Raw genomic sequence first — 72,089 nt, 5'->3', positions numbered from 1 at the left:
TAACGAGAACAAATCAACCAAATTTCCGACTAGTTGAATCACGCTTATATAATCGTTCTCAGAATATTAATTAAAATATTCAACAATTGAGCTATGACGCTCACGATTATATAGCTATTCCAATTTTGACAAATTGATCATTGAAATCCTTATGGTTCTACATGAACCAGAACCGAAGTTCTCTACGGGATTTCAAGCATGTAACACGCTTGTTACATTTCGTTCCGGCCGTTAAGCCATTCTAGCATTTTTCCATATAATGCTACGTGATGCTCTACGCACCCTTATTGAATCTTATATATATTAAAAAAAATATATCACATAAGAATATTTTAAAATATATAAAGTTCAATACACACAAATGGAACAATTCATTTTATTCAACAATAAAATGTATCACAAGGATACTACAACATTTATTCAAAATAAATAAATAGGAAAATTACATTGGAAACACATTTCCTTATTCCTATCTCGTAGTAATCCTTCAACCCGTGTGCCTTGTTCCATTTTCCAACCGTCCACTCCACAAAGGGTGCTCCATAGCGCACACCGGGGGTACCTCGGTTGTGACCTCACTCGTCCAACCATCCACATGTTTTAAACATAGCGAAGTTATCCTCAACCTTCTCACCAGGATGACAGTTCGTTTCATATTGGCATTTCTCCTTCTTCTCGTAATCTTCTTGAAAGCTAAGCTTCCGCTTGCCCTTCCTTTGATTACAGTTGAAGTCATTGGTCACACTACAGTAATCCTCAAACCATGTAGTGATCACAGCATCATAGGATCCTTCATGGCTTTCAGCCGATCCAGTAGGCAACACAATAGGTACCAATTGTGTGCCATTAGCCACTAGTCTACCGGATCGTGAACCAAAGTTCTCCGGAGCACTATCGTGTGATTTAGCAACTCCCATGGAAACATCATTTTCAACGTTGCTGCCATCAACTGGCATCACGGAATGTGCAACATCGTTGCTGTTCTGACCATTTTAATGTGCACCTCCGGCAACATTCACGGATCCAACACTTTTGGAATCCATCGATTTGTTCATTATAAAAAAAAAAAGGTTTTAAGATTGTTGGTGATAAAGAACCAAAATCGATTTCATATCCCAAAATAATATTTATATATACACACACAAGTATATAAAATATTATTCGATATTTATCCGAAATATATATATATATATACACACAAACATATATATACCGGAACCAACAGTTATATATACATATATATCTACGAAAAAGATATACCAATATATATTTACCAAAAATTGAAACTAATAATCCTCAGATTATAAGTCCAATACAATGAATATATCAAAAGTGGGAGAACGGATTTTTGCTTAAAAGCATAATCCAAAACAAGAAAGAAGGAGAAGAAGAAAGATTAGTACGGGTTAGGCAAAGTGCCTGTCTTTCCTTAAAACCTTATTTTCCAACTCCCAAAAGTGCTAGGAGCGTTGTGGCCTAGGTTTCCCAGGATAAAACGTACAACTGTTCGACGCTTGAGCACCCAAACGAACGAACCCAGTGAACAAGAGCACGGGCAAAACACAGCTTCAAGAAGAGAGTAGGAGCAGAGTTTTTGGAGCTGGGAAAGCAGAATTTTCTGTGTTGTGTGTGACTGTAGTTCTTCACTACTTCACTGTGTGCAAACCTGCTGCTCCTACACTATTCTTATATAGGATTTGAAGAATCAATAACATTTAATTTGACACTTAATGCACGATTTGTAACACCTGAAACAGACACCATTATTTGAGTTTTAATTCAAAAATCAAAACTGGAATTAATACTGTAACAGTCCAGAACCAAACTAATGAATGGTTCATACTTTCATGCAGCACCTTACTTGGTACTCGCCTTACTTGGCGATCGTGTTGCGCTGGGGGTGCCCCCAGGTGCCGGAAGAACTCTCCTCTCCTCTCGTGTTGCGCTGGGGGTGCCCCCAGGTGCCGGAAGAACTCTCCTCTCCTCTCGTGTTGCGCTGGGGGTGCCCCCAGGTGCCGGAAGAACTCTCCTCTCCTCTCGTGTTACGCTGGGGGTGCCCCCAGGTGCCGGCGCACACGAGCTCGGGCTTGAATCAAGCCCTTTTGATCTCGTTTCTAGTTGGAATTTGATTTGCACCCCCCTCCCCCCCGCGCGCGAGATAGCCTCTATGCTATACAATTCTACAAGCTCCAAAAGAGCCCTTGTATAAAAGGGGGGTGAAATCCTCTTTCCAAATCAATGTGGGACAAAGCTCACTTTTCCCTTCATTTTTCCAACTCAATGGGTCTACTTTGAGAATCAATATCTCATTCACCCATTATCCGTTTTGAGCGTACAATATATCAATCTCTTCATCGCACTACGAAGAAGCCGAATCCACTTTGACTCGACCCAAATTGGAAGTGGACCCCACTGACAATTGTACCACAAAATAGCCACTTAAATGCCATTTTAATGCTATTTTTCCAACATACAATAGCTCTTTCAAGGCTTATTGAATTGTATAGCATAGAGGCTCTCTCTCGCGCGTAGGGGAGGGCGGTGCAAATCAAATCACCCCTATATAAAAGGCCTGTACAGTTCATCTGACCGTTTTAATGCCACCCCTATATAAGAGGCCTGTACAGTTCATATAACCGTTTTAATGTCATTTTTGAATGTTGTTCAATTCTATCACCCCTTTATAAGACGTTTCTGGAACAGTACATGCCTGTACAGTTCATCTGACCGTTTTAATGTCATTTTTGAATGTTATTGAATTCCATCACCCCTATATAGGAGAGGGTATAACGGCATACTTTTACAACATAGAAAATCACACTTTTCCAGCCTCAAAACTTTCTGTTTCTACTATCTTCTTAGCCTAATTGTGGTCATTCCATTGCCCTAGTTCGTCGAATTCCTTGTTTGGGTGCTCAAACATTGAATCGTAGCAAGTTTTATCCTATAGGGAAGCCTAGGCTACTACGCTCCTAGCACTTGTGGGACGTAGCAAATAAGGTTTTAAGGAAAGAGTGATCGCTCGACTCATGCTAAAAACCCTACACCAAACACGAGCCTATCTCTTCATCTTTCCTTCCCTTTTTCCTACACAAAATAATAATCCTTATTTTGTAGGATTATTATTTGGTTTTACCAATGGTTATCCAACATAATATAGGCGTGGGGGCCCCAAAATAATGGACTAAGAATAATAATATAGGCGTGGGGGATCAAACATAGGCACCCGTGCAGAAAGTTAAAACCACAAGCCACCAAGTTAGGATGGTTGTTGTGTCTAGACCATGATGTTTAAAAGGGAGACAAAACACCCTATTTATAGTGTTAAAGACCTCACTAATGGTTGATTGATAAGCCTCAAAATATGCTAGTTTTTAGGAGCCTTTTATAGGAGTTTTGTGCGTATTTTCATATAAGAATCTTGCGCTTTAGAGTAAAAAGTCCTTAAAATATGGTTTAGTATGGAAATACCTTCCCGATTGTATTTTATATGTTGTCAGGTATTTTTGGACGAAAAAGTGGCAAAGAGTAGTAAAAAGAGCATAGCCGGGAAAGGAGCGCGAACAAGGACCGAACACATTGTGACTACGCACGAGAGAAGGAGGAAATGGGAATTATTTCTCATTTACGCCCCCTCACGGCGTGAAGGGCATTGTAAATCGGATTTTAAAGAGGTCGGACAGAGCTTGGGCAGAAGGGAATTATGCTATTTAAAGGGCAAAATTCTGATTTGTTGAGGAGGACACAATTTTTAGAGAGAACTTTTCTTAAGGAAGTTCTAGATCTAGGGTAGTTTATTTCATTTTTCTTTCTAGGTTTTAGCCAATATTTCATTAGATTTGTAAGGAGATTGGAAGAATTCAAGTGGATGATAGCTTGGATCTTCAAGTCCTACACTCTATTGATGAGATCTTGCTTGGATTTGGATGAAATCTAATCTCTACTCTTTATTGCTTAATCTTATGTTTCATCTATTTCTTATTTGCTTGATCTTGATCTTTACAATGCTTGTCTAAATTCCTAGAGGTGAGGATTGTTGTGTAGATTGTCTTTGTGATGTTCAACTTGATTTGATTTGTGATTGATGTGGTGGTTGAATTTGTGGCTTGAATGTCTTGTTGGAAGAGGAATGTTTTTAATGACTCTTGTATGTGCATGCGCACCACATGCTTGTAGATCTAGGAGGGATTGTGCTGTCAAGAGATTGAGACATAACCCTAGCCTCCTTTCTCTTGCATTTCCCACCCTAAATCCGATAGGATGGTGACTCGGAAAGGGATGTAGGCAAGGTGTTTGCTTATTTGCCTCGTAGAAGAAATGAGTACCTGGGTGTCATATCTATCTACAGAAGGTGTATAGACCGGTTTGGCTACGCATTAGCTATCCGTCTCTCTTGACTAGAGCCGCAACATCAATCTACCACTTCACCTTTAGCTTAGTTAAACACACAATACTTTTCGCACGCAATCCGAACCGGGTTTCTCTTTGTTTCACCTTTGTTAATGTTTTTCTTGCTTAGCCTTCGCAACCAACCCTCTTGATACGCAACTCCTTGACCAAGAACCTTAAGCTCAAAAATCCTTACCAAATCACTCACTCAACACTTCCAATTTATCACTCCTTTGAGTACGACACTCGGGGTGGTTCTCACTCCCCGTTAACCCATAGGTTTGAGTCTCATTGGTTACACTTTCTTAGCTTAGCATTTTATTCCATCCTTTTGGTCACCATGCTTCCTTCCTCCTTGGCAATAAAAGTGGACCCCCCCTCCCCCCCTCCCCCCCCCCCTTAGACTAAGACTTTCCGAATAAAATGAGCCGGTCTTGTGCCAAGACTTTCCTAATAAAATGTTATATAATATGTTAACTATATATAGATATAAAATCTGAATGTCATTTTGGATTAGGGTCCACAATGAAAACTAGACGCTGGTCTACAGTATAATTTGTGCATTCTTGCCCAACATAAAATAAAAAGCATTTAATATTATTATATTTAATCCTAAATTATAGTAATATTTTGAAATTTTAATTTTTAATTAAAATTTTGGTAACATTGTTATTTCTTTATGATAATTTTAAATTTAGTAAAATTGTTATCAATTATTCGTAAAATATGAGGGTTAAAATACAAATTATTTTATCATTTTCATTGAAATTGTCAAAGTTAGTTTTACTCATAGAGCATCCTCAATAGCACTAGATTTTGTACAAGATTTTAAAATTCAAATAGGAAAGAGAAATTGGGAGGGATAGGAAAAAAGAAAAAAAAAACAAGCAAAATCTAAAAAAAGAAAAGAAAAGAAAAGAAAAGATCCAGATTAAAGCACCCGGTTGGGCACTGTTGTTGCGCCTCACGCGACTAATGGAGTACCTTTTTCATATTTGGCGGGGTCCACTTGAGAGACTAAAAACCAGGTTCAGGAAGCTCTCAATTCTTCTCTCTCCTCAATCTCTCTCTTCCACTTCAACCAAAATTTCCTAAAAAGTCACACCAAAATCTATATTGTGAATCCCCTAAAGTCAAATTTAAGCGTGGAGTTCAATACCTAATTTCTCACTGAATTATATTAGTGGGTTAAAAAAACGTAATTAAAAAAAATAAAAGAATTGATAATAGAGGAAATTTATTGTTTATAGGATGAGAACTGATAGAGTTGTATTGAATGAATCGTTTACAATGTACAGATTACAGGTATATATAAGTAGGAAGTCTCAGTGAGTCTGGGATAGGGAATCATAATCAAACTCAAATACATAGAATGCTAATACTCCCCCTCAAGCACAAGGTACACTGGTGACTTGTAGCTTGTCCCTAAGAAATGAAAACTGAGGACCAGGTAGTTTTTGTAAAGATATCTGTCAATTGATCCTTGGTTGAAATAAAATTAACATGTATATCTCCATTCACAACTCTGTCTCTAACAAAATGATAATCAATTTCTATATGCCTGGTTCTAGCATGAAAAATAGGATTTGCACACATATACGTAGCTCCAAGATTATCACACCAAAGCTTGGGAGTGGGCACGTCGGTTATGCCGATTTCTTGTAGTAGCGAGAGAGTCCAAATGACCTCAGTACAGACATCTGCTAAAGCTTTATATTCAGTTTCAGTAGATGATCTAGCAACAGTTCGTTGTTTCTTGCATACCCACGATATAAGATTAGAACCAAGAAAAATAGCATACCACTAGTTGATTTACGATCTTCAGGACAGCCAGCCCAATTAGAATCCGAGAAAGCAAGCAATTCTCTGGATACTGATTACCGAATCCGCAAACCAAAGGTGATAGTTCCCTTTATATACCTTAGAACGCGTTTCAACTGCTCCCAATATGAGACTGTAGGCGCATGCATGTGCTGACACAACTAATTCATTGCAAAGGACAAATTTAGGCGGGTAACTGTAAGATATTGTAAAGCATCGACCAGATTTCTATACTATGTGGCATCATCATATATAAATCAGCATTGGAGACAGTGAGCTTTGAAACAGATATAGGAGTGGCTAAAGGTTTACAGTCTGTAATGCCAGCTCGTTTTAAGATATTTGTCATGTATCTTTGTTGAGAGAGAAAAATTTCATCCTTACATTTAATGGTTTCAATCCCTAGGAAGAAACCAGCTTCACCAAGATCCCTAATCTTGAATGTAGATGATAGAGCATTTAGAAGAGAACTGATAAGATTTTGAGCATTGCACTTTACAAGAATGTCATCAACATAAACAAGAACATAAATGAAACCTGAATCCTATGAGTAGTAAAACAAAGATACATCTGTTTTTGAAGTTTTAAAACCTGCTACCATAAAAAAGGTATGTAACCGATTAAACCAAGCTCTTGGGGCTTGTTTTAATCCATATAGAGAACGCTTCAACAGACAAACATGATTAGGAAATTGTTTATCGATATATCCCGGTGGTTGCCTCATATAAACAGTTTCAGATAAAGTCCCATTCAAGAAAGCATTGTGCATATCAAGCTGCTTGATAACCCAACCATAGGATATAGCCAAAGATAGAAGTAACCTGATAGTAGTTGGTTTGACCACTGGGCTGAAGGTGAAAAAATCCTGACCAGGAACCTGGTTGAATCCTTTTGCTACTAACCTTGCTTTATGCGAAAAATCCATTTGCACCCAATAATATTCATATCAGACTGAGATGGAACAAGATACCAAGTTTCATTACAAAGAAGTGCATTAAACTCATCATCCATTGCCTTGCGCCACTCATCATGTTTGTCAGCCTGTGTATAATAAGTAGGTTCAGTGGGACAAACCTGCGCTGATAGAGCCAAAAGATGACCATCACCATGACTTCGAGTGGCCATAGAGTGGGTTCGAACCGTGGGCCGTAACGAACGCCCTCTCGGTCGGCCTTGACGACGCTGAGTGGCGACGGGTTTGTAGTACGTGTCATTGTTGTTATGTATTGATTGTCATTGATTGATTATGTGTGATTGAATGATGATGAGTATCATGGTCATTGCGCAATGACCGGTGTGACTAATGATGATGATAATGATGAGATTGTGATTGGTGGAAATGAATTGTTGGCGGATGGCACAACGAGTGCTCGGTCATTGTACTAAAGGTACAAGCCTAGCGGTTACTATGCTAAAGGCACAAACCCACCTTCGATTTGCTTGCCTTTGAGCATGGGTCAGGTTATTAGTGCTGTAGTGCCATGTCAGGGCTATATGCGCTGACCCCTTGGTATTAGCACTAGAGGTACAGATCATGTGAATGGCACTGCGGCGCTATCTTGATATGTTGGTGGTTTATCGGTGGGGGCATGTAGTTGCCCGGAGGGATAAGGGAGGCGATATAAGGGTGGCCTGGAGGTATATGTTGGAACTGATATAAGGACGGAGGGGAGCCACAAGGTTGGAACTTGGTATAAGGTTGGAAGATGGATTGTGTGCATTGATGATTACTTGTTAATTGGTTGTCTTTGAATGCCTTTGTTGTATCTATCTGCTATTATATGCCTACCTGCCCATTTTGTCTTGTAACATGTTCCTAGGGCGCCTGTTAATCTTTATGATGTTCTATATTGTCGAGTCTGTCTTGAGTCTTGATCTTGGATTTAAATTAGTGTCTCGTAAGTATATATGTATTCCAGTTTCAAAATGATTTCTTATATCTACCAATATTGTACTTAACGCGTTGGAGTGGGTTACCAGCATTATTCGCTGACGGTTGTTACACCGAATGTTTTTCAGGATCAGTTGAGTAGCGTCAGAGCGTGCTAGTTAGATTCGTGGACTTAGTTTAGATAGTTCCAGTTTGATGAGATGGGCTGCGTGCCTTGATTTGTATTTGGATATTAATTACGCTTTGTTAGTTAGTTTAGCCTGTGCATCTGGGTTCTCCAGCTCAGGTGTGGCATAGCACCCCGACTATCATGTTTAGTTTATACTCTGTTTGGGAATTAATGTTAGACTTGCCTTTATTCCATAAGCTTTGAAAGTTTAAAAATTTAGGGGTGTTACATCACCTCTGTGACTAATTGAGCTGTCCATGCGGGCAATGCTCTACTTTAATTTGCACATGCAAAGGGTGCAAATCAATGTCAAAATTGAGCTCTGTGGCTAGTCTTTTGATCTTTCGAAATTAAATACATGTGCGAACTAAAAGCTCTGTAGACTTGGTTTTTGGTTTATTGTTTGAACAAGTACAACTTTTGTATGGTGTTTAAGTTAGATAAAGTAATGTTGCCTAAGTATGGAAGGTTTATATGCAAATGTTATTTAATGGATATGTTTTTTAAGCTCAATATAATAACTATAATCAATAAAAGTACTTTTCTTCTTACTTGAATCTTTCAATTTGTGACATGATAAACTATGTAATGTTAATTTTAATTCTTTGCACAAATTAATTAACATTATGATAATCAATTCCTACATTCTAATTTGATATTAATCACAAATGTGAAATTTGTGTAGAAAAATCAACAAGGACTTCTTTCAAATTGGTTTTAAGAAATATGCATGGAACCACTTGAATTAATTTATAATGATTTGTTCAATTTTAAAACCATATAAATAAGATGTGGTAATAAATATTTATTACCTTTATTCATGATAGTACATGATATTGCAATGTGTATTTGATTAAATCTAAAGATGAAGTTAAAACATGTAGCCAACTAACTATCTATAATAGGTGATCGATTTTTTTTTTTTAAAAGCATAATTATCAACAAAGATAGATATTTTACTGGTTTGGGAAGAAAAAACGCTCCGCATTAGTCGTCGTCTTCCTGATCGTGCTTCCGATCCCTTTTCCGATCGTGGACATCTCTCTCGGTCGTGGCTGAGAGAGCGATCTCCCTAGGAGTTCTAGGGCTTTTATATATCTGGGATTTCTGATGGCAACAATTACAACCACATTCTTCACATATTTGTTCCTGTTGTGGAAATTGCATTACGATCTGCATTTGTGGCAATTCAACCACGATCTGCGTTCTTGGCAATTCATTCTCGGTCGGCGTTCTGGGCAATTCAAACACGATCTGCATTCGTGGCGATTGAAACATGATCTGCATCCTTGGCAACCCAATCACATTCTGCATCCTCGCATGGATATCCGGCAATTAGAACGACGATGTGCCGATCTGGCAATCGCCGAGGAAGATGATAGCGGGCTCGAGGCTCCGGTGGCGCAAGCGATCCCGGATATGTCGATCCAGAACAACCTCGTCGGACGGCTCCTTACGGACCGACCAATACGGTTCGAACATATGCAGCATGTCCTCGCAGCGGTGTGGCGTCCGGTGATGGGGATGTACGCTTTCTCTTTGGCAGATGACTTGTTCTTATTCCAGTTTCCTCACCCGAGAGATTTGCAAAGGGTACTGGATGATGGACCTTGGTCCTTCGAAAACCATCATCTGATTTGCGAGCAGGTTCCGGCAGGACTCCAACCAGAGGAGGTTCTTCTGGACTCTGTTCCATTCTGGGTTCAAATACACGGATAACCGACAATGTACGCCTCGCCTGATTTCATCGCTAAAATCGGGGAGTATATTGGATCCTTCATCGCGGCTGATCCTTTTAATTTCGGAGGATCATGGAAGAGTTTTTACAGAATACGGGTCCGATTGGCAGTTTCATCACCGATTAAGAGACGGATGAAGCTGATTCATCGCGATGGGATTACGAGTTGGATTACATTTAAATACGAACGCCTCAGTACATTTTGTTACTGCTGCGGATTACTAGGCCATTCGGATAAATTTTGCAAGACGGCATATGAGAATGGCATTCTACCGGATGAGTTTCCGTTCGGGGCTTGGTTACGCGCAGGTCCCAGAAGGCAGGTGCGACCAATTGGGGCAAAGTGGCTATTAGCACCATCCATGCCGACAACTACCGAAACTAGTGAGACAGAGCCGACAAACCGATCATCCATCTCGTCACCGGCGCTTCTAGTGGCGATGGAGGAGGCGACGGGGTTGCAGGGCGATCTGAAGCGAAGGAGGGAGGATTTGAGAAGGCTGGTGGAACATCCGAAACAGATGTGCGGATGACCGAGAAAGTACACGCTGATAGATTGGCGGGTCTGGTGGACCAGGCTCGCCGGGAACGATGAGTCTGTTAAGCTGGAACTGCCGGGGTTTGGCGGGCACCCGGTCAGTTCGTGAGCTCTTGGGCTTTGTGTCCAAGCAGCATCCCCAATTTGTCTTCTTAATGGAGACAAAAGCTACAGAATCGAAAGTGGAGAAGGTTCGTATTAAATTGGGTTTTGAGGGGAAAGTTTGTGTGGAACGGATAGGGATGGGTGGGGGGCTGGCTTTTTTGGGGAGGGATAAGGATACGGCGTCACTGAGGAGTTATTCCAACAATCATATTGACATGGACATAACTCTTCCGGGCCGCCCAGGGTGGAGAATGACGGGGTTCTATGGGGAGTTTGATAGAAGTCGACGGCATATCACTTGGAATCTACTGCGACAACTTAAGGAGGACTCTCAAGCTCCGTGGGTTGTTGTCGGGGATTTTAATGATATTGCTAGTCTAGCGGAGAAAAGGGGAGTACACCCGCATCCATCAGCACTAATTGAGGGTTTTAACGACGCCCTGGAAGACTGTGGATTGGTAGACCTGGGTATGGTAGGAGGTCGTTATACATGGGTGAAGGGGAGGGGTACTGATGCATGGGTAGAGGAGAGGTTGGATAGGGTGGTGGCGACTTTGGACTGGATGGAATTACATGAAGAAGTTGTGGTGCGGAACTTGTATGCTCACAGCTCCGATCATTGTGCTCTATTTGTGGATTTAAATTCTGGGCCTACACGCGTTGCGAACCGGAAATTTAGATTTGAGTCGGCCTGGATGTTGGAGGCAGGCTGTATGCGTGTGGTTGGAGAAGCATGGCGTATATCTACAGGGCAGCCTTTCCAGGATCGTTTAGCTCTATGCGGCGAGCGACTCCGGAAATGGGGCGGGGAATACCATCGGACCTTCGGGGCCCGAAGTAATCAGCTCAGGCGAACTCTCGATCAACTGAGAGAGAATCGGTCGCCTAATGCCGTTGCTATGTTTATGTCAGCCGAACAAGAGCTGGATACAATTTTGAAAGCTGAAGAAGTTTTCTGGCGTCAACACTCAAAACAGCTTTGGCTAAAGCATGGGGATGCAAACACGAAGTATTTCCACAAAATGGCTACGGCTCGCCGGCGACACAATCAATTGTCCCGGATCAAAAACCATCGTGACGAGTGGGTGGGAGGCGCGGCTTTGAATTCGGAAGTTATCAGGTATTTCGAAAACATTTTCTGCTCAGGCACATGCAGTGCTGATTTTTTTTGTCGTGTCCGGGGAAAAGTGACGGCAGAGATGAAATCTGCATTATCTAGTCCGTTTACTATAGCTGACGTTAAAATGGCTTTATTTGCCATGCAACCCGAAAAGGCCCCCGGCCCGGACGGTTTGTCGCCGGCTTTTTTTCAACACTTCTGGCCGGTAATTGGGCACGATCTATCTGTGTTCGTTATTAAATGTGTGGAATGCAGATAATTCCCACCGGGATTTAACGAGTCAAATATCGTTTTAATCCCTAAGAAGCCTGTACCCGAAAAAGTCTCGGACCTACGCCCTATTGCGTTGTGTAAGGTGATTTATAAAATATTAGCCAAAATGTTGGCTAATAGATTGAAGACGTGTTTGTCTCATGTAGTATCCTTGTCGCAAAGCGCCTTTGTCCCTGACCGGTTGCTCACGGATAACATTATCGTAGCCGGGGAGGTGGGTCACTTCCTACGGCGGAAAACCGGGGGAAATAAGGGGTGGGCGGCGCTAAAGCTAGATATGGCTAAAGCGTACGACAGGATGGAATGGCCATTTTTGGAAGGCATGTTAAACGCAATGGGTTTCCCGGGAAATTGGGTGGCTATGCTAATGTTGTGTGTCACCTCGGTGAATTACTCAATCTTAGTAAATGGGGAGATAGCGGGTCAGGTACGGCCTACTCGGGGTATCCGCCAGGGGGACCCTTTATCACCGTACCTGTTTATTATCTGTGCCGAAGGCTTGTCTATCCTTCTACAGCAGGCTGAAGCTCGGGGCGATATACATGGTGTAAGGGTGGCGCGGGGTGCACCGGCCATCACACACCTTTTTTTCGCTGACGATAGCTTGCTATTTTTCAGGGCCGACGAACGGGAAGCAACAAAAATTAAGGAATGCCTAGAGGTTTACAGTTTGGCCTCGGGCCAACTTATAAATTTTGACAAATCGTCGGCTGTTTATAGTCATAATACACCATCAATAGTCAGGGACCAGGTCTCGGCTCTCATTGGTGTTCCAGAAGCGGCGGATTTGGGTCGGTATTTGGGGCTGCCTTCGGTTTTGGGCCGCAACAAATCGGAGGTTTTTAAGTATATCGAAGGGAATATTCGAAAGAGAATTGGAGCCTGGCAAAATAGATTGCTGTCTCGTGCAGGTAAAGAGGTCCTTTTGAAAAGCATTGCGCTTTCACTGCCAATTTTTACAATGTCAGTTTTTATGCTTCCGTTGCGAATTTGTGATACTATTGAAAAAATGCTTAATCGGTTTTGGTGGGGTGGAGGGGGTGGGGGTAACCGTGGTATTCATTGGTTGAGTTGGGACAAGATGTGTATGTCAAAGGCAAAAGGGGGTCTGGGTTTTAAAAAATTACATGCTTTTAATATGGCCCTGTTGGCCAAGCAAGGCTGGCGAATTTTGATATATCCAGATTCATTGGTGAGTCAAATTATGAAAGCCAAATATTTTCCCAGGACAGATTTTATGGAGGCTCAACCAGGTGGGAATCCGAGTTACTTATGGAGAAGTATTCTAGCTGGAAGGGATGTGTTACGAATGGGGCTAGCAAGACGCATTGGAGACGGATGCGCTACGAGGATATGGGGATGGCATTGGTTAGCATCTAATCCCGATGTTAGTTTAGCCACTCCGTGTGCCGATCATCTTCGGTTGGCGACAGTACAAGGTTTGCATGATGGGCAGGGTCGATGGGATGAAGAGGTTTTACGGGACATTTTCCTTCCCGAGGATGTACCTAAGATTCTGGCTACCCCTCTGAATGTTCATCTCCGTGACTCTTGGAGATGGGTAGGGGATATTCGTGGTTGCTACACTGTTAAGCAGGGCTATCATTTATTGACGAAGGACTCAGCCTGGAACGTGAACATGGGCACTTTCCAATCTTGGAAAAAATTATGGGCACAGCCGATACCTCCGAAGGTAAAAAATTTATTGTGGCGGTGTGCTCGCGGCATTATCCCAGTTCGGGAGAACTTACATTCCAGGAGGGTGTGGATTGGGGGAGGATGCCCATTTTGTGGTTTCAATATGGAGTCATCTGAGCATTTGTTCTTCGATTGTGAGTTGGCACAGAAGCTATGGGGCAGTTCGGACGTATGACAAGGTCGTAGTTTGGCAGGGTTCATGGAGGATTGGTTTGGTTTAAATGATGCGAGGCATGTTACGAAGATGGCAGCAGTGTTCTGGATAATATGGACAGCCCGGAACGACATGGTTTGGCGTGGTAAATTACCATCTTTGGACTGGGCGAGTGAGCAGTTGCATAAGCTACAGACCGATTGGAAGGAAGTCTACACAAATCGAAACCAAGATCGTGTCAATGAGGCTGCGTTGGCTGACTGGAGTCCACCACCTCCTAACTTCATCAAGTGTAATGTGGACGCCACGGTTTCTAGGGAAGGGGCTGGCTATGGCTTTGTGCTTCGTAATCATGAAGGGACGTTTATCGCAGCGAAGTGTAACAGGCTGTTAGGCGAGGAGGATCCGTTCACGGCAGAAGTTCTAGGAGTTAAGGAGGCATTAACTTGGATTAAGTCACAGGCTTTTAGTAATGTTATGATAGAGTCTGATTGTTTAAATTTTTGTACCGCTTTCAATTCTTGTTTTTCTGATTTTTCTTATGTTGGGTTAATAGTGAAGCAATGTAAGTCGATTGCTATGGATATTGGGAATGTAAGTGTATCCCATATCAAGAGATCAGTGAATCGTGTGGCTCATGAGCTTGCTCGGGCAACCGTTTCTAGGGCTGTCTCAGGGGTCTGGACTAGTGTCCCACCGGATTGTATTTCGCACTTATTCTGATCAGTAATGAATTTTCTGTTTACACTCAAAAAAAAAAAATCTAAAGATGAAGTTATGAAGAAATCCTTCATTATAATAATGAAGTGGAAAATCAACTTAGATATTTTAAGTGGTTAGATGATTGAGGTTGTAAATACGAAACACCTATTGATAATTTTTATACACACCATAACATGGCATTTTATATGAGGTTATGACACCTTATTTACCTCAATTAAAGGGTTTGTTCAACGTGAAAATCGTTTATTTTAAGAAATGATAAATGTTATTTTAATAAGTTCATGTTTACCTTAAAATATGTGGGGTGAGGTTATTTTTCTAAGCAATTACCTTTTAAATAAAGTTCCCCGTAAAAAACTTGATAAAACTTTTTACAAATTGTAGAAAGGTAATAAATCATCTTATTAATACTTAAGAGGGTTGTCTTGCTAAAGTAGCAATGTCAACACGGAAGAAAATAAAAATTAGTCTCAATACAATAGATGTATTGTATTTTTATTGGCTATGCACATAACAATAGTGTTTATCAGTTTTTCATATATGAGTTTAGTAATCCATATATACAAAAGAACACAACAATTATTAAATCGAGAAATGTATGATTCTTTAAGATGTATTTTTGTACAAGTTCAAAGTTCATTCAAACAAATGTTTGAGGAAGTTATGGATAATGAAAGTGGGGGTCAAATCATAAATCCAAGCATTGGTGCAGCAAAAATGCTATGATTGAAAAACATTTTGGTCAAGATTTTCTAACTTATTTGTTAGAATATGAGCCAAATAAATTTTAATTAATTTATTAAAAAAATTATCCAAATTTTCTGACATGTTCGTTAAAATTTAAAAATAAGAAAAAGAAAAAAAAAAGTCACGCATGTATAGAAAAGTTAGGACTTCTACTAAGGGTGTGTTTGTAAACTCAGAAAATGATTTCTGGAAATTATTTTTCGAATTTTCAGTGTTTGAGAGGGGGAGTAAAATTAAAGTCAAATGAAAAATAATTTCCGATCAAGGAGAAAACAACTTTGTTTTCTTGAAAAATAACTTTACCTCTTTTTTAGGCGAAGTCATTTTCCAGATCCACATGACTTCTTCTTCCTGGCTTCTTCCACCATCCTCAGCTTTCAACCTTCTTTCGAGGGAAACCAGCAGAAACCAAATTGGTTTCCAACGGAAAATAGTAGAAATGAGATTGGTTTTCAGAAACCAATACTTTTTTTTTTTTTTTGTTATTTAAAAAAAAAAAAAAAAACTGGACAAAACATAGCTATTGTCAAATAGCTTGTATCAAATATTTTTTTAGTTAACAACAATTAAAATTTTAATAATACGTTCAATTTTACTCAAAGTGGATAGCTTATCAAAGTATACCGACATTCTAACTCATTAAATCGAGAAGACATTATCCCATCAATCACATTAAGAAGTGAATAAGAGAAGCCTGTTGGAAAAATAGAATAAATTGGCATAAAGCGACATTTTAAGTAGCTATCTTGTGGTACAAATATCAGTGGGGTTCACTTTCGATTTGGGTCGGGTCAAAGTGGATTCGGGTTCTTCGTAGTGAGATGAATAGATTGATATGTTGTACGCTCAAACGGATAATGGGTGAATGAGATATTGATTCTCAAAGTAGACCCATTTGAGTTGGAAAAATGATGGGAAAAAGTGAAGCTTTTGTCCCACAATGGTTTGGGAAGAGGATTTGTCCCACTATTTATACAAGAGCTCTTTTATGGCTTATTGAGTTGTATAGCATAGAAGCTTTCTTTCAAGCCTACCACACAGAACTAGACATTTGTTTTCCAGCTCCAACGGGTTCTTTGTTTGGGTGCTCAAACACTGAATCGTAGCACGTTTTATCCTGGGAAACCTAGGCTACAACGCTCCTAGCACTTGTGGGAGGTAGCAAATAAGGTTTTAAGGAAAAGAACAATTTGTTCAACTCGTGCTAACCTTTAACCGCATCATCCACCATTTCCTTCCCAATTATTTGCCTTCCCTTATTTTAATAATCTTTTCGTAGGATTATTATTTTTGAGTTTACCAACAGGAAATTACCCAAAAATCTTAAAACCATATTTCCCCTTGTTTCCTGTTGGTTGTGTTTTGTCACTAATTTCCTAGAAGAAATGGAGAATCCCACACTGGCTAATCTAGGGGAGGAGAATGTTGTTGAGAACAACAGTGGTGGGAACGGCAACAATGTTTGTAACACCCCGTGTTACGGCCTCCGTATCCGGACTAATTATGAAATTAATTCCGTTAATATATAATTAAAAGGTATTTAATTGGGCTAGAATTTCCCTTAATTAATTAGAGTGGTCCACAATGGATCATGGACCCTTATCCTTAACCAAGTCTTTAATCCTACAAGGAATAGGAAAAGAGGACCTTTACTATTTAGATTCTAGTTAGGACTCCTGAATCTATATATAGGGAATTAGAAAGCATTTAGAAACCCCACCATGATTAATCCTACTGCGCGAGATATTCCCCGAGGAAACCTAGCAAAGGAATTCCCCGCCACCAAGCTTAGAGGAATCCATTGGAGGGAGATCTTAGGGAAGAACCATAGTAGCCAAGGATATTGATTAGGGCTAAGAGGTAACCCATGTCTTACAAAACCTATTTTCCTTGCTATATCTTATTCATTGGCTCCTTTGATAGTCGTATGTGTGATTCTGTGATTGAGTCTTGATAGAGCCTTACCTAGGATCTATATTGTGTTTATTTGATGATCTTGATGTTGTGATTGGTTATATGTGTAATCTTGTATTTAATTATGTCTAGAGCTTGTCCCTAGGGTTTATAGCGTGAATCCCGTTGTTGTGATGTTCTTGGTTGATGGACAATTTTAAATAAGTCCTCGCAAGTGCACGAGTCAGTGTAGTGATAGTGTGCAAAGGCAAGGGTCGAACCCACAGGAAATTATACGATGCAATTTAACAACTAAACTTGACAAATTAACGGTTCAAAGCTAATTTAGAGTCAAAAGGTACTTAACCAAATGAGACTGCAAGTAGAAAATATAGGCCGGAAAGATAATAACAACAAAATGGAATAATATCAAATTAAAATTAGGAGCTTGATAATTTAAAGTGCTCAAAGCAAATATCAAATATTAAAATAACTTAAATGCGAATCATAGTTCAAAGCGTAAGATAAGACATAATTGAATTGAAAACATATATTAAAAACATAACGACTGCAAAACTTCCAGAGTGTATTGTTCATGTTACCAGAAAAAAAACTAAAGTGTACTATTATAAACTTTGCAATAATAATTAAATCACAATGCTTCATCTTTCAACACTAATTAAAACAATCAAATATTATAAAGGGTAAAGAAGAATTAAAACAGTGTGCACTTAGGGAATTGAAGAAAAAAAAAAAGAACAAACAAATGCAATAATCTGGAGACAATTTCAATGCTAAATAGAGAAAAAGAATAAACAAAGGCAAGAGTAAGAATGAAAAACAAAAGAGGAATTCTTATGCCAATTACGGAGCTGTCGAAGTCAGAAGAAATCTTATGGTAATTCCGAAGCTGCCGAGATAAATTTGACGCACCAAGGTGGGAATTAATTGCTGCTGCTATCAAAATTTGGACGGGGCAATCGAAGAATCTGCGGCATACAATCTGAATTGCTCTCTTCTTTTCTCACCTCCGGAATTGATCCGGGGTCAAATAAAACTGATTCTTCTTTCCTTGAATTCACCATCTATTTATATTGCTTTCTTAACCAAATTCTTCCGTAATTTCTCTCTAAAATTGCTTGATCATCGGAAACTCTACTGCTCACCGCCTCACTAGGATCGTAGCCATTGACGGAGAAGAAGTCTGCGATTCTTAATATAATAATAATAATAATAATAATAATAATAATAATAATAATAATAATAATAATAATAATAATAATAATAATAATAATAATAATAATAATAATAATAATAACCTTATTAGAGACCATATATAACTAATCTACATTTATTAAACTCCTACTGAACATGTACTACTAAAGTTAATATTATTATTAATAAATTAAGACCAAAGAATTATTAGACTGACAAAATTCAAATACTAAACAAATTTAATAAAACTATTCTAAAATTGAACAAAATTAATAAAGCTATTAAAAATAATAATAAATAAAAATATATATTATTTAATTAATTAATTATTAATTATTGCAAATAAACTATAAAAAGATTATATAAAATAACACTAAAAATAATGTTTATCATTGGTATATTTGGGTGGGTTTATGCATGATCGGGTGTTGGGTCTAGTCTAGGATTTATCTTTAGGACTTTGCATATAGATTGCTTGATGTTCTTGAGGTTCCGGATGCTCCTGAACCGTTATATGATTAATATCGAGTCCTGGCATGTTTAGGAAACGTGTTAGAATGTATTTGGAATGATTCTTGATTTAATTCCGTTAATTGAATCCGTGGTGCTGTCATTATGTATTGAAATGTGTCTGGACATGGTTTCGGGTTCCACAAGTGATCCCGGGACCGAAAAGTTGTCTATGTACGAGCGGGGGTAGGTGGGGGGGGGGGGGTTGACCACCCACCACTTACCCGCTGCCCGGCGAGCCCAATCCAGCGGGCAGCCGGCGGGCGGTGGCCTGCCCGCCGGCTACCCACTGGAATGATGGCTGCCCGCCGGCCACCCACTGGAATGATGGCTGCCCACCGGCGGGTGGCTGGCGGGTGGTCCTCCACCCACCATCCACCCGCTGGAAAGTTGATATGGGCCGTGATGTTTTCCCCCGTTTGTTGTTTCCCCGTGTTCCGTTGTGTCCCGTTGTATCCCGGTTGTCGTGTATGAGTCCTGTTTGATGTCTTGAATACCGTTCTAGGAATTTATGTGTAGTACGTGTCATTGTTGTTATGTCTTGATTGTTATTTGATTATGTGTTGATTGAATGATGATGAGTATCGTGGTCATTGCGCAATGGTCGGTGTGACTGATGATGGTGATGATGATGAGATTGTAATTGGTGGAAATGAATTGTTGGCGGTTGGCACTACGAGTTCCCGGTCGTTGTACTAATGGTACAGGTTTAGCGGTTACTATGCTCAGGCACAAACCCACCTTCGACTAGCTTGCCGTTGAGCATGGGTCAGGTTATAAGTGTTGCAGTGTCATGTCAAGGCTATATGCACTGACCCCTTGATATTGGTACTAGAGGTAAGGATCATGTGAATAGCACTGCGGCGCTATCTTGATATGTTGGTGGTTGAAAGGTGGTTTGTCGGTGGGGGCATGTAGTTGCCGGAGGAATAAGGGAGGCGATATAAGGGTGGCCTTGAGGTATAGGTTGGAACTAATATAAGGACGGAGGGGAGCTACAAGGTTGGAACTTGGTATAAGGTTGGAAGATGGATTGTGTGACTCAATGACTACTTGCTAAATGATTGTCTTGAACTCCTTTGTTGTCTCTATTTGCTATTTATTTGCCTATATGTTTATTATGTGTTGTATCATGCTCTTAGGACGCATGCTAGTCTTTATGATTGTTCTCTAATATCAAGTCTGTTGTTGTGTCTTGAGTCTTGATCTCGGATTTAAATTAGAGTCTCGTAAGTATATATGTATTCCAGTTTCAAAATGAATTCTTATATCTACCTATATTGTACTTAACGCGTTGGAGTGGGTTACCAGCATTATTCGCTGACGGTTGTTACACTGTATGTTTTTCCAAGTTCAGATCAGTAGTTTCGGAGCGCGTTAGACGGACTCGAGGACTTAGCTTAGTATTAGTTAGATGGCCTGTGAGGTTTGAATTGTATTATGGATATTAGTCACAGTTCATGCCTTGTTTGGTTAGTTTAGCATGTGCATCTAGGTTCTCAAACCTAGATGTGGCATAGCACCCCGACTATTATGTTTCGTTTATGCTCTGTTTGGGATTTAATATTAGATTCACCTTTATTTTATAAGGTTTAAATATTTTAAAAATCTAGGGGTGTTACAATGTTGCTAACTCCCAAGCACCACCAGTGAACGTTGGTTCACAAGACGGTGGGAGCACTGAGGGATATATTCCCATGACTCGGGTACCCTCGGTACCGAGCAAATCGGCTGAAAAGCCAGATAATAAGTTCACCGGAGTTGGATCGAATTTCAAGAGGTTGCAGCAAAAGACGTTGTTCTACCTAGCAACTCTCGGCCTGGCAAGGTTCTTGACCGAGAATGTTCCTGAGATAAAGGAACAAGATTCTCAGTCCGTGATGGCAGTTGGTATTTGGAAGGATTCAGACTTCCTATGCCGAAACTACATCCTGAACGGATTAAGTGATGCGCTATACGATGTATATCTAAAGATAAGTACATCAAAGGTGTTGTGGGAAGCCTTCGATCATAAATATAGAAGTGAGGATGCCGGCACCAAGAAATTTGTGGTTGGCCGATTCCTCGACTTCAAAATGGTTGATTCCAAGACCGTGCTAAGTCAGGTAGAAGATTTGCAACTAATCTTCGACGAAATCCGTGATGAGGGCATGGTGTTAAGTGAAGCCTTCCAAGTGGGATCCGTGATCCACTAGTTACCTCTAGGCTGGAAGGATTTCAAGAATTACCTAAAGGATAAACGAAAGGAGGTGAATCTGGAGGACCTGATCCAGCGACTTAGAATTGAGGAAGGGAACATGAAGAATGACGGAAGATGTACTATCATTGATGGCGCTAAGGCCAATGTTGTGGATCACGGTAAAAGCTCCAAGAAGAACAAGAAGGACAAGCGAAAGCTAAGTCCAAAATGGAGGCATTACCAAGAAGAAGTTTCATGGTAAATGTTTCAATTGTGGCAAACCTGGCCACAAGTATTCTAAATGCAAGGCTCCAAGGAAGAAGAACAAGAGTTCTGAAGCCAAGGTTGTTGGAGAGAGCAATCAGAAGGAGGTCGAGATTAGCCTTTCGGATATCGTGACCGAGGTGAACCTCGTGGGCTCTAACCCGCGTGAGTGGTCCATCGATACCAGTGCAACCAGACATTTATGTTGCATCCGAGAGATGTTCAACACTTTTGAGACCATTGAGGGCGAAAAGGTGTGGATGAGAAACTCTGCTCAATCTGCTGTAGAAGGCATGGGCAAGGTGGTTCTGAAGATGACTTCCAGGAAGGAACTGACGTTGAACAACGTGCTGTATGTTCCTGAGATGAGGAAGAATCTTGTGTCTGGCTCTCTGTTGAACAAACATGGGTTTCGCACGGTGTTCGAGTCAGACAAGGTTGTTTTGTCTAAGTTAGGAATGTTTGTTGGTAAATGTTATGTAACTGATGAGCTTTTCAAGCTCAATGTAATGTCTGTTATCAATAAAAGTAAAGTTACTTCTGTTTACTTGCTTGAGTCTTCCAATTTGTGGCATGGTAGATTAGGTCATGTTAATTTTAATTCTATACGTAGATTAATTAGCATGCACCATATTCCTAATTTTCAAATTAACACAAATAACAAATGTGAAATTTGTGTTGAGGCAAAACTAACGAAATTACCTTTCAAATCGGTTGAAAGGAAAACTGAACCACTGGAATTATGTATTTTATTCCACGTTTATCGATGATAGGACACATTATTGCTATGTGTATTTGCTTAAAAGCAAAGACGAAGCCTTGGGAAAATTCATTCATTTCAAGAATGAAGTTGAAAACCAACTTAATCGTAAGATTAAAAAGGTTAGAAGTGATAGAGGTGGTGTGTACGAAGCACCAATTGGTGACTTCTGTGCGAGTGTAGGTATTATACACGAGTGTACTGCACCTTACGCACCTCAATCAAACGGAGTTGCCGAACGAAAGAATCGTACATTGAAAGATATGATGAATGTGATGCTTATAAGTTCGGGTATTCCTCAAGGTATGTGGGCTGAGGCGATTTTGACAAGTAATTACCTTTTAAATAAGGTACCCCGCAAGAAGCTCGATAAGACTCCTTATGAGTTGTGGAACGGTAGGACACCTTCCTACCAGTACCTGAAAGTCTGGGGGTGTCTTGCCAAAGTTTTGGTGCTAACACCCAAGAAAGTAAAGATAGGTCCTAAGACGGTGGACTGTATCTTTATTGGCTACGCACATAACATTAGTGCTTATCGGTTCTTAGTACACGAGTCCCATATTGCGGACGTACATACGAACACGATAATAGAATCAAGGAATGCATCTTTCTTTGAATATGTATTTCCCTGTATGTTCAATGAGGGACCGAGTACGTCAAAACGAACGTTTGACGAAGCTATGGATAATGATAGTAGGGCAATCATTTGAGAAATCATTTGGTCCTGATTTTCTAACTTACTTGTTAGAGTATGAGTCAAGTACTCTAATTTGTTTATTAGAAAACGGACCTGATTTTCTATCTTGTTTGATAGAGAACGAGCCTCGAACGTATGTAGAGGCCATGACTTCTATGGAAGGATCAATGTGGAAAGATGCTATTAAAAGTGAAGTGGATTCTATCTTACAGAATCACACTTGGGAACTTGTTGTTCTACCTCCGGGTAGTAAACCCCTAGGATACATGTGGGTCTTTAAAAGGAAGATGAAACCAGACGGTTCCATTGAGAAGTATAAGGCTAGGCTCGTAATCAAGGGTTACAGGCAACGCGGGGGCCTTGATACTTCGACACATATTCTCATGTGACAAGAATAAATTCCATTAGGATGATACTAGTCATAGTCACTCTGCAGAATTTGGAAGTTCATCAAATGGATTTTAAAACCGCTTTCCTAAATGGTGAATTAGATGAGGAAATCTATATGGAACAACCCGAAGGGTTCGTGGTTCCAGGCCAAGAAAAAAAAGTGTGTAAGTTGGTTAAATCGCTCTATGGTTTAAAACAAGAGCCTAAGCAGTGACACGAGAAGTTTGACCATGCAAAGTTAACCAATGGGTTTAGAATAAACGAAAGTGACAAACGTGTCTACGTTAAGGAAATGATAGATGTCTATGTCATTCTTTTTTTATGTGTAGATGATATGTTCATCGTTGGTAGTAACAATCGGATGATCAAGTCTACCAAAAACATGTTAAATGCGATATTTAACATGAAGGATATGAGTTTGGCTGATTTAATCCTCGGGATTAGAATCATTAGAAGACCTGATGGTCTTGTGTTGAGCTAATCACATTATATTGATAAAATCCTTGAAAATTTTAACAAGGATAATCATCAAAGGACTAGGATGCCATTAGATCGAATCGTTCATCTAACCAAGAAACACGGGGAGTGTATTTCTCAGGTAGAATATGCTCGGGTTATTGGTAGTTTGATATATCTAATGAGCTGTACTAGGCCGGATATTGCCTTTACGGTTAGTAAGCTTAGTAGATATACGAGTAACCCCGGTGCCATGCACTGGACGGCAATAGTGAAGGTTATGAGATACTTGAGGTATACTCGGGACCTTGGACTGCACGATGGGAGGTATCCTGTTGTACTTGAAGGGTATAGTACGTATAGTGACGCTAGCTGGATATCTGATATTAAGGACTCTAAGTCCACGAGTGGCTACGTGTTTACACTTGCCGGTGCAGTCGTTGCATGGAAATCCTCTAAACAAACCTTGATAGCTAGATCCACGATGGAGTCTGAGCTGATAGCCTTGGACAAATGTTGTGAAGAGGCTGAATGGCTACGCTATTTTCTAGAGGATATTCCTAAATAAGAGAAACTTGTATCTCCAATATGTGTGCATTGTGATAGTCAAGCCGCAATTGGGAGAGTACATAATCATATGTATAATGGTAAGTCTAGACATGTACGTCGTAGACATAATACCATTAGACAACTTCTCACAACTGGTGTTGTCTCGATTGACTACGTAAAGTCAAAAGACAATATAGCGGATCTGCTAACCAAAGGGTTATGCAAAGAAGTTGTGGAGAAGTTGAGACGAGGAATGAGTCTAAAGCCCTTGGTATAAAGTTCTATAGTGGATACCCAACCTAGCTGGCACCTAGGTTCAATGGGACAACTAAATTATGGAACGGAGCATGTCACTGTGGGGGTCTCGAACTCCCTACCACTCCTCGTTAAAACAGTGACTTCCGCACAAGGTTAGCATCTTGATGCTTTAATGATTTGAATGTTGGTTGAAAAATGTGAGTATGCACAGGGGCGGAGCCAGGATTGAATAGTGCGGGGGGGCCAACTACGGTTGAAATACTAAATCAAATACATTGATATCCAGTTAACATATTTCAAAATAATCATTACATTACAAATTTAATAAAGCTTAGAATAAATAATTTATAATTGAATCTATATTAAATTATTTTGTAATATGCTTTTCAATGAACATTGCTTTGTACGGTTGAAAAAATGAAAACATTCACGCATGTTTTAAAAAGACCATTGGTTATTCTTGAAAACTGCCATCTTCACAACATAACATAATAGCAATTGTTTTCTTAAATACATATACTACACAATTTTTACATTATTATGCATGTTAAATTAAATACAACATTTATCACGTAACCACAAATCTGCATAATTAACCAAACAAATGCACCATCATATCCATTATTTAGAATAAAACAAAACCACTATTTAAAATATACAATAGAATATGAAACAAAAATTAACCAAACATGTAGTTAGAAAAAAAATAGAAATTAACTTGAAAAATATGCATAGATTTTAATGACAAATTATCTTGTTATAGCGTATATACCGCACATATGTATGATTTTAGAAAGAAAAACTAGTAAGTATATTAAATGAGGTTTAATTTGAATGTGAGTAGTCAACAATATAGTGAATACATAATTTGATATTGGAGACAACGGAAGATGTTAAGAAGATGAAGAAGTTTATAACTTAGCTTGTAGGATTAATTTATGTAGGAGGGGGTCAAATATTTTGAAGGAACAACCAAATTTTAATATTCTATATAATATTTTTTTTAAAAATTTAATATTATATTTAATATTTTTTAAAAAAATTGGGGGGAGGGGGGCCCAAGGCCCCTTGGCATACCTTTGCCTCCGCCCCTGAGTATGCGGGATACTCGGAAAAGAATCACCTATGTGAGGGGGCGGGGGTGCAAGACTAATTTAGTGTGCGCTAGCTCCAAATCAAACTTATGAATTTGTGATACGAGTTCATCCCTTGAATCACCCTTTATGGGCCAATAGCAAATATTTTTGAACGGATGGAGTGGCAATTTTCATACCGGTTATACAGCAGGTGACCTTCGATGTGTTGCTAGGAAAACAGAAAAGAAAATTGATAGCGATGGCTTTGTGAGTTGTAAACGTCGCTATGAATAAATGCTGTGTGACGAAATGAAGTGCGCAATTTCTTTCTTATCCTCTCAATCATTGGCTCATTTCTTAGCTTTTATCTTCTTCCTAACAACAATACAATTGCAAACACATACGTAATTTTCCACAATTGTTTTTTTTTTTTCCTAACTTTTAATTTCTTTTATAAATAAAACTCTATCTCCAAACTACGTGTAAAATTAACTTAAATTCCTTGTTTAATAATAAAGGTTTTCCATTCGTATGTGTCACAAAAATAATAATATTGCATCGACCAACCGCAAATTATTTTGTGGGCTCGGGTCGACCTTACAAAGTGTACATCCAAGTCCAAATGTTCACAATTTACCTTTTAAAAATTCACTATTTCTATACTAGGAATATACAATGTTAACATATATGTAATTGATTGTCTTGTTTTGTATTTACAAGTTCATTTCAAATACTGCAGTTACACAATATTAACAAATTATGATTTGATTACCATGTATTGTATTATTTGTTTTGACTTAGAAACACAATTTATATTCTAGAAGTTTATAATTCCAATATAAAAAATACACAATTTATACGTCGTTTAGGACCATGGTATAACAACTCTCTACCAACAAAAGTGTCAATTTTACGTATTTTTTTCATACAATTTAGCATGCAGTATTCTCATGATCATGGGTCCAAGTCGCACCCGCAGATTAATCCTAATTTTACACCTTTAATTTTTCTTATATATCATAAATCAAAATGTATATTAAAATTGACAACACAATTTTTATAATTAATTAAGAAAATTATATCTATCCAGGGGTTAACTCAACATGAATTCAAGATCATACTGGAAAAATGAGACAGATGTATGGATTGTATAGTATAGTATAAGTCCAATAACAAATATAATTAGTATTTTATGGATCCTTTTATAATTCAAAGTTTCAAACCATGATATATCTTAATCCAATAACTTAAGGTAATTGTTAAAGTGTTAATGAAAGAGTATGAAAGACCGAATGACCAATTCTTATATGTGTGCATCATAGAGGCCGAATATGTTAAGTGAGTTTAGGTCAGATCTTTTCTCCAGTACAAGACAAATTATACAGGATTCGAGCTGAATTTAAATTAATCTTACAGTAATGGAGATACTGAGTGGCATATGAACACACACCAAAAATGAAACTTATGATAAAAATCTTTAAAAAGTATATAGAATCCACAAATTAAACACAACATAAAAATCCAAAAGGATAAAAGTAATAATAAAAATAAAAGAAGTGTTATATTACACAGTTGTTGCTTTGGAAAGTAAGCAATTCAATTGTGTGAATCAAAGGATAAGGCTTCAAGTTGCAGCAATGGTGCTGAAAAAGTGGTCGACATGCTTTTTGAAGTTGAAATCTAGGTTACTTGTTAGGCTGTACGTTTCTGTTGGGAGTACGATGGTGACACAATACTTTAGAATAACAAAATAAATAATGGGAAAAATTGTAAAAAAATTTTTGGGGAGGGGGAGGATGGGGGGCTACCAAGCAAACTACAGGCTGTTCTTATAGAAAGCCTTTAACACTATATCCTTATCCAGAAGATCTTTAATGCTCTCCGGGAGTTCAAGAAATTCGATCCAATCACAATTCTTTCTCAGTGCATCTCAAGCCAGTCTGCCACTTCATTGAAATCCCGGGGTCGTTATATCGTGCATCGCAGTGCATAATCGATTATGCACCGCGCAGTATTAACGGAGTGACACTACAGTGTACTTAAACCGACACTGCCTCACGTATTATTTTTATATTATCAAATGAAACTGCAGTTATATCAAAATGATACTGTAGTTGTGGTGAAATGAAACTACAGTATATATAAAATGAAACTGAATAACATTTCACATATTTGAGTGTATATTGTACAATGAAGCTGTAATTATATCGAAATGGTCATGTAGTTGTGTTTTAATGAAACTATAGTGTATATATAAAATAAAATTAAATAACATTTTCACATATTTGAGTGTATAAATATTGAATGAAACTGTAGTTATATCGAAATGAAACTGTAGTTGTGTTGAACTGAAACTGCAGTGTATACAAAATGAAACTGAAGAACAGAGTCATTTTTTTGCGGATTCCGTTTCTTTTCCATTAACTAAAACGACTTCGTTTTGATGCACGGTGCATAATCGATTATACACCGCGGCACACGATATAATTTGCCGAAATCCCGATGTGTATGGTTAAACTTGACTTTCCCGTCCTTGGAAAGCCACTTCTTACACAAGTCCACTATGCTCGCACAAGGTCATAGCAGTTCCGAAAAATTGTAATTTATGCCCTTATAAGTATGTCAATTATCAATGTTACTCATAAATTATTAATGGTGTAAATGTTGTGCATCAATTTTCAAAATGTAACATATATTGCCCCTCTCCTGAATTATTAATGGTGTAAATGTGGTTACCCACCATTTTTCCCTGTTCGAAGACCACTTTTTTTTCTTCAATTTTTCTTCCCTGACAACAATTCTCCTTCTTCAAATTAGGAGATGGGCAATATGTGTCACGTTTTGAAAATTTATGGGCAACATTTAAACCACTAATAATTCATGGGTGACATTGATAATTTGTATATTTGTGAGGGGTATAAATTACTATTTTCCCTGAATGATGTTTGATAGTAATAATTCTCGATTGTACTCATAGAGAGTATGCAAGATGTGTATTGTATGTATGTATCTAGATTGTATAAGAAGAACAATAATGTAGTAGAGAGAAGATGGAGCAAATGAGCTTCTTTTATTAAATGTTTTAGAGGGATAGCATGGTGGAAGGAGAGTACGCCCCCTAACTTGAAGGGTCAATGGCGTTTATATAGGCCCAAGGTTTGGGCGGGTTTAACCCGTCATCTTTGTCTTTGACCCGTAGACAGACCCGAATCACATGACCCGACTCGACTATAAAACAGGAACTCGGACGTATAGGGAACTCGAACACGGGGTATATATCCTATCAAGGTTAATATTAAAAACGAATAATACTAACTACCGTGTTCAATGATCTTTTCGCTGGAGAAATACCTTTTTGAAGAAATCCAAGACTCGTCAGATAAAAGGACCTTTCGTCGGAATTCAGAAATAATCCCCTTTTAACAATTCGTCCCCATCACCGACTTGCGAGAACAGTGCTTGAAAATCATCTTGATGGTCATACATTCATCCGAGAATTGGTATAGAAATTGAACAATCGTTGATTCTATGAGGAAATAGCACCCGTGCTAGTTATGTGTTGTGAATTATGATGTGTGATTGATCTTTGGTGGATGTCTCATTACACGATACGAGATAAACTGAGAGAGAGAAAAACTAGAATATAAAATTGAACAGAAAGATCAACGGCCATTCTCATTCATCTGGTAACAGTACCAAATTTCAACATACAACATGTAGGATTCTAGAAACTAGGAAAAATAACAAACCCACTAATTAAGATAATGATATCATTTATAGTGGGTAGAAATGGGGGCAAAATGGGAATTTCACGCAGTAGAAAATTGTAGATCTCGAGCTTCTCGCTGCTTCGAGACCTTGGGTCATCACATCAATCCATTACAAAATGAAATCTAAACCATTCTGTAAATTCTCGACGTGCTGAGAATTATTCTCGTAGCGTCAAGAATGTTGTGTGATAAGTGCCAAAGAAGGTACATTTTGTGGGGTATTTGAGACACATATTGTGCTATAATTGGAGTTCTTTGAGTCTATTACATGCTTAGAATAGATTATTTTGATAAAAGATAGGAGCAATGACTAATTGTGGTTGCATTTTTAGAAAATAGCAAAACATTGTCATTTTCAAGTCATTCCGGCGACAGTTCGGTGATTTAAGCATATATTGAGCTAGGAGTGTCCAAATGAGGTGATTCAAGTGGCTATGGTTCGGAAGCTTTGCTACAACTTTGATGAAGACAAGAATGGAAAATTATGACCCATGAGGGGTCCCACGCGCGTGGGAACTTGTATGGATCGGTAACAGAAAAATCTGCTACCCGTCCCACACGCATGGGAGATTTAGCGGATCGTGCACTGTGCGGAAATTATAGATTTCAGCCTATTAAATGGCTTGTGCAGGATTAATTTAGGGCGGGATCATTTTATCTTTCTTTAGGGGTAGATTTCTTAGCTTAGTTTTACATTCTCTCTCTATAAGTTTAGGGTTAGATTCAACTAGACACGCATAGATTTACATTTGCTCAAGAATTGATCTCACATTTGGATTGAAGAATTGGTAACATTTCATCTCTTAGCTTTCAATTCCATATTCTCTTTTGTTATCTTGATTCAATTACATTGTGTTTTCAATATATAAATAATGAGTGGCTAGTCTTCTAGGAATTTGATTGGAATTGATTTGTGATTATGTATTCATGCTTTGTATAGCTTAAATGATGAGATGTGATGGATTGCTTGACCTTGAATGCCTATGTTGTAGAGGTTTGTATATAGGTTCTCTCTTTTTTGTAGGGTCCCAATGAGAGAGGAGTGTGAGAGTGGGGAATTGGCAAGAGATTGCACTTTCCTTAGTCTTTCCCTTGCAATCCCCGTCCTATGATCCGAGAGGGCTAGGCCCGGGTGGAGAAGGTAGACCTCCCACCAAGTGTTTGATAGAATGCATCACCCAACTTAGGATGTGAGAGACTAAGGGGTCGTTTACTTCATTTCTCTGTTTTTCCTTTTCTAGTTTTCCATTTTTCCAGTTTTCCATCTCCATTTCTCCAGTTTTCCATCTCCACTTCTCCAGTTTTTTATTTCTCCAATTTTCTGATTTCACTTACAAATTTCATAATACCGAGCACAAGTAATAATAATAATAATAATAATAATAATAATAATAATAATAATAATAATAATAATAATAATAATAATAATAATAATAATAATAATAATATAATAATAATAATAATAATAATAATAATAATAATAATAATAATTTCATTTTACAAATTTAATTTTTAAATAAAAAATTCAATACACTAATACTAAATGTACAAAGTGTAACAAAAGTCGATAAGAACATATTACTAAATAAATTACAACTATTTCATTAATTTTTTTTAGGTTTGTAACTATATATTTCAATAATTTTAGTACATAGAAAATTTAATTTTTAAATAAAAAATTCAATACACTAATATGTACAAAATGTAACAAAAGTCGATAAAAATATAATACTAAATAAATTATAACTATTTCAATAATTTTTTTAGGTTTGTAACTATTTCAATAATTTTAGTACATAGTTTGAGAACATAATAATAAAAATTAATATAATAATAATAATAATAATAATAATAATAATAATAATAATAATAATAATAATAATAATAGTAATTAAACGGAAAAACGGTTAAAAATAAAAATAAATAATAATAATGTTATTCACTTGTTTGCACGGACGGGGTGGGGAACAAAAGAAAGGAAAAAAAAAAAAAACTGGGGGCTGTGTGTTGGGGGAGGGGAAAGTAAAAGAAAGGGAAAAAGAAACGTTGCATGACAGGATCTCAAGGAAAGAATCATTGTTCACGCGCATCACTCCATCTCTCTATTTGGAGACATTGGTTTTTCTTTTCTCCAAATTCTTTAAGAAAGGTGGAGAAAGGAGATAGAAATAGGATTTGGAGAAAGAATTTTAGTAAACAACTTTTCCATTTTTCTTTTTTCTACCTCTCCAATTTTCTACTTTTTGGAAAATCTTCCATTTCTCCATTTTGGTAAACAACCCCTAAGTCTTACGTGACTTAGTGTTGGTGCCATAGTTCTCCCTTAGGTTAGTCTTGCCTTGCACCATCTCTTGTTTACTTTAGACCAATGAATGCATGAGCATAAGTCCTTTCCATCCAATTCCCTGTTTTATATATTTGCTTGTGTCCTTTACTTTCTTGCCTTATATGCTTGCACATATGTTCCCCTAATTTTCTCTTGCACCTAGTTTACTCTCATTGATACATTGCATATGATTGTCTTGCACTTTGCTTACTCCGATTTGTCATCCTTGAGATCGACACTCGGGAATTCCATATCTCCGTTTACACTTTCCACTTTACCATCTGCCGCTAAATTACAACTCATCAAAATGGCGACGTTGCCGGGGATGGCAATAAGTGCTAAGTAGAGTACGTTTACTTTGACAATCCAATAGTATGTTGATAAGAGTTCTAGGTTGCCCATTAATTTCATTGTTTTTCTTATTTTTGCACATATTTTGCTTTGCTACTTGCTTTGGAAGTGTGCACCAATACTTTGCATATCATATTTGCTCACCTTGCAATTACTTCTACTTGCAACTTGTTTGGTGAAGCTTTGTGCAGGAAATTTTTGAAAATCCTATTCAAATAAGCTCACCTATTAATGAGAATGCATACCCTTATGCATGTTCACCTGATGGAGGAGTACCAATGAACCATTCTCCACCTTGTACTTGTAGACAATACACCCATTGCAACCCTTATGCATACCATTATCCACTACATTTACCACTACATTACCACCCACCATATCCACCATTTCCATTTCACTATCCACCACCATCACCATACCATATTGAAAAAGCTCAAGCTACATATTCATATGAACCTCAACATATTTACCCACCTCAAGTGCCCACCCAATGGCATGATGATGAAAGAAGATCTTATGAGCCATATACTCACTCATATTGGAATGAACCACCTCATAATAGGCCACCACACCTTAATGATGAGCTTGAATGCCTTGAGATGAAGTGGCAAAAGATCATTCATGAGGAAAAGGAAGCAATGACTACTCTCAAGGTCGAAGTAAAAAAGGAAGTGGGGGAAGAGTTAGCCACCGTGAAGAATGTCATGTTGCAACCATTGAAACGCTTTGAGGAAACTCTTTGTCACATGATGGATGAGCTCACTACAAAAATTGAGATCGAGGCCCAAGCTAATGTTTTAAAGAGTGTTGAACCAAAGAGAGCCAAAGATGATCCATTGCTAGATGACACCCCCCCCCCCCCCCCCCCCCCCCGTTCTTGAAGAGGTTCCACTTCATGAATTGGAAAAACAACAAAGGGGTGGATGAAGCTAGTGAGAGTGATGATGACATCGAGGTAGTGTGGGAAGATGAGAAGCCAAATGGTGACACTACATGTGGTAACACTCTTAATTCTCGTGTCATGACATTTGATAATACATGTGCTACATCTCTTCATGATTTTTCTTGTGCTTCTTATGAGGATGACTCTCTTGTTTCTTGTGATTATGTGTATAATGCTTTTGATAATGTTTCACTTTATTCTTGGAAGGATGAGTCTATAGGTGGTTATGATAAAATGTCTTCTCATTCTTATGATGAATTTTATGATTTTGAGAATTTTGATTGGGGAATGAGGAGGCGTTGATAGGGGTGGTGTACAAATTTGTGAAGTTGTCACTCTTGGCAACAAGGTTGAGGGTAGAATGGTTGGAGAGGATGTAGAAAAGAGGTAAAATGGTGGTGGAGTTGAAAATCAAAGTGTGGAAAATATGAACAAATTGGTGGTGTTTGTTGACATAGGTGTTTGGTGGAAGGAAAATATTGAAGGTAGAAAGGGAGAGAAGATAAGAGAAGAAGCGCACTACATACTTAAGGGAGTGAGTTTAATTCCTTATGCAAATTACCTTATTTATTCTTAGATGATTTTGTGCACCTTGTTCTTGTGTATGTGTTTGAGAATTCCCGTCATCTTAAGGCATATCAAAAGGCAATTGTGGACGGGATACATAGTTCGGTCCCAATCCTTGTATGCTTCGACGCATAACCCACGTTTCGTCTAACCAAAGATGTAAAACGTGGCGCTTCTTGGGAGGCAACCCAAGTAATAGGTGTTTTTTTTTAGTTTGCATTTTTCTTTGTGTTTGTAGTAGTTCTGTAGGGTTGCTTTGGAGCTAACATTGCAGGGAAGTCGCTAAGGAAGCATCAAATGAGCCAAAACAGAATGTTCCATGCACACCATCCACGTGCGTGGGGTAGTGCGTGGAATGGGACCTGAAGGGTCCACGCACAATGCTAACGAGAGCAGAATGCGTGGAGGATTAGTGGATTCGAAGCAGAAAAATTCACGCACTCGCCCACGTGCGCGGGGCTATGCATGGATCAAGCCCTGAGCCCTACGCGAGCCATTTTCTCTTTAAACCACCCCCCCCCCCCCCCCCCCCCCCCCCCCCCCCCCCTTTCACTATTCCATTCCCCATCCACAAAAACACTCATTTCGCAGAGCTTCCAAGGATCAATTTATTGTAAAAATCACCATCCAATAGGTAAAAGCTTCAACTTGCAAATCTCCATTAATATATTATTGAAGCGTTTTCTCTCTAAACTCATGAATGCTAGTTTACATTGTGTTGCATAATGCGTGGAGGATTAGTGGATTCGAAGCAAAAAAATTCACGCACTAGCCCACGTGCGCGGGGCAATGCATGGATCAAGCCCTGAGCCCTACGCGAGCCATTTTCTCTTTAAAACCCCCCCCCCCCCCCCCCCCCCCCTCTTCACTATTCCATTCCCCATCCACAAAAACACTCATTTCCCAGAGCTTCCAAGGATCAATTTATTGTAAAAATCACCATCCAAGAGGTAAAAGCTTCAACTTGCAAATCTCCATTAATATATTATTGAAGCGTTTTCTCTCTAAACTCATGAATGCTAGTCTACATTGTGTTGCATATATTGTTGATTGAAGTTAGTGAATGATGACTAGTTTTGCATGAAGGAACATTATATGGGATTGAAATTTGCCTTTATGGATTTGAAATTCTTGTATGAACCCTACTTCTAATTTGGGGATTCTTGAATGGGTTTGTTAATGTCTCTTTGTTGATGAGGAATTGATGGTAGAGTTGCATTGTTACATATTCTCTAAGCTTGTTTGTTTATGAAAAGTGTTTATACGCCGACATTTCCTCCGGTACCACCCCACTATGCCACTACCACTACTTTGCAACACTTGCAAGCTTTCGAATATCAACTCTACACGGATTTAAGGGTTAGACAACAAAGAATAGAAGAAAGGAAAATCAGGATGCAGGAGAGACATATACGATTGGAAGAATGCAACCTTAGAGTAATTGAGACACAACGGATACAAATTGGAGAACTCCGGGAGCAACTTAGTAGAGTCCATCCACATCCACCCCCGGAGTAGGGTTGGCACTTTGAGATAGGTTTACTTTGCTTTGTCCTTGTGACTTTATCTTGTTGTTAGACTCATTTACATTTCGTCGTTTTTACTTTGTTGTGATTTTACATTCTAGTGCTTTTACGTTTGTAGTCTTGTAGAATTTTCATTATTGTTTTTCATTATCATTCCCGTAGGAGTAGTCCCGCTACTCCATTGCACTTCTATTATTTTTGTGTTGCACATATATCACTAACCTTGTTTGAAGCCCGAATCGAATTTGAGGGGGCAAAGACATTGGATGCTACATTGCAAAATGGGATGCTCTACACATTGGTTTATTCCTATATCCCTTACTCTTTATTGATGCCCCAGCCTTTATTCCTAAAGTGTTGAAAAGGGGTTTGCAAACGTTCTCTAGCGCACATATCTCATTCACATTGCCTTTTGTTGCACTCCCCAAGTCCCAGAAACACTTCTAAAGTGTGGAAACACGCCTAAAGTGTGGAAAGGGACCCTTCCTTTGCTTTTGACCCGTGCTTCTTTTTTCACCTAGTCCTCAAAGTAACATCAAGGGCGATGTTTATTTTAAAGTGTGGAAAGGACGCACTTTGTGCTTGGTTGTTTGAAAATTCAATTGATTGAAGGGTTCATGATTGATGATTGTGTGTCTTGATGGAGAGTGCGTCATTGTTCATGCTATCTTGGAAGTGTGTTTGTGATGTGCAAAAAATGTTTAATTCTTGAAATATCCTTTGGAAGTTACCTCTTTACACCAAATGAGGAATTGCATAGAGACAAATAGGTTTATATGCTTGCATGTTATTCACTTCTTATTTTACTTGGATCTTAGTCAAGGATCTATAGAAGTGGGAGTGTGTACCCCTCAACTTTAGAAATATATAGTTGTAAGTGAAGCCCGAAAATGAACAAATCTTGGTAGGACATGGGGAAAATGGTGAGCCTTTGGTGAGTGTTGTGAGTAAATCCCTTGAAAAAGACATGGGAGGTTGAAGTGAAATGAAGAAAGAGAAAAAGGCAAAGACAAGAAATAATGGCCACTCCTTAAGATAAGAAACGAGGTGAGCCGTCTCGTTAGGATTTGGGGCAAATTCATTGCACTGTCTTCAAAAAAGCATAGAACTCTACATGAAGTCGGTTGCCCCAACGACGTTATCCTAGGAGACGAGAAGAGGGAGAGGATGTGAGCCACCCCGCTAGAAACTAGGAACCCATACCACCGAACTTCGAAAAAACATGGAGCTCCATGTGAAGTCGGGTTGCCCAATAACGATTCTAGGGGGCTGAGAAGAAAAGAGAGCCCGTCTAAGCCAATTGGCGGGGAGAGACCCATGCCACACCCTCACTTATTTTTATGTTTTGGGCTTTGGTGTTTTGGTTGGATGTTGGTTGGGGTGTGCACATCGTTCTCACTAGTGGGCTCGGCTTGAAATCCCTTGGAAAATAGGAGGTGAATTCAAAATTTTTGCTTGCTTGAATTGGTGTGGAGAGTGTGATCCCTTGAGCATAATTTTATCCTATTGCTAGGGGTTTTTGCTCCTTTATATATTCCTTGAGTTGCAAAGTATGGCACATGATTAACACACTCGCGTGATAGCATGAGAGCTTTCACCCCCTCCGTTGTCTCACATATTCTACTTGCTTGACCATTCGATTGATTGAGTTTGCATAAAGTGTCTTTGTCCCTTATCATTTCTTGAGTTGAATTGAAACCTTGCTCGAGGACGAGCAAGAATAAAGTGTGAAAACTTGTGATAAGTGTCAAAGATGCTACCTTTTGTGGGGTATTTGGGACACATATTGTGCTATAATTGGATTCCTTTGAGTCTATTACATGCTTAGAATAGCGTATTTCAATAAAAGATATGAGCAAAGACTAATTGTGGTTACATTTGTAAAAAAATAGCAAAACATTGTCATTTTCAGGGCATTCCGGCCACAGGTCGGTGATTTTAGCATATCTTGAGCTAAGAGTGTACAAATGAGGTGATTTAAGTGGCTATGGTTCGGCAACTTCAAGGGCTACAACTTTGATGAAGACAAAAAGGGAAAATTCCGGCCCACGAGGGGTCCCACGCACGTGGGAACTTGCATGGATCGGTAATAGAAAAATCTACGACCCGTCCCACGCGCTTGGGAGATTTAGTGGATCGTGCACTGTGCAAAAATTACATATTTTAGCCTATTAAATGGTTTGTAGCGGGATTATTTCGGGGGGGGGGGGGGGGTGATCATTTTATCTTTTTTTGGGGAAGATTTCTTAGCTTAGTTTTACATTCTCTCTCTATAAGTTTAGGGTTAGTTTCAACTAGACACTCATAGATCTACATTTGCTCAAGAATTGATCTCACATTTGGATTGAAGAATTGGTAACATTTCATCTCTAAGCTTTCAATTCCATATTTTCTTTTGTTATCTTGATTCAATTACATTGTGTTTTCAATCTATATATGATGAGTGATTAGTCTTCTATGAATTGGATTGGAATTGATTTGTGATTATGTACTCATGCTTTGTATAGCTTAAATGTTGACCTTGAACGCCTATGTTGTAGAGGTGTGCATATAGATTCTCTCTTCATTGTAGGATCCCAATGAGAGAGGAGTGTGAGAGTGGGGAATTGGCAAGAGATTGCACTTTCCTTAGTCTTGCCCTTGCAATCCCATCCTACGATCCGAGAAGGCTAGGCCCGGGTGGAGAAGGTAGACCGCCCACTAAGTATTTTATAGAATGCCTCACCCGACTTAGGATGTGAGAGACTAAGTCTTACGTGACTTAGTGTTGGTGCCATAGTTCTCCCTTAGGTTAGTCTTACCTTGCACCATCTCTTGTCTACTTTAGACCAATGAATGCATGAGCACAAGTCCTTTCCATCTAATTCCCCGTTTTATATATTTGCTTGTGTCCTTTACTTTCTTGCCTTATATGCTTGCACATATGTTCCCCTACTCTTCTCTTGCACCTAGTTTACTCTCGTTGATGCATTGCATATGATTGTCTTGCACTTTGCTTACTCCGATTTGCCACCCTTGACATCGACACTCGGAAATTCCATATCTCCGTTTACACTTTCCACTTTACCATCCACCGCTAAATTACCACTCATCATTGTGCAACACAATTTCAATTCGTATGCTAATTTTGACTCTTTTAAATTCAGAATTTGACTTTGAAATATTCATAAACGTTGTATCCCTTTAAGTTGGCTTTCCAATACCGTTGAAATTATCCCAATTGGACCTTCCTACATCAAAATATGATCAAAATACCGAGCATAGGTCATTTTGGATTTAAACTATGATTTTGAAATATTTTGCTTTGATTTTGCAATGGTTTGCTAACATCAAAAGAATCAATCAAAACACATCAAAAGCCATTCAAATCATGCATAAGCCTATCCTTCAATGAATATATGATAAATTTAATCATTTAAGCACAAAATATGATCAATTTAATCATTTAAGCACAAAAATCATGAAGGCAAGCCCTGACTTAATAAACAAATATGAGCTAAAGTGTGTTCATTATGTGTATTATCATGCAGCAACACACAATGCAAAACCTAACAATCTCCATTGCACAATGCGTCGTATCATGATGCACAACGCACCTTGGGATCACAACACACTCAAAAAGTACATGTGTCGCACAATACAACATCGTGCATTGCACAACGCAAGTTGCATGATGCACAACTTATAAGATACACTCCACAACATGCCTTACCATGTTAAGTCAAGCTAACGGCTGGAAAATAAAAAATGAACAACCTAACATGCAAAACCACTAGTCATTACATAATGGACAAAAGACTACTAGTTTTAATTTTGTTTCCTCCATTCAAAGTAGTCTATAAATACCTCCATTCAAAGTTAATGAAATTGTCATTTTTACACAAGTCTTACAAAAAATAAAATAGTTAAAGTGCAATTTCTAGGTGACCAGTGAAAGACAAAGGCAATGGCTTTTAGGATAATATCTAGAACACAAAGTTAGGCATAATCAAGCTCAACTAACATCGAGTTAACTTAGTTGGAGAAGAAAATCTCCATTGTTATCAAAAATCAACACTTTACTCAAAGAAGTAAATAGAGAAGGTGTAACAAGTCTCGAACTTGTGGCTGGTATAGTGATCAAAGCACAAGTTCTTTCCACTTACATGTATTTGGGGTGAAAGATACTAGTGAAACCCCCTAAGTCTTCTAGGAGAAAACTGGATTAGGCTGAGTTGGTTGAACCACTATAAAAATCATTCGCCTCTCTTTACTTACTACATTTACATTTCATGCTCATATTAACTTCAGTTTAATTTTTTTTTTTTAACAAGACAACTCGAGCTATAAATCATTAAAAGGGGTATAACAAATTTTTCACTACGCAACTTTATGTTTTAAGTTGAAACTTTTGAAAGAATTTAATGTTGAAAAAATAGCATTAAAATGACATTTTAAGTGGCTATTTTGTGGTACAATTATCAGTGGGGTCCACTTCTGATTTGAGTCGAGTCAAAGTGGATTCGGGTTCTTCATAGTGAGACGAAGATATTGTTATATTGTACGCTCAAAACGGATAACGGGTGAATGAGATATTGATTCTCAAAATAGACCCATTGAGTTGGAAAAATGTAGGGAAAAAGTGAGCTTTTGTCCCACATTGGTTTGGGAAGAGGATTTGCCCCACTATTTATACAAGAGTCTTTTAGAGGCTTATTGAATGTATAATATAGAGATTTTCTCTCGCGCGTAGGGGGTGCAAATTAAATCCCACACTGAGATCGAAAAGGCTTATTGAATTGGCTGGCCTTGCGGGCTAAGAATTTACAGTTCTTATCTGATACAACACACACACAGAAATTTTAGTTTTCTTCTCCAAAACTCTGCTCCTACTCTTTCTTGAAGTTGTGTTCTGTCCGTGCTCTAGTTCGCCGGGTTTATTCGTTTGGGTGCTCAAACGTCAAACCGCAGTACGTTTTATCCTGAGAAGTCTATGTCACAACGCTCCTAGCATTTTTGGGAGGTGGCAAATAAGATTTTAAGGAAAAAGGCACTTCGCCTAACTCGTACTTACCTTCTTTCTTCCTCCTTTCTTCTTCTTCTTTCGTGTTGGATTATGCTCTAAGCAAAAATCTTCTATCTTTATTTGATATAGTCGTTGGATTGAAATTATAAGATTATTAGTTCCAATTTTTTGTTGATTTCGTTCCATCTTTTCTTAATTGGTGTTTCATTCAAAGCTTAATAACACTTTTGAAAAGCGTTTATGAGATAACTATGAAAATATTTGATTCTTTTAATAAAACCTCTAACACCTTCTTCTCTGATGTTTATTTATTTATTTATTGATTTGAGTTGCATGTTGGGTAATATTCATTAAATACTATGGGTAGAGTAGTGTGTATTTGGAATTCTAGTGGGTTTCTTCTGGTCTTCTTTCTTATCTTATCTCAACATTCCCCATTATATTTTAAATAATACTATCAAATAATGTACATTTAATACACAAATAATGAAATTTTAGTATAGAAAAAATTATAATTTAGGCCCCTTTATAATATGCCAATTATTAATGTCACTCCTGAATTATTAGTAGTGTAAATGTTCTCCCTCAATTTTCAAAATGGTACATATATTGCCCCTCTCGTAGTGTAAATGTTGCCCCTCAATTTTCCTCTCGTACGGTACGGGACGGGTAATATATGTACTGTTTTAAATATTAAGGGCAACATTTACACCACTAATAATTAAGGAGTGATATCGATACTTGACATATTATGGAGGGGTATAGATTACAATTTTCATTTTAGTATATTAAAATTATACATTATATTCAGAAAAAGTACATTATTTGAGTACTGAAAATATATTATTTTATATAATATACATTCAGTACATGAATAATATACTTTTAATATATTAAAAATATACCTTTTGTTAAGATCTACATACCATTGTATAGATCATGATGCACACAATAATTTGCGGTTATATTCCTTTGACCACGTTGCCTTATATGTTTCGTCAAAATTTCAATGTATGTTGTTTTACTATGGTACGTGGGAAACGTTGGCCAAACAAACAACAGAGAGGCGTGCAGATGCAATTCTAGAACGCCGTAATGATTTTTATACAAATTCAAAAATTATTTTGTCTTCTCCCAAAATAAAAAGACAAATAATTTAATTAAGTCCTCGTCAAGTCCCATTCAGACGATGACGTTTCTAAAAAATGTTATTGTATATACATAAATTTGAACTTTCAATTTCATATTTTTTATTTTTTTATTATAAAAGAAGGGGATACCCAAACTACTAATTGCCTGCACTGATGCTCAAATCTATCACCTTTCACATAGGAGAGCAATCGGATACTATTGGACCACAAGGTCCTTGGTTCAATTTCATATTTAAACCACTCAAGTCCTTTGATTTGAACCACATCTCTTCGTATTATTTGTTGATTTTTCATTTATAAGTTTTTTTTTTTTTTTTTTTTTTTGTTGAGAAAGATGAATTGAAAATTTTAATTTTTAATTCATGTTATTGGAGTATAAAAAGTTTAATAAAATGACAAAATTATTTTGAAGATGATTCCGTTATTGTATTATTATTGGGGTGTGTTTGGTAATCGAAATCAGCCTAGCTTTGTGACAGCCTCAATTTCAAGAATAGCATTTTAACTTTTATATATATATCAAATTAGTTAAATTAAACTTCATGTTTTATTTAAAACTCTATTTTTCCCTTTGAATCAGCTATAAAGTCACTATCTACTAGTGATTTTTTTTTTTTACTAATTATTATGCCTTAAACTAATGTGTAACAAAATAAAGAAAAGTTCAATCATGCATTAACGGATAATGAAAAATAAAAAGAGAGAGAGAAAACTATGGCCTTTTAACATGCACAAGAGGGACAGACAAGAGCCAAAATTTCTAAAGGCCACAATGAAGATAAATAAACAAATATGAAGCATCTTCCTATGCTGCACACGACATCTATTAGTTATCTTCAGTCGCAAATCTGTATAAATACTACCACTCTAAGTAATAGTGATAATGACAGTTATCAAAAATTTTGAGCTTAAAGATTCTAAGCTTCCAGCATCGAGGTTTGAATATATGATCACCCTTTTAGAATGATAATCGAGATTTCATCACACTACATGATAGTTGGCAAGCATTTGGATTTTATTTATTAAATATATTGTATTATCATTTCTGATTTTGTACATGTACTTGTTCCATTCATTAATAACTGCTCCAACTTCGTTTATTCAAGATTGTATTATCATATATATTATTGTAAATGTACATTAATGTACTTATGACATTTTTTTTTTATTTTTTTATTTTTGAAAACTACTTATGAGTTATGACAGTAATCACCGTATAATTATTATATTGAAAAAGGAGTGGTGTGCACTAAAATTGTTAGGTTTAGGAATTAGGAGGCCCCCATCCTATGCCTAAGGTCATTAAGACTTGGGAGAATTTTGTGTACAATGGCTTTATGGCTTTTTAGTTTCGTTATTAGGGGTACTATTGACCCTGTTAATTGCAGTATCTTTAACAAGTCAATATCACCTCGACTGAGACTTGACCCCATGACATTCCACTTGGGAGAGTCACTTCATGTCGCTTGACCACAAGGTTTTTAGCAGTCTTGGGCTAAATTAATCTTTGAATTACACACAATTTAGTTAAACTATCCAACTAAAAAAATACAATTAACTCTCTAAATAAGTCAGATTTGTACAATTAGATCAAAGTGACCGATACTCAAAGTCAATTTTTGATGTGGCAGTTAACATTTAAAATATTAAGTTTTAGCCAATTGAGCCTTCATCTATGTGAAACGGTTATTGTTGTCTACTACCATCATGTCGTCAACATACAATAGCAAAACGATAAACTGATTATCATCAAATCTCTTGCAATATGCACAATGATCTGAATTAAATCTGTTGTATCCAAGGCTCAAAATGAATGAATCAAATCTCTTATACCAACATCTCGGTGCCTCTTTGAGACCGTATTGAGATTTGTTCAACATACAAACCAAGTTCTCTTTTTCTTTTTCTTCAAAACCTTCTTGTTGGAGCATGTACATCTCTTCTTCAAGTTCTCCATGTAGAAATGCAGTTTTCACATCTAATTGCTCCAGATACAAGTCAAAAACAGGACACATCGCTTAGACTGCTCTGATTGTTGTAAGTCGTACAACAGGTGAAAATATCTCGTTGAAATCAACTCGTTGTTTCTGAGCAAATTTTTTCACAACTAATCGAGCACGATATCATTCCACTTGATTATTGTTATCTCGTTTGATCTTATAGACCCATTTATTTCCAATAGTCTTCCTTCCTTGTGGTAACAGGACAAGTTCCCATGTTTTATTCTTATGGAGAACTTCAATTTCTTCTTGCATTGCTGTCATCCACAAAGATGCATCTGGACCTTTCATAGCCCCATGGTAAGTTAATGGCTCACCAACTACTGTTAGTAGACAATATGTAACATTTCCCACTATAAAATAATCTGAGTGCCAAGCTGGTTGTCTCCTATCCCAAGTTGATCGTCGAACTTATGAAGTTGAAGACTCAGTTTTATCTTATTCATCATGCTCTATTGTTGCTTTAGAGGAAATTAGAATTTCTTCTTCCTTCCTTCCTTCAACTTGTACTGTACTTGTCACTTGTTTCTCCTTCGCAGTACTTTCACTTTCTTGTACCATTGCTTCTACGAATACAACATCCGTGATGATGATAACCTTGTGGGCAGTGGGACCCCACAGGCGAGACCCGTTCACTCCATCAGCATACCCCAATGAATAGAAACAAACAAATTTAATTTATAAGTCTCTTCAAAATCGCTACAAGAAAATAAATATTGACAAACTATCTTAATATATAATAAGATTTCGAGCTTAGATAGAAACAACAAATTTTGAAAAAATAAAGGAAAAAAAAAAATTTGGAACCCAATTATACTATAATGCACATCAATGAATAAGTAGAATTAAATAAAAAAAATAAAAATAAAATAAAAAGGCAAGTAATAAAGTAATTTCATGAAATAGTTTGAGGGCCGGTCTTCTTAGCTATTAGCTTCTCTTTCATTTGTGTAAATGAGGAAGATGATGGCGCCAATCCAACCGCCATAGTTGGTATACCCGTGAATGCCGGCCCGACGTAAGCTCCATGAGTGATAATAAATATATTACATTCAAATATGACAAATAAATAATAATAATAATAATAATAATAATAATAATAATAATAATAATAATAATAATAATAATAATAATAATAATATTGTCCGATATTTAATTTAAATTTAATGAATATTATATTACTACTCTTAATTATTACGGAGTATTATTTTTGAGAAGGTCAACATAATCTAAAATTTAATTTACCTTTTAAAATATGCTTGTTTTTGAAAATTTGAGGTTTAATTTTTGAAATGAATAATACTTAATAACTAACTTTTTAATTAATGTCTAAAATACCTAGCTAACAAATTATACAAAAGAAGTAAATCGTACTAATGAAGATTTTGTACTACGGGTTCAACTAAGGTAATATTTGTAAAAATCAAACTTGTAACGTTTAGGTATAAAATTATCCATTTCCCTTCCATTCAAAAAGTGGGAGAGGGGAAGAGGGGGGGGTTAAAACTTAAGCTAATAAATTTTATAAAATGTGACCAAAAAAAACATAAACATTTAGTTCAAACGTGATATTCGTGTATATTTCTAAATAAATTACAACTCATTTATGTCCTATTTGGTTTACAGAAAATTATTTTTTTAGTATTTTTTCATGAAATTTTAATTCAATTACGGAGTAGTTCTCAATTCTTTTCCACAAACTTAATTGGTCATTATAGTAATTTGCACAGTACAAATCAATACTATGTAAAGAACTTTGAGTCTTTAAATAACTCTCACAAACTTTTAAATTTTAAGCTTTATGATTACCAAATTAATTGTCCTACTAATTTGATTGAGATTGGCCATGAAGTATTATTCTTGGTGGAATGATATAATAAAATGTCTTGTACGGGCTTAGCTCAAGGATTCAGTAGGACAGTATTTAGAAGAAGAGATCAAGGTTAGAGTCTTGCGGTGGTAATGCAAAGATCATGTTTAAAGTGAACAAATCTCTTGTATACCGACATTTGGTCCTGTCTGCTGAATCATTGAATCACCATAATTTATATTTTTTAAATGTTCTGTCAGGTCAAGGTGGGGATTCAACCTATAAATTGAGAGAAGAATAGTAAAACAAAGGACATAGGTGACACAAAATTGAATATTATATTAATTAGCAACTAATTTGACAATAGTAATAACAAATAAATAAAGGCAACATAGCAAATGAAACTGATTAAACCGCCGTTAACGGCGGTTAATCTGTTTCTTTATGCTTAATTAAACTTCTCGTATATATATACGGTTTCGTATATATTTGGTTTTATCTGATCTCGATCTATACGACTCGTATTTACAAGGTTGTCCCCATTCACATGACGGAGCAAGCATTGGGATCTTCGTCGCTGAACATGTGAGCCGGAGGCGCGTTGATGTACGACGGCGGAGGCGGAGGCGGCACGCGCGGATACGGTTGCGCGTAAGCGTATCCCATTTGGGCAGAACTAGGATCATGATGCATCATTAAACCATAGTCTTGATTGTGGTAACTTTGGTTGTACATTGGTGTGACGTAGTACGTGTTTGGATGAAACCCGCCGTACTCCATCTTGTTCACCACCTCCGCCGCCACCGCCTTCGCCGCCTCTCCACCGCCGTCAGCTTTTTTCTCGTCGCCCCCGCCTTCTTTTTCTTTCTTCTCGCCGCCGCCTTCCTTTTCTTTCTTCTCGCCGCCGCCTTCCTTCTCCTTCTTCTCGCCGCCGCCGCCTTCTTTCGCCTTCTTCTCGCCGCCGGCGCCGTCGTCCTTTTTGGGCGGCGCAACCTCCACGCTCCGCTTCAATTTTTCACTCAAATAGGCGGTCAGCTCTTTGACGTCCATTGTTCCTTTTGCCGTGACCAAATCTTTTTGTGAATCGACCGTCACATCTTCAACGCCTAAAAAATTATCATAAAATTATTTTTAGCCAAACGTGACGTTATATATACTTTATATCGAATCATTAGGGAATCTAATTTTTTTTTTTATAAAATCAAATAATAAAATATCAATTATTATAAGTAGTAAAAGTAAACTTAATATTCATCATGCATCGTACCTTCGAATTTCTTTATGATTCTTTTTATCTTATGTGCACATCCATCGCAGTGCAATCGGATCTTCATTACCACCGTGCTTACTTGTGGCTGCAACATCGCAAACACAAAAAAATTATTAATTATTTAATTCATGATCGTATATTCTATTTTCAATTTTACAATTAAATTAAGTGATTTAATTTTTTTTTTTTTTTTTTTAACTTCAATCATATTGTGGGAGCCACCCTATTTACGTATAGATATATACTAAGACGTTTTTTATGGTGGACTCTTTAATTTTTTAGACTCAAATAAATTAAAAAAGTATAGAACATATACTATATTGTAATGAATTATGAAGTATACTAAAATTTTATACCTCTTTGGGTTTCTTTTCCTCGGCTTTCTCCGGCTTGTCATCGGACTTCTTGTCGGCGGCAGCGGCAGGTTTGGGCTGCGGAGATACAAGCACCACTTGTTTCTTGGTTTTTTTGACAACCCTGTCCCGGAGCGTTATGGGGTCCACGTTCCCTTTCACGGTCACTTTTCCGGTCTCCCAATCCGCCTTTACTTCTTCCACTCCTAAATGCATGGACCAAGTACAAGTTAGCACAACATTATTTATTTTTTAATTTAATCTAAAGAGTAGCTCAAGTGACAAATGAACTTCTTTGTAAAGACGATTCATGAGATAATCGGAATTCAACTCCCCAATTTTCACGAGTGACAATTCTCCTTAGTTTAATTTTTGTGTACCTCTCGAAGCAAACAGAGATTAGTCAAATGAACACGAACTATAAGACGGTCCAAAATTGACCCGAAATATTAGTGTTCTCATGAGTTTCACCAATAAAAAATCAATTTAATTTTTATAAATAGTAATGATTAGTGAAATTAATAATCAAACACTAAACATAAAGTAATAATTATTTTATAAATATTGTAGGGTGTAATATCATACGTCATACCACTAAAATTATTATAAATAATAAAACAAAAATTTCAATAGTGTGCGTTATGGTGTCATAGTTTCACCAAACATACATTTTGATTCGTATAACCTAAAAATTCTTTAAAAAAGATATACCTTCCAACTAATGTATTAATTCTTTCTAAAATTTTATATATATATATATATATATATATATATATATATATATATATATATATATATATATAGAAGAGCGCTCATATGCGGCGGGGTCTTACGGTGCGGCGGTGCGGTCAAATTCCAGAATACACCAACAGTGTTAACAATATGCACCAACAATGTAATAAAAACACACCCCAATGAAATGTAATAAAACATCACAAAATACACCACAGACTCAAAAAAACATACCATATAACTCATCACCCCCAATGGTGTATTTTCGAACAGTGTATGATGTTTTTACTCACACCTAATGGTGTGTGTTTGGTAATGCAAGGCTCTGTATGCTCTGTTTTGTGTGGTGTATTTCCTAACGTTGATGGTGCATATTTGGTGAACTATTGGTATTGCCGCACAGTAAGAAATAACCGCACCGTAAGACACTATCGCACCTGAACCCGCTATATATATATATATATATATATATATATATATATATATATATATATATATATATATATATATATATATAATAGTTATTTTTTAATCATAGAAAATAATTATTGGATTTAATATATAGTTAATTAATTTAAAGAAAATAATTAATTAATTACCCTCAACATGGCGGATTGAGCGTCTGACTTTCTTGGCACAGCCTTCACAATGCAAGTCGAGCTTTAACACGACGGGCGGCGGCCCATCCTCCTTCTTCTCCGCCTTGGGGGCGGCGGCGGGAACGGCGTCGCCACCGCCCTTCTTATCACCTCCTTCATTCTTATTCTCTGCACCATCCTTCTTGGTTTCTTCTTTCTGAAGCAAAAAAAAAAAAAAAAAAAATCCAATCTTTTTAGCACGTTTAACAAGGGATAGGTGGAGGAGAAGTAGAGGAAGAGAGAGGGATAGAAGAGTAATTTACCTCACCCATGTGATGGTTTTAGTGAGAGAGATAGAGAGAGAGAGAGAAGTTTTTTTCTTTGGGTGTGTTTGGATGGGAATTGAGTAGAACGGCTTGAAGAGAGAAAAGGGAGGCAAATTTGGGATTTTATAGAGAATGGAATTGCACATAAGCTTTTCTATCCTCCAATAATTTAATCTTTTGTATTGTGTGCTATTTCTTTTTTCAACATTTTGCATTGGCCCACACCTCATTATTATTTTATACAATTACATCTACTATTTTTATACAACCAATATATAATGTATTATACAATGTAATAAATATATATACCTAGAGCAATAACTACAACACAGTACGCTTCAACCCAACAACATAACATTGATAAATAGTCTGTTAATGTAACTATAACATCAGAAATCGTTAAAAAGCTCTAATTGGAGCTTTAACTTTGAGAGTGTGAGTGTCCCCGACTCAAACTAAATGCATATTAGACGATTAGTCGTTCAATAGTGTGAATATAGCGGATGACATATGCAAAAGAAAAATAAAAAACAACATACTTCTAAAATACAAAGAAGAATAATGTGAGAAGGTGAGATTGCATATGAAAAAATGTTAGTAATTATCAATTTATATTCAATAGCTATTTATTAAAATCAAATCTATTTTATATTAATCTCCCATTTGTTGTAAATGATTGTTTTAGAAATATCCACTGCTGCCAAGTACTTTGTAGTCTGATGACATCACTGTTATCATTCTCAACGGAATATCCGGTTGAACAAATACTATTCTATAAGTTAGATTGTAGTATTAAAAAAAAATCACTATTAATAACTAATAATTAATTATCATCTGATCTTCTGCCTAATAAGGATGTGAATATAATAGTAAAATAATATTCATGTTATTACCCAAAACAAATTAAATTTAAAATTGTAATTAATAATTTCAAAAAATATACAGATTATATTATCTGTAATATTTAATATGTAACCAAATAAAGTTTGTACGCTGTACCTAATATACTGAGTCACTGACACATAGATCATAGATAACTTAAGAATAATAATTGAAATGTGGATATATGCATCATCAATATGTATGTGGATGGATGGATGCATGTATGTATGTATGGTGATGGTGGGATGGGAGATGAGCCGGCGGGTTGGACTGAGCGCCGGCTGGATCGGTTTTATTAAACGCGAGTGGTTTCGTGTTAGACCAACAAATTTTGACCAGGGCCGGACCGGGTATAATGACTGCTTAACCCCTGTCCATCTTTTAGAGTTTTAGAATCCACCTACTGCCAAAAAAATTGCAAATATGAGAAATGTGGGGTAGATTTGGTATTTGATTTCAAAAATTAATTACGTTTTAGTATTTCAACAACCAAATTTATTGTCACATTTAATACTTTACTAAAAGGCAAAAGAATAGTTTTCTTTGTGCTCACTGTGTCGCTGCGTGTCACATTTAATACTTGAATATGACTAAAAATGACAAGGTAGCTCAATGATCGAAAGATTAAGGAGATATTTGTTAAATAGCTGTTAACTGATTGAGTTAATATATTTGATTAGTTGATCTTATTAGCAGAATGTAAAAAGATGTTCTGTAAATTAGTTGTTAGCTGATAGATGATTACATGCAAAATGACTTTTTCAAAAACCTTATCGAAAAAGCTACTTAGAACAGTTTTTTGAATTTTAGCGTTTTGAAACAATAAGCTGTTACAAAAGGTTAATTAATCAAACACTCATATTGACTGTTTCACCAAGTCAAACAGTTAATAGTGGTCAAATAAGCCAAAATTGACTGATAAGTTAACTATATTATCAAACAAGGTCTAAATGTAGGTGTAATGACCCTACAAATACTTATGTTTGAATTCTTAATGTGGGAAGATCACAGCCTTAGGGCACAAAGCAAACACACAGACCTGCCTCACCAAGGCACATTCTGATATTTACGTCCATCGACAACCCGTAGGGTAAGGGGTGAGGTAGCCTTCAACTACTCTAAACTCACTCTCTAATGGTTATTATTAACTCAAGGTGAAGTTAACCTATTAACTAGTGGTCTATAAAGATAACAAGTTATCAAGAGTAAATATTAGGCAATGAAATAATAGAAAGTGAATATTGTAAAAGTTTACTGTATAATTTATTATTAAGTGATTTTGTGGTTCAAATTTAATTAGACTTATTAAGTAGTTTGGTCAAATTAAATAAATTGTTTGGTTTATTAGATATATGCGTATATTATTTTGAGATGAATTAAAAAGAAAACTATAATAAATAAAGTGAGACGAATGAAATATCATTTGTATAACAAAAACAAAATGCACCAACCTAGTAAAATGACATATAACCGAACTAGACCAAATGTAGAAAGTGCAAGTGGAATGATTCATTGATTCATGCTTTTTAAAGCCAACAAAATGGATGTGCAGTGTACGTAGTGGTAATTTTAACACAGATTTTTGCAGAACACAAAAAATCAAAGTTTACTATCTTCAATCATCCTTTAATTAGGGTAGGCCGGCCAGGCCAACTTTTAGCAAGATTTTCAAGTTAGGTTGTTTGATTTTTGCCACCAATAATTAAATACATGTTTTAATACCCATTCGGTATTGATCTATAGGATTGAATAAGGGTGTTGCTGCATACATATATATAGGGTTAATGTTTACATAATGCATTAGTATTCGCATCTCATGGGGTAAGACTATATATTCAACTGACCGTGAGCCACACACCATTCAAAAATAATTCTATTAAGGGTGTTACTGCATACACATAGGTTTGAACCATTGACTATATGCTTAAGTAACTCGAATCACTTCTACTTAAACCAACATTTTTTTTTCAGGTAAAAAATATGCTTTTTATTCTCTTTTTAGTGACAAACTAAATAATCAATTAGCCATTTATACGGGGGCAAATTATGTTGTGCAACAGTGTGCACCATGCATGGTGCACACGGTTGCAAAAACGGCGTCATTTTACTTTAAAAAAAATTATTTTTGATTGACATTAGTTACATAAACATATGTTCATAATTTTATAATTTCACATTCTGAAAGTATAGTTATGAAGTTATGGATGTGTAGTTATGCAATTCTTAATGTATAGTTATGAAGTTATGGATGTATAGTTATGCTTGCAATTCTGAATGTATAGTTATGAAGTTATAATTTCACATTCTGAATGTATAGTTATGAAGTTATGGATGTATAGTTATGCAATTCTGAATGTATAATTATGAAGTTATGGATATATATTTATGCATGCAATTCTGAATGTATAGTTATGAAGTTATGGATGTGTAGTTATGCAATTCTGAATGTATAGTTATGAATTTATGGATGTGTAGTTATACAATTTTGAATGTATAGTTATGAAGTTATGTATGTGTAGTTATGCAATTCTGAATGTATAGTTAAGAAGTTAATGGATATATAGTTATGCAATTCTGAATGTATAGTTATGAACTTATGGATGTGTAGTTATGCAATTCTGAATGTATAATTTGAAGTTATGGATTATAGTTCAAATTATGCACAACATAACGCCGTTAACGACAATTGAAATCAAATTTTTTTCTTTTAAATTGGACGTTAAAACGACGTCGTTTTTGCAACCGTGTGCACTATGCATAGTGCACACGGTTGCAATAACGCTCTTTATACGTGGGGTACATGGCGGGTTAGGCCGGCAAGTATTATAATGTCAAAGGGAGCAAAAGAATTGAAATTTTTTTGGTAATTAATATGAATTTGAAAACTTTTTTTGTAATTAATATGAATTTTATTGAAGCTAGTAAAAAATCAAAGTTGAAATACATATTATTTGAATAGTTGTCCATTTTTATGATGTAATAAAATTTTAATAATTTATTTCATTACATATAGGCCACACAACTCAATCTAGTTTATATTCAAACTTAATTATATATAAATGTTCATATTTAAATATTTTAAATAAATAATATAACAATATTTTGAACAAAAAATAGAATTAAATGCGTTACATATCATATGATTTGTTCTGAACTTTTTAAAACCCGATATAAAAATGGGTTAAAATAAATATAACTTGTTTTTTTAGTACAAATTTAACTTGTTTAAAATAACTTATTGTATTATTGACATTGAAAATTTAATAGCTTTGTGCTCAGATGATATGTAGTGGTCTCTCTTACGTGGGAGGTTATGAGATTGAACCTTAGTAGAGATGTTTTTGAACAAATACTATAATGTAATAGAGTAAGTACTCCATTAGCATTCGCTCTTTTACGGTTTGATTCAAAAGTAATACATTTCACATAAAAAATATTAAACTTTCTCTTATAAGTAACAAACACTTTATTCTGAATTAGTATTGCATTTTTTAGTATAAGTATTACATTTTTCATATTGACCCGATCCGTCTCACAAAAGAAGGGAAATTACAGTTGTGTGGATCACCATCCAAAACGCCGTCGTTTTGATGTTAAAAAAAATAATTCCTTGCTCTGCGTGCGTGTTAGAGTAATGAACACTCTGGGATAAGATAATGTATTTTTTGAGGAAAATATGATATATTACTTAATTCAAATCGAAATACAATGATGAGTCGGAAATAAAAGACGGGAGATACAAAAAGTACTTTATATGTGTTAGAATAGAATAATGTTCTTCAACTTGGGGTGTGATTGTGTGGAAGAGACTCATCCATCCTTAACCAAAAGTCAACGGTTCGATTCTTGACTTTGAGTATAGAGCAACCTTGAATCATTGTGTCTAATAGTAGAAACCCTGGGTACAAAATAATGTATTTTATGTATTATAATAATTTATTTATGAATTAAAATAATGTAGAATATATTTTATGTGTTAAAATAATATATTTTATATGTTAAAATAATATATTTTATAAATTAGAATAATATACTTTATGTGTTTTTGAATCGTAATTCACACAACCATGTGAGCCTTGAACGGTCCATACAATAATGATCGCACATGACTACATGAGAATGACTCCTAGTTTAGTAGCTCCCAGGCCCCTCCATCAGTTGATGAAGATAACTAAAATAAAGGAAAGCCTTGTAGTCCATCTTAGTAATCTTTTATCAGAAAATTATAACTTTAATATGTTATTTTTTTCCTGTTAGATCATATTACCTACCCCTAATAAACACTCAGGAGAAAATAAACAAAGAAAAAAAAATGAAGAATAAGGGTGTGTTTGGTTCATACATAAAAATCGGAATTGGAATGATTATCAAATACTTGGTAATTGTAATGAGTTTTGGTGAAAGTATTTAACATGTTTGGTAGTAAGGTGGAATGAGAATGGTTACTAATAGTAGTGCTTGAAAATGAATAAGGGAATGAAACCCTTATTGTATTTGGGTATGAGTTTTTCAATTGATGGGGGTATTTGAAACCCATAGTAATATTCTAAAAACCTATGAACTAAATAACAACAATCACTTTCATACTCATTCCTATGTGCAAAACCCATCAACCAAACACAGCCTAAAATTTACGTGACTCGATTATTGTCTACATCCATAAAAATTGATGAGATCTTTTATTAATTATTATGACCATAAATAAATTTAGAACATCATATTTATAATATTAACTTGAGTTGATCCACTCGCTTCACTTTGCTCCACTACATTCCAGCATATACCATCTTCTAACAACAATGATACGTATACACAATCAGTTTATCTTTTACATAAAGGCCCTGTTTGGTAAAATATTAGTTTATTAGTCAATTTTAACATATTTAATCACTATTAATTGTTTAATTTGATTAAAAAATTAATTTTAAAATATTAAAATCAAAAAGTTGCTCAAAGCAGTTTTTTTAATTAATTTTTTTTTAAAAAATTATACTAAATAATTATCAGTTAACAATTAATTTACCAAACACCTTTTTATAATCAGTTAATATTATCAATTAATTATACTTTTTAATTAACCAAATGGACAAAAGTAAAAAATGTTATCGTGAACTCGTATACCGATGCAGTCTTATCCCATCATTTCTCCACCACATTCATCCCATGTTCTTGATGCAGTCTGAGAAATTCAGAAGTGATGAGGCTGCGCAGCCCTCAATTACCCGACAGCAAAGCAAGCCAATGAAGATCAAGTATCAACATCATAGTACTATACCCCACAAAAGTAAAGTTAAATCATATATTAATAGGCATAGACAACTTAATTGGTATTTAAATGATAAATTATAGACAATTTTTAAATTAAAAAAAATTAGTAAACTCTTTGATATAATTAGATATTGATTTTCTATTTTAAAAATCACTGAGTCATTATAATTTATCCTTTTACTATTATGTCAAATTGAAATATAAAATTTGTATTTTTGTGGGCGAGATAAACCATCTATCAAGTTCAATGGCTCAGGGTAAAAGTCATAGCCGCAATGATACAATAATGCATCTCTATCTTTAAAATGGCCCTTGGTCCCAAAAAGAGGTTTTTGACTGTTAAGTCATTATGCCATATTTGACTTCTCACTGATTTCTTACATACGCCATGATGCCACAAATTGAATGTTCCAGATTGAAGTTGTTGATTGTTGATTGGGAACCGCTACCTCAACTTGTACAATGCCTTCAAACAAAAGTTATGCATGCATAGACTTCTTGGATGATATATATATATATATATATATATATATATATATATATATATATATATATATATATATTTCAAAACTTTATACAAGATAAGAGAAAATTTGACATTTGACAATACAACAAATCAAATCATCTATATACATCAAACGATCTGCTTACAGAAAAATAATCAATACTAAACAATACTAATAAACAAGGAAAATAGTACATATATTTTGTACTTCCAACTTGTACTCCCACACACAACAACATTGATGTAGACATTTGTATTGAGACCCACATGAAAAAAATAACTTATCAAGAATCCGCCACAACAAAAAGTAAAATTTAGGAAGTAAAATTAGGGAGTATATGTAGTAGAACTCAATAAACAATTCAAATTGTAATTTTGGTAAAAAAAATCTTGATTTATTCCTTTATTAGTCTAGAAGGGGCATATAAAAGCGCAGGTGGAGAGTGTGGTTATTATAATTAAGGTTCAAATACTGCACCTTGCATCTGCTAAAAAAATAATGTTTATGAACTTCCTCCCAAATGCTCTGTCGGGTCGGAGTGTGGGGGTCCTTAGGATTGGGGTTCAGCCTTTTGGAAGAATAATGTTTATGAACTTATTATGAGTTATTAGTTGATTAGTTGAGCTAATCCCCGAACTAGATTGGATGATAACATATACACTTTGTATTAGCAACAAGGACTTTATATGGTTTTGATGCTATACTTTAATGGAGATATTGGAACTGGAATTGGCAAAAGAATGGAGACCCAGAGTCCGATAGCCCATGAAGATGACTCGGGCGACCGAAGATAGATGACCCGGACCAAATTAAAAGGGAGGATCCAGGCCCATGACGTGCAAGGAAACCAGATTGCATTACCTGGATGATTGTGCCCGTCCGGTAGGTGAGTTCTACTCTCCTACCTTTGTATTATTCTATGTGTATATATATGTGCAATGTACTATTCTCATTGAATACATATTTTCAGAGAAATTTACTTCATCAATCTGGTATCAGTTTAAGCCTTGTGGATCCAATGGCCTATAACCAAAATGATAACCAGCCTCCTGCCTCCGGTGCCTCGCCGGTCGCAGCCGCCGATCTGGCACTCACCAATGTGCCCACACCGGACTCAACTCCTCAAAACAATCACCCTTCCAATATGTTACACCAAGCCCACCACTACGTATCGATTAAGCTAACTGCCACAAACTACTTGTTCTGGAGAGGCAGCTTGTGCCGTTTTTACGTAGCCAAAATCTCTACGGTTTTGTTGACGGCACCACCGCATGTCTGCCGGAGCTCATGGCTGCTTCCTCCTCTGATGCGCCTCTGGTTGCCAACCCTTTATGTAACACCCCGAAATTTTAAAACTTTTTGATCTTATAATACGAAAGCAATTCTATTAAATAGATATCAAATGAAGCATTCTAAACATAGAGTCGGGGGTGTTATGCCACATTGAGCTGGAGAGCTCAAATGCACAAGCGATTCTAACTAACTATCCTCAAATATTGTTATTACATCATCAAGGCACGCAGGCCGAAAGGAAAGACTAACTATCTAATCCGAGTTCTTCTAGCGCGCTCTGGAAGCTAATCATCTGTGCCTGAAAGCCAAATATATCTGTTCAGTGAATGATGCTAGTAACCCACTCTAACGCGTTAAAATACAATATAGGTAATTATATATACATAGATATAGTAAAACCATTTTGAAGCAGGAAGATATATACTTAGGAAACTCTAACTTTAAAACCAGGATTAGACTCGACAGATAGGGGTAAGCACATTCAACAATTATAATCAATCATATCATAAATACACATATCTAAGGTCACAGTTCACTTTCATATCATTCACATCATCATTTAATCAATATCCTTGTCACACAAGCACACTTTGGTGGCACCACGAGACCAATCGCATGCCCCAAACATGAGGGTTAGTGCATATAGCATTAACACGGCCCCGCAGCACCCTACCTCATACCGCAGCATGAAGGAATTGACCGCAACCAATTGTATAGACCGTCGATAGTTTCAACGGCGGATCACAGCCCTACACACCGCTGACGCACTCAGTCGGTGGACTGTGATCCTCTTTTGGGGACTGCGACCCTACACACTGCTTGACGAGCTCAGTCGGTGGGTCGTAGCTGATCAAAGCCCTACACACCGCCTGAGGGACTCATTCGGTGGGCAATGATCTTTGGGGACTACGACCCTACACACCGCTGGCACATACACTCGGTGGATCGCAGCCGACCATAGCCCTACACACTGCCTGATAACTCATTCGGTGGACTATGGCCTTCCTCGGGCTAGTGGCCCTACACACCGCCTGGCGCGTCCAGTTGGTGGACCATAGGACACGAGGCCCATGTGGACCGCAGCCCTAGAAGTGAGTCACTGGCCGCAGCCAGGAGAATGAACCGCAGCTCATGAGTAACCAGTTTGACCGCAGCCAAGATAACGAACCGCAGCTCGTGTATAACCAATTTGATCGCAACCAAATTGGGGTATCATGCGCACATAACACATAGTAAACACATATTAGCACATTGGGAAGGGGGAAAGCGTATAAATAAACTTATGCGTGATTATCCACATACTAAGAATAGTCCTAAGGGGTTCATACATCTTCCTCCTAGGCCAACGGGTTACCGATTCAACTAGCATGCGATGCACGAGACTCTGTTATCCTACGAACGGTACCTGAAACATCAACTAGACTCATGCACGACAAACGGAGTCTGTTGGGACACCACGGGGGTTGGGGAACATCAAACGGAGAAGCCGAAGTCCCAAAGTGGGCAAAATTTCAGCGGGTTCCACCCGCCGGCTGCCCGCTGCCGGTGGCGTTACTTCGGGCAGCGGGTAGGTGGCGGGTCCCCTTATCCCCACCTACTCCCCACTGAGTCTTTTCCAAAATTATACGTCCCGGGATCCTCCGTGGAACCCGAAACCATGCTTAGATACTTTTAAACACAATTGATGACACCACGTAGACAATTAACGGATCAAAAGCAAGAATCACATAGAACACATCCTATCATGACTTCTAAACATAATCAACACCCGAACATGTGAATTCCCACCCGAATATACCAATAATATCCCAATACGAAATTCACGATTCAACCTAGGGCTCTAATCATATTTAAATCATCAAGATCATAGTTCATCTTTAATATCAAGAAACATCAAGCTTTATCAAGAATATCACACAATCATCAAGATCTTCTTATCATCATCAAGAATATCAAGATCACACATAAAATCATCTCATCAATAATCAAGATCATATCATAATTATCATAGAAGATTTCATCAAGACACAAACATATAGAAGGAACCAAAGGAGAAGATTATAACAACGAAAATAGGTTTTGTTGAGACATGGGTTACCTCTTAGCCTTAATTAATCCTCCCTTAGCTATTAAGGTTCTTCCCTAAAATTTCCATCCGATTGATCTCCCTAGGCTTGGTGGTGGGGAACCCCTTGGGAATACTTTTGTGTAATATAACTATGGTGGTAAGGGTTCTAATGCTTTCTAATCCCTTATTTATAGCATCGGGAATCCTAATCATAATCATAATTTGAATAGTAAAGGCCTACTTTCTTCATTCCTGATAGATAATTAGGTCTAGGACTCCTAATTAGAATCTGATTAGTAAAAGATTTACTCTCTTTATTCCTAATAGGCTTAAGATTTTAGTTTAGGCAATGGTTCACGATCCATGGTGGACCACATTAATTAATTAAAGGGAATCCTAGCCAAATTAAATCCTTTTTCATTGTTATTAACAGAATTAATTAATTAATTAATCCGGGATTGTAGGCCGTAACACGGGGTGTTACACTTTATATGCTCAATGGATTCAACAAGATCAATCCATTTTGAGCATGCTAATCTCCTCTCTTGCTGAAGAGGTTCTCTACTTAGCCATTGGGCACTCTACGTCGCGTTCGGTGTGGGTGGCCATAGAAACTGCGCTGGGTTCTTCCTCCCGTGCGTGATCGCTGAGTCTTCTAACACAGCTTCAAAATCTCCGTCAAGGTGAGTCTTCCCCGTTTAAATATCTAGGATGCACGCAGGTGCTAGTCGAACAACTCACACATGCTAGTCGATCGGTCAGCCTTGATGAACAGAATCTCCATGTGTTTAAGGGTTTACAACCGGAGTACCGCGGTCTCGTTGCCTCCCTGACGACGAAAAATGCTCTGTTGACGATTCCAGATGTGACAACCCAAAAATAATTTTTTTTTTTAAAATTCTATTTTATAGAATTTCAAAATAGTTATTTTCACTCTTTCAAAAAATTTTATTTCGAAAATGGTGTATTAATTAAATACTTTTAACCGAGTTTTAAATAAATTCAACACCAAGAATATCCTATTTCGAAAATCCTAAGTTTCGGGTACATTTATGTACCAAGTTTTGACCCAAAAAGTCAATCTGAGTGAACCGGAAAAGAATCTGTGAAACCTAAACCATGTGTTTTAATTAGAAACTATTTTCAGAAAATATATTTTTGACCCCAAGTTATCTAAAATCATTTTTAAGACCATGGTCCATGATACAAGGTGAACCATAAAAATATTATTTAACAATTTTACCCTCAAGCCCTAGCTACATAAAGCTACTAATCTAGACAACATTTGTTCATTCTTCATTTTCTACTTCACTTTGGCAGCCCTCACATCTCTCTCTCCATCTCTCTATCATCTTCATCTTCTTCATCTTTGAAGCTTCATCTTCCAAAACCTAGGTCCAAGACTTGGTAAGATATCTTCTCTCATTCTCTCCTCCTATTTCCTTTGGTTAGTTTTTTTTTTTTTTTTTTTTTTTTTTTTTTTTTTTTTATTTTTATTTTTAAGATGATGGTATATATCTAAGCTAGATATGTTTGTTTGGGTTGTTGTGGTGGCTTGCTTGAGAAATGAAGATGGTGGAAGAAGATAAGGCTAAGGAGATGAGCTTAGAAATGGTTTTGGCTAGAACAAACTTGGACTAATATGTATCTATTATTTTTCCCTAAGTTATATGGTATAGTTGTTCATATGTGTATAGATACATATTGGGTATTTAGAATGTTGAAATATATGTAATTTGTTGTTGTCTGACTATGTGATTTTGGAGGGTTGAATACTTGCTGATGGTCAGAGTACCAGTGTGTGTTGTGTTAGGCTTGGGATTGATTCTGATCTCTGGGCTAACATCTATCCTTTTGGTTTTAATTTGTGGTTGTTATGCTTTGGTAAAATTGATTAAGGTAAGATTTGAATCCCTAATCCTATAGTAGTAATTATTAATAATTAGAATCCCTTCCACTTGAGAAATTTCAACCTTTGTAAAATTATTTTGGATTAGAGTTAATACCATCTGAGGTCCTCCAAGTATAGTGGTTCTGCCACGTTTAGTCCTAAACTTTCAAATTGACCATCTGTGGTGCTTCGACTTTAAAATTTAACCATTCGTGGTCCAAGTTAACCACCCATTGTCCTTCAAGTTTCGAAATTTAACCAGTCGTGGTCCTCTTGAAAGGACCATGGTTGGTTAAAATTTAATAGTTGAAGGACCTTGGGTGGCTAACTTGGACCACGAATGGTTAAATTTGAAAGTCAAAGGACCACGAATGGTCAATTTGAAAGTTTAGGGCTAAACGTGGCAAAACCACTATACTCGGAGGACCTCGGATGGTATTAACTCTTTTGGATTAAATACATTATTTGGGTTTGAAGGGTTATTTATATTTAAAAGTATTTTCATATAGAAAATCATAAATATGTTTGGAAGGGTTTAAACTACCAAAATCTATGACTTGCTAAGAAAATTCTATTTCTAGAATTATATATATGTACATATATGTTTTGGGAAATGTTATACTTGATTTTGGAAATATGTACATATATAACTATGTATAACGTATATATTTGATCATATATATATATTTGAATCTTATTCTATCATTTTTCTAAAACTAATTAGTTATTAACACCTTATATTTTGGGAAATACTATGTATCTCTAGAAAGGTTTAACTTAATGACTTTTGATCTATAAAATTTATAAACCATGAACTCCCAAACTAGATTTTTGACTCTGTTAAATGCTTCAAGTGAGAGATAAATGTTTAGAAATGCTAAATAATGTTTGTTATTGAGCTATTTGTGTGTTGATGATGATCTATGATTGATTTATTAAGGATTGGAGGTGTTGGTTTGCATCTGAGATGTCTACAGGTGTAGAAGAAAGGTCTGGTGCACACTGATGGTGCACCAGTAAGCCCAACGGACCATGGCAAGGTCCGCTGGCTAGACCCGTGAGGCCTCGGACCATGGTAACGGATTATGGCTAGATCCGTTGCCAAGGGCCGCTACTTGGCGGAGCCAAGTGGCAGGGCTTCTCAAGCCCCGTCACCAAGCTCCACCAGGCCAAAAGATGTTCTGGCCGAGCCCTCTGTGGCTCATCTACGCGTTGTTCAGACCGAGACGCATGGGCCCTTGAGGCCCGGACACCCGGGCTCGTTACAACGCACTAGTAGAAGTTAGTTTCGTTGGATTTGGAGTTAGAAAGCATGATTTACAGTTAGAATTGTGAGAAATGAATGCTCTATTGTTGTTTGTCTGTGAATTGAGAATTTGTAAATGAGTTTATAGCTTTTGAGCATTGATATTTGACTGAGAAGCATGTCTAGATACTTGTTAGAATTTGTTGAGAAGATTTGTTAAGTTAATAAGAATTGGGCATGAACAGTGCATAATTCCCTGTTTCACAGTAAATGAATTTGCTAGCATCTGAGTATGTTTTGAGTTGAGAAGCATGATCATTGATCAATACTTGATAGTATTTATTGAGAAGGTTTGCTAAGTGTTGAGATTTGAGTATAAAGCAATGCATTTTTCCTTGTTTCACAGTGAATGAGAATGAAAGCATATTATTTCACAGTAAAGAGCATTTTAGTAGATTTCATTGAGTAAAGTGCATAATTGGCTCTAAGTAAAGCCTAAAATCTATTTCAAAAACTTATATCTATTTTGGAAAATCATTATCTATTTGCATTGAGAAAATTGCATGATATTTGATTTCCAAAATGTGAGAAAGAAAAGTTGTTGAGATTTATGTGCATAGCAAGGCTTGCATACGTAAAGTTTGTTGCATGAGATATATCTATATGTTATCTAATTGTGAGGAAAATAGTATTTTGGACGACCGTTAGGACTATGTCCTTTCGGAAGAAAAGAGAAAGAAAGAAAGTGATATGTACCTAGTCCAAGGTTCAAATAAGATGGACTATTGTCCCAAGAATGCTCTCAAAAGTAAAGATAGAGATGGATCAAAGTTTCTTAGACCTCACGAGAAACCCTTAGTCCCGAGTTCTCAAAGACTTGGAAGAATCCCATTGTAGCTTCAAGTACCTCGATGATGCAATCTTCAATCAACTAGAGTCGGATCTAGTTTCCTTCGATTCAAGAACGAGTCCACGAACCTAAATCTAAGGTTGAAGAGAGGAAGATTGATTCGAGTCCACTAATCAATTTGCTAGTCGAGTCCACGACTAGCCACTAATTGAGTCCACAATTAGCCATAATGTTTCTTACACAAGTGTAAAGAAAAACTTAAGAATTTTATTGAATTAAAGCCTCCTTAAAACTGATATGGATGTGCCATATTTATAGGTTATAGGGCAGCATTGTAATCCTAAATACAATGGTAAAAAGATTCCTAAACATAATCTAGAAAGCAAGTAAATATAGTCCTATTTAGAAAGGGATTTAAGAAATCCTTTCTAAATACAAACTAGTGTTTTCTCTTTAATGCCAAACAATTTAAAATAATGATGACTAAAAATAATAAGGCTGATTTGGGCCTTATTTAATCTCCAAAATTAGCACTTAAACAATTATAAAAAGCCTTGAGTTCTTCTTCATCTTTTGCAAATGGGCTTGACTTGGATTTCCACCATCTTTGAACATCACCAATGAAGAGTTGCCTTAATTGTTTGGACTTGGGCCTTGTGATTGGCCGAATTGGTACTCTTAATGGATCTTCATTATGTTGGGCCGCATCATCCTCCCCTTCTTGAAAATGATTCGACCTCGAATCTTGTAAGCACTGTCTTCGATCCATGATATCACTTGAAATGAGCCACTATAATACTTTCCTCTATCATTGATTATTAATAAAGACATTGGAGTTTTAGAATTCATAAGCACTAGCTAGGGATCTTCCCACTTTACTATCACTCATTTCTGGTTATTAATAACGACATTGGAGTTTTAGAACTCATAAATGCAAGGGATATTCCCACTTGTATTTTTTTTTTTTGTACCTCAATTTACCCGTTCCAGCGTGCTAATACACTTGATGTTGACATACCATGGCTAAGTTGTTTTAAAGTGCCTGTACGTCACTGTTTGAATTTCTATCGTTACTACATGGAATAAAGTACGGAGTAATTAATTTGTGAAGGAAAACCTTTAATTGAATATATTATATTATGCAAACTTGCTTTGTAGAGTGGAACCCTACTTGATTAGAAGCAATAGCGTTTGTAGGCTAGTTTTATTCCCCCCCCCCCCCCCCCCCCAAACTTAAATGGACTTCTCAGAATGTGGACATTGCACGCATTAAGCATTAGCTTAGATTGCATTGGTTTTGATTGAATTGGCTACTGGAATTGTTTGTTTGGTGAGCAAAGGCTACTGGAATTTTAAAAAATTCCGGAGTTTAATTTGTGGCAGTAGTGTGCCTGGAATGAGGTAACAATTGGCATATTCTGGAAATTTTATGGGATTAGTGGTATGGGATAAGTGCATGTGCGGATAAGTGGTGAATGGACTGGCTTAGTTGATATTGTGCCTGGGCCGAGGAATTTTTTTTTAAAAAAAAAATGGGGTGTTAGACTTTCCAGCGAGAATACACTTTTGTTCTGAGTCCTTTTAGTTCATCATTGCTGCACCTAAACATGAGTTGTTTAACTACTGAGATGTTCTGTAATAAACAAAACAGTACTGCCTTACCAACATTACATTGTCTCCGATAATGCACTGCTACGCTAGTAAGACTACAAATGCACCACTAGTCATGTGAAATGCACATCACTAATTGCACCAGGTGCACAACAATACCCAACAGAATGCACAGATAGCCACTAAACAAAACAAAAAGAGATCACGAGAACACTATGCCCTTTTAACAAAAAATGTCAACATAAATTACTTCACACAAATGCATGCGCCTTACTCCTCCAAGTGCCCAGCTGGCCAGATGTAAACAACAAGCTTGAATAAAATTATAAACATCCCTTTACTTCAATTGTTCTCTTCCCAAATGAACAAGAACACAAATACAATGACCATCCAATTTTCGCAAATTTGAAATCACCTGAAATGGAAATCACATGAATGCAGAACTACCACCCAATAGCACATTACAGCCACACAACACCCCAGTTTCAAATCACCATGTGGTTTGCAGTACTACCACTAAAAAGTTCACAGTCTACCTTAGTTTTTTTTTTTTTTTTTTTTTTTTTTTTTTTTTTTTTTTTTTTTTTTTTTTTGAGAAAACAACACCCCAGAATTCACACCCGTACGTGTAGGAAGCATACCCCGTTGGGTCTTGGAGCGGGCACGTGGGGCACCGTGCGTGCAGCATTAACATCTTCATAGCCTGATGGAACTCTTTGGGACGGAGGTTGCAAGGGACGTGCTGCCGATGCACGAACCAGTGCATCCACCTGTAAAAAACCAGTTTTGTTACAAACACAAACTATCTCGCACAAATGAAAATATTATTACCTTTGGCCCCAATAAATCAGTTCATCCTAGCTACCCATCTTTTTTATTTTGATTTTGCAGGGATCCCATTTTGTGAACTTACTATGTTATACACACTTCCAGCACTTTAAATCTATTTTCATACTACTTGTTTCCTAACTTACGACTGTTTCCATTAAGAAGTCTGGTAGGGAATACCTCGACCGACATACCTTCGTCTTTTTGTTCTTATTTGTGCAGGTTACAGGTCGGATTTCTTAGAAGAACCCGGTCGGTTCCCGACCGGCGTCGTCGACCACCGAGCGGTAGTCCTTTGGCTAGAGAGCTGAGAAGAGGCACGTGGCAACGCTACGTGCTGACAGGCAGGGCACCTGGGAGGACGACACGTGGTTGCTACGTGGGTGACATGCCGAACGGCCGAACTTGTGTCTTCGGCCCAGCGGCTATAAATACCCGCGGCTGCAACAGTGTGGGGGACTTTTGGACGATCGATAGGTTGTTATCAGAGCATCCCGACCGCAGTCAGTCGGTACTCGGAACAGCCATTTAGATTGTACTTAGGGCCTTCACTTTGATCAATAAAGGACATTTACTTGCTTTAATTGGTCTTGTGTTTATTTATTTCCGCTTACGTGACAATTAACACTATCATTTTGGCGCCGTCTGTGGGGACCCGTACACGAAAGCTAACGTCTTGACGAACACCCGTCCTTTCTATCACAATGTATCCCTTCGCATACAACCTGTTCGGTGACGATCAAGCGGATGCGGCGAGCTCATCCGATCATCAGCCGACCCAGTATCAAGGTCAAACAGTCGACCTTAATCTCAACCTCTCACCACCCCATCCAGCAGATCAGTATCCGGCCGCCCAACAGCCGGTCAATTACATTCAGCCGGGATATCCAACACCCGGTCAGCAGCCCTAGTTCCCCGTACAGTATCCTTACCCGTTCCTGCCACCTCCATACGGGTACTGGCCCGGTCAGTCAATGTTTTACACACCGCCAGCTGGCTATCCCCCTTACACGCGTGCGTACACGGCTCCAGCCGTCGCCCCTCCGGTTTACCCGACTGCTCAGGTAGAGCCGGAGCATCAGCCCACTTCCCGGGCTCGACGCTCGGCTCGTTCGCCGTTGGGGTCGGGGGGTGTGATGCGATGGAGGTACCACGGCAGGCTCCACAAGTACAACCGGAGGTCCAAGACCAAGCGGAGGACCCCGAAGAAATCAACCGGGCGGCGGCTTTTCAGCGCCTCCGACCGGCGATGCGACAACGATTGGGACCACAAGACCCGAGCCGGCGCTCGGGAGATGTGCAGATGCAAGAGGCTAGCCAGGAGGCTTCGTCCGGGCACAGTGGGTCGAGATCTCACCGTCGACGACGCGCTCGGGAAGTAACCCAGGCCCAGGCGGCTGAGCTCAACGAGACCCAAGGACTGCTCCACAACGTCCAGGCGGAATTCGCTCGATTCTGAAACGAGCATGCAGTGAGGCCTCCAGTCGACCAGTCGTCCTTATTGAGGACTCCCTTTACAGCGGAGATAATGGCCCAGCCATACCCGCTCGACTTGCAGGTCCCAGGAAACAAAGGTTACGATAGCCGTACGGAGCCTGAGGTCCAAGTTAACGACTACTACGGTAATATGATGATGATGGGCGTATCAGACGCCGTGATGTGTAGGGCTTTCTACTCCACGCTTTCCGGTCGGACGGCGGAGTGTTTCCGAACGTTCACCCTGGTTCTATTTTTGATTTTCCAACCCTGGCGATGAAGTTCGTGCGGAAGTTTATTACTTCCAAGACGGTGAGGAAGCCCTACATGTGCTTGGAAAAGGCCAAGCAGCTTGAAGGGGAGAGCTTGATCGATTTCCTTGTTAAGTGGAAGGCCGCGGTCGGGGAAGTCGAGCCAATAGACGATACCACCGCCACCCACATGCTTCACATTTCTCTTAGGTCGGGTTATCTTTATCTAGATTTCATCCTCCATCCCCCGGCCACATACGAAGAGGCCCTTCGAAGGGTCACAGATTATGCTAACGCCTGTGAGGCAAACGCCGTGAAACGCTCGCAGGAGGTCGGGTCTTCTTCCCGTAAACCGGCCGGCCGGGCGGAACACCGATCGGGTGACGACCATCCCCGATCCCGCACCAGGCCTAGTGAGTTTACGACCTTGAACCGATCCGCAGCGAAGGCCATGCAGTACGCACAATCCTGCAATCTCATCAAACTCCCCCATCCCGGACAAGACAGACCGGACAAGAGTAAGCACTGCGCTTACCATCGATGTGCCGGGCATGACACTGAAGAGTGTACCCACTTACGCCAGCTATTAGAAGATTTGCTCAGTATTGGAAAGCTGGACAAGTGTGTGGGGAAGAGAGAAGAAATAAAGAAGAATACTGATCGGAGAGATCATCTACGTTCACATCACCGCTCTGATCGCTTCGATCGTGATGAACGTTCAGACCGGTCGGGTCGTGACCGCAGGGATGATCGCAGGGACGACCGCCGGGACCCTAACCCTCTATCAAGCAGCCGACTGGCTAGCAAGCCGGCCATCCACGTAATTTTTGGTGGATTGGATGATGCTTCTCGACCGAGGGAGAACTGCCCGGTCGCCATCGTAGATTCCTGGGACACCGGGAAAAGACAAAAAATGGAGCCTATAACCTTTTCCCTTGAAGATCAACCTAGCAGCGGTGACCACGACATGGAAGCTCTCGTGGTCACCATCGATGTCAATGAGACGTATGTCCAAAGGGTTATGGTAGACAATGGGAGCAGTGTCAACGTCCTTTATTTGGACGTGTTTGAGAAATTTGGACTCGACAAGAGAGAGCTGATTCCGGTCAGTGTACCATTGTCGAGATTTACCGGGGCTCTTATCTGCCCTGAAGGAAAAATCACGCTGCCAGTGGAGATCGGCACCCCGTCGAAGTCAGTAAAGACTGAGATGGAATTTGTTGTGGTGAACCTGCATTGCGTCCAAAACATCATCTTGGGCCGACCCGCGATTATGAAGATCGGTGGGATTATTTCAATGCCCCATCTGTGCATGAAATTTCCCACCTCCAATGGGGATGGTGTGGTCCGTGGCGATGTCCAATCCGCCCGGAAGTGTTACACCCGAGCGGTTAACAGACGTGATTTTGGTACGTCTTCTCGGGTGAACACGATCGCCAAGGAGGTTTCCAACGACTGGAAGGAGCAACCCAAGCCTTCCGAGGAAATCGATGAAGTTCCCCTGTCCGAGGACCGAGCGGACAAGAAGATCAAGATTGGCCGGGCCCTCACCCCCGAGCTCCGAGCAGAAATTTTGGCAGTCCTCCGGGAGTTTGCCGATATCTTCGCATGGGGGCCCGAAGACATGCCTAGGATTGACCGAAAGGTTATTTGTCATAAGCTGGCCGTTGATCCCACAGCTAAGCCGGTCGTGCAGAAGACCCGACACCTTTCATCCGATCGCCGCGAGTTCGTTAGAGAGGAGGTCAAGAAAATGGCGGCGATCAAGCACATCCGACCAGTAATCTATCCCGAGTGGGTGGCAAATATTGTTCTTGTGCCAAAGCCCCCAACTTGGAGGATGTGCATTGATTTCACTGATCTCAACAAGGCCTGCCCGCTCGACCCGTATCCACTACCGAGTATCCACCAGATGGTCGACGAGACGGCCGAGGCCGAGTTGATGAGCTTCATGGATGCATTCAAGGGATATCATCAGATCATGATGCACCATGAAGATGAAAGCAAGACAGCCTTCGTCACCCCGGACGGGCTGTATTGTTACCGAGTGATGCTGTTCGGCCTGCTCAATGCAGGAGCTACCTATCAGCGGATTGTCAACATGTTATTCGCCGATCTGTTAGGCCGAACGATGGAGGCATATATTGATGATATGCTGGTCAAGATTCGGGACCGATCTGACCACACTCGGGACCTCCGGGAATGCTTTCAGATCATGACGAGGTACCAGTTGAGGCTGAACCCAACCAAATGTACATTTGCGGTTCAGACCGGGAAGTTCCTCGGCTATATGATGACCAGGAGCGGAATCGAGACCAACCCGGCCAAAGTTAAGGCAATTCTGGACATGCAACCACCTTCTACCGTTCGGGAAGTCCAGCAATTGACCGGTCAGTTGGCCGCACTCAGCCGGTTTCTCTCCAAGTTAGCCGAGCGCGCTTTACCATTCTTCAAGGTATTGCGTAAAGTTAATGGTTTCGTCTGGGATGACGAGTGCCGAGCGGCTTTCGATGAGCTAAAAGAGTATCTCATGTCACCAATTGTTCTCTCGAAGCCCGACCTCGGGGAAGAGCTAAACGTGTACCTCGCTGTATCCGATCGAGCAGTAAGTGCAGTATTGTGCCGAACTGACCCAGAAGGGGTCCAGCGACCGGTATACTATGTAAGCCACGCGCTACATGGTCCCGAGCTCCGGTACTCCCAGCTTGAGAAGGTCGTCTATGCTTTATACATCGCCGCGAAGAAGTTGGCTCCCTATTTCCAGGGTCGAGCAATTCGCGTGTTGACCGATCAGCCAATCGGGCCAGTCCTCCGCACTGCTTCATCATCCGGTCGCCTAGTTAAGTGGGCGTTAATGTTGACCCAGTACGCGATCGAATACTGACCAAAACCAGCCATCAAAGGTCAAGCCCTTGCAGATTTCTTGGTCGAGTGCACTGCTCGGGACACCCGACCTTCGGAGGTTTCCGACCCCGAGGCCGAGTGGTGGTTTTTGGCTACTGATGGGTCTAGCAGCAAGAAAGGGGTAGGAGGAAGAGTGGCAGTCACGGGCCCGGAAGGATTTAAAGTTTATTTTGCTCTTATGTACCAGTTCCATCCGACTAATAATGAAGCCGAGTACGAAGCCTTTGTCAACGGCTTGCAATGTGCTTGGGATTTGGGGGCTGAGTATATCCGGGCTCAAAAAGATTCTGCGCTTGTGGTCGGGCAGGTCCTCGATGACTACGAAGTGAACGGTGAACGATTATAATCGTATCGGGACCTTGCAATGGAAAAGCTTGCCTTGTTCCGGGGGTACACCGTCCGGCACGTACCCCGACTGGATAACGCCGATGCGGACATCTTTTCTAAATTGGCCCAAGACGCCCCGGAACATATGTCAAAGATTGCTCGGATTTTGGTGATCCCAAGACACAGCATCCACCGATTGCCGGTCGCACCTATCCAGCCGGTAGAAGATAACTGGATCACCGATCTAATGGAATTCCTTGAGCACGGTCGGCTCCCAGACGACCCTCAGCGTGCTCGGAAGGCCAAGTCAGGGCTCCTAGGTTTCAGATTCAAGACGGTCGTCTCTATAGGCGATCATATGGGGGCCCGCTCATGCGTTGCTTGACCGCGTTTGAGGCGGATATAGTGATGAAGGAATTGCACTCGGGCATCTGCTAGTCACATCAAGGAGGCCGATCGCTAGCTCGTCGTATCATGTTGATCGGATATTATTGGCCGTCCCTCCAGCTTGATTGTGAAAAGCTCGCTCGGGATTGTGAGACGTGCCTATTATTTGCCCGGATGCCCGGACGACCGGCCACCTTTTACCAGCCGGTCACGACTGTAATTCCTTTTGCAAGGTGGGGGGTGGACATTTTGGGACCATTTCCTCAACTTGCCGGCCGAAGAAAGTTTGTCATTGTCGCCATCGATTACTTTTCCAAGTGGGTCGAGGCCGAGCCGTTAGCAACAATTACTTCTCAACAATGTGCTCGGTTCTTATGGCGCAATGTGATTTCCCGCTTTGGTGTGCCCGTGCATCTCATCAGCGACAACGGCAGCCAATTCGTAAGCCAATACTTTCAGAATTTTTTAGCCACGATCGGTACAACCCACGTTCGATCGTCGGTGGCTTACCCACAGGGAAACGAACAAGTGGAAAACACCAATCGGACCATCCTGGAAGGTCTAAAAAAGAAGCTACACTCGGCTGGTCGTAGTTGGGCCGATGAGTTGCCCTATGTTTTGTGGACTTATCGGACGACCCCGAGAGAAGCGACTTTGGAGACGCCGTTTGCCCTTGTCTACGGAGCTGGAGCCCGACTCCCTATCAAGGCATGGATCCCGACCGCCCGAGAACGAACTTACAATGCAAAGGAGAATGAATACTCGATGGTCGTGGATCTCGACGGGGTCGAGGAAAATAGAGAGCTAGCCGCTCGGCGTATAGCCGAGTACCAGAAGAGAGTAAAGAGTTTGAAGGATGTTCGGGTCAACCCTCGGTACTTTCAGGTGGGAGATTACGTCCTACGCCGACGGGAAGCCAGCCAACCTTTGGAAGGTGGAAAGCTAGCTCAAAATTGGGAAGGGTCGTACGTTAGTAGCGCTGTGGTACGGCGGGGAACATACCGACTGGAGACGACGACCGGTCAGGTGATCGAGGGCACTTGGAATTCTGAGCACCTCGTTATGTTTAGGCATTAGCCTATTTTTTGTAATCTTAGGCGAAGTGGGGGCTCGACCTGCGAGTAGGCTTCGTTCGCCATTTGATTGTAAATTATCATTGTGAATATTTGCTTAACCGCCTACGAGCGGGAAAATTCAATGCATATACGATCGGTGATTGCTCGACCGTTTGCACACGGCGGCCCGATCGGTTTTCTCATTACCTTGATTAAAAGTAGGGTAATCTCAGCCTCGCTCGTCACCTACCCGATCGAGGTTCAACATCAACATAGAAGAGGGGCTCTACGCTCCATAAACACCTCTCCCTCGGTTCTTATCGATAGAGGTGTGCAATCAGGCTCTAATAGCCGTCAATATTTTGGCTCTAATAGCCAATTGAAACTCACCCGGGCGAATATATCGACCGGTTAAATACGCTCCTCTTCGGCGGACATTAGGGTCACGCCACCGATCGGGAAAGCCAGAGCTACAGCACAATTCCCCGATCTGTCCAACTTCTTTCCACTATTGCACCCACTCGTGCCTCGAGCGCACAATAGTGTGGGGGCTAGATGATGGAAGGAAGTGCTATAGGCCTAGCGGTCGGGAACACCCCGAGTGAAGAGGCCAAATACTGCTATAGGCCTAACGGTCGGGAACACCCCGAGCGAAGAGGCCAAATACGGGAACACCCCGAGCGAAGAGACCAAATATTTTTTCGATGCTAAATATTTTTTCAAAAAATCGACAAGGCCCAAAGGTCGGGTAAACCCCGAGCGGGCAGGCCATTAAAATGTCGATGTCTCAGTTCGCCAGCAGGCCATTCGGTCGGGATGTGCACGATTAGGCCATAAGGCTGCGAGGTCGGGCATTAGACGATTGACATACATGCAGATAAAAGTAAAGCATAAATAGTTACGAGCCACATAAGTTGGACAAAAA

The 72,089-nt window shown here is 38.4% G+C and overlaps 2 protein-coding genes across 3 annotated transcripts; one reads left to right on the top strand and one right to left on the bottom strand.

The window, feature by feature from the left end:
- The first annotated feature begins 13,986 nt into the window (after positions 1 to 13,986).
- On the top strand, positions 13,987 to 14,619 carry LOC109163586. The gene has a single exon (XM_019312336.1). The coding sequence runs from the start codon at positions 13,987 to 13,989 to the stop codon at positions 14,617 to 14,619; it is 633 nt and encodes a 210-aa protein (XP_019167881.1).
- A 30,762-nt stretch (positions 14,620 to 45,381) lies between these two features.
- LOC109163657 (heavy metal-associated isoprenylated plant protein 5-like) lies at positions 45,382 to 48,436 on the bottom strand. Of its 2 annotated transcripts, XM_019312412.1 has the most exons (6): positions 48,319 to 48,436; positions 48,017 to 48,212; positions 46,689 to 46,891; positions 46,330 to 46,417; positions 45,981 to 46,168; positions 45,382 to 45,923 (listed from the first exon to the last, which is right to left on the bottom strand). In XM_019312412.1, the coding sequence occupies exons 1-6, from the start codon at positions 48,325 to 48,327 to the stop codon at positions 45,606 to 45,608; spliced, it is 1,002 nt and encodes a 333-aa protein (XP_019167957.1). In that variant the 5' UTR covers positions 48,328 to 48,436; the 3' UTR covers positions 45,382 to 45,605. The 2 variants fall into 2 exon arrangements, with proteins under 2 accessions (XP_019167957.1, XP_019167956.1); XM_019312411.1 differs by having other exon boundaries at positions 45,382 to 46,168.
- Between the last annotated feature and the right edge of the window lie 23,653 nt (positions 48,437 to 72,089).

This window comes from Ipomoea nil, unplaced genomic scaffold (genome assembly GCF_001879475.1).
Source record: "Ipomoea nil cultivar Tokyo-kokei standard unplaced genomic scaffold, Asagao_1.1 scaffold3030, whole genome shotgun sequence".
NCBI lineage: Eukaryota > Viridiplantae > Streptophyta > Magnoliopsida > Solanales > Convolvulaceae > Ipomoea > Ipomoea nil.
Note: the sequence above shows the minus strand (reverse complement) of the source record. Positions and strands in the feature narration are given on the sequence as shown.

What these genes read in the sequence shown, in the direction of transcription:
- LOC109163657 (XM_019312411.1), bottom strand. An exon ending in CTCAATCCGCCATGTTGAGG is followed by an intron (nt 46,892 to 48,016) that starts GTAATTAATTAA and finishes CCATGCATTTAG; the next exon opens with GAGTGGAAGAAGTAAAGGCG. An exon ending in AGGAAAAGAAACCCAAAGAG is followed by an intron (nt 46,418 to 46,688) that starts GTATAAAATTTT and finishes GCGATGTTGCAG; the next exon opens with CCACAAGTAAGCACGGTGGT.
- LOC109163586 (XM_019312336.1), top strand. Translation starts at nt 13,987, where the DNA reads ATGGCAGCAGTGTTCTGGATAATATGGACAGCCCGGAACGACATGGTT.